This window comes from Pelodiscus sinensis, chromosome 1, assembly GCF_049634645.1.
Source record: "Pelodiscus sinensis isolate JC-2024 chromosome 1, ASM4963464v1, whole genome shotgun sequence".
Taxonomy (NCBI): domain Eukaryota; kingdom Metazoa; phylum Chordata; order Testudines; family Trionychidae; genus Pelodiscus; species Pelodiscus sinensis.
The window spans coordinates 277,956,498-278,028,586 of NC_134711.1; the positions used below are offsets into that span (position 1 = coordinate 277,956,498).

Below are 72,089 nucleotides of genomic sequence, written 5' to 3' on the forward strand. Positions count from 1 at the left end.
TGCCCTAGGAATTATTTGGGAAAATTTCTCTGACCTTCTGTTTTCTACAGAAGGTCAGACTAGATGGTCACAGTGACCTCTCCTATGAATATGATAATATGTGCTCTCAACTTACAGGACACCCTCCAAAATTTATAAAATTTAGGAATGTATCCATTAATTTACCCCTTATATGATGATATATACAATTCTGTGGAAGAAAGTCATCATCAGGGGCATCCAAATCAAACATCTTTAGTATTTTGAAGCCCTTGAGAGCTTGTCACCAGTAAGGCTAGTTCTGCAGACCTCCGTTTATTAGTCAAAGTTTCAGATCTTATGCGCTGGCATTATGGGTGGATTATTGGAATGGAAAACAGTCTATCCTCTGTTCAGTGTCTGTCTCTGCCATTGGCTTATCCTGTGGCCTCAGGCAACTCCTGACTTCTCTGACTCAGTTTTCTCATTTGTAAAATGAACTTAAGAATGTTTCCATAGGATAGTAGTTTACAAAATTATTGTGAAGTTCAATTAATGAATGCATCTTAAATACTTTCTATACTAAGTGCTATGGGACATTATGTTAACTCTGACCTTATCTTTTCAGGTCAATGATTGAGAAAGACCAGCAATCTATAGAGGTTAGAATAATTTAAGCTGCTTAAGAATCACTATTATGCAAGCAGGGGAACACATAATAAAGTAGGCTTTGTAATAAGCTTAATGAAAGCCTAGTAAGGTATAGTGGTTATTAAGGACAAACAAGACCTTGCAGATAGCATAACCATTTGATCTATGATTATAAGAGTTTTATGAGTTTTTGCAATATAGAATCATAGAATACTAGAACTGGAAGGGACCTTGAGGGGTCATCGAGTCCAGTCCCCTATCCTCACAGCAGAACCAAGCACAGTGTAGAACATCTCCGATAGATGTCCATTCAACCTACTCTTAAATACTTCCAGTGATGGAGATTCCACAACCTCCCTCGGCAATTTATTCCAGTGTTTAACCACCTTCACAGTTCGGAAGTGTCCTAAGCTGCCCTTGCTGCAATTCAAACACATTACTTCTTGTTCTATCATCAGAGGCCAAGGAGAACAATTTTTCCCCCTCCACCTTGTAACAGCCTTTTAGATACTTGAAATCTGTTATTATATCCTCTCTCAGTCTTCTCTTTTCTAAACTAAGCAGGCCCAGTTCTTTCAGTCTTCCTACATAGCTCATGTTTTCTAGATCTTTAATCATTTTTTTTGCTCTTCTCTGGACCTCTCCAATTTCTCCATATATTTCTTGAAATGTGGTGCCCAGAATTGGACACAATACTCCAACTGAGACCTAATCAATACAGAGTAGAGAAGAAGAATGACTTCTTGTATCTTGCTCACAATATTCTTGTTGTTGCATCCCAGAATCATGTTTTCTCTTTTTTTTTTTTTTTTGCAACAGTATCACACTGTTGACTCATATTTAACTTATGGTCCACTATGACCCCCTGGACGCATTTCTGCAGTACTCCTTCCTAGACAATCACTTCCAATTCTGTATGTGTAAAACTGATTGTTCCTTCCTAAATGGAGTACTTTGCATTTGTCTTTATTAAATTGTATCCTATTTACTTCAGACCATTTCTCCAGTTTCTCCAGATCATTTTGAATTATGACCCTATTCTCCAAAGCACTTGTAACCCCTCACAGTTTGGTAGCATCTGCAAATGTAATAAGCGTACTCTCTATACTATCATCTAAATCATTGATGAAGATATTGAACAGAACTGGCCCCAAAACAAACCTCTGCAGAAGTCCACTTGTTATGCCCTTCCAGCATGACTTTGAACTGCTCTCTGAGAATGGTTATGCAGTCAGTTATGCACCCACCCTACAGTAACCCCATCTATTTCCATAGTTTATTGATATGATGATCATGTGAGACAGTATCATATGCTTTTCTTATATGTACTTGTAATAAATACGTATGCTGCAGAAGTATAAAATAATGTATTTGGGAAGAATGTTTATGTTAACCATGATATTAACTGAATAGACTCAATAGAAATTCTGGGAAAGATATTAATGCACATAGCTCATTCAACAATCTGAACCCCTATTATGGCCTCCAGGACATCCATATTTGGAATAGAGGTTGAAAAAACAATCTAAATATGGTCTCCAGACATGTATGGGTCCTGCAGGAAAAAAGGTATAAAATAAGACGTTTGATTATCCTTTAGTAGGAAGATAGAGGATGATAGAATGGTGAAAGTCTTGCTATTGATAAGCCCACTCATAGTGTTCTCCATTTACTTTTCTTCCATCTTCACTTCTACGAGTATCCATAAGGTTATGGTGATTATGTTCAATGCAGCAGACATTTTTCATATTTGTCTTGTTTTATTGTATTTTTCTGTTATTTCAGCTATATTTATCTGTATTAAATAAAACTTATAATGTGTGCTACCATTCCCGGGGTATGTCTACACAGCAACGTTATTTTGGAATAATGGCCATTATTCCGAAATAAGTGTGCAAGCATCTACACAGCAATTCCATTATTTTGAAATAATTTTGAAATAACAGACAGCTTATTACAACTTCTGCAAACCTCATTCTATGAAGAATAATGCCTATTCCAAAATAGCTATTTTAAAATAAGGCATATGTAGATGCTCCACTTCTGCTATTTCGAACTAGCCCCTTACCAGGGCCATTCTAAGTTATTCCTCTTGGGGCTCTAAATCGAGATAGCATGTCTACATTCGGGAAGCCTGCCTCAGACTAATTTTGAGGCTTCCCTGGAGTATAGGGGTATGTCTACACATCAAAGTTATTTTGAAATAACAGTTGTTATCAGAATAACTATTCCAGAATAGTTTATTCTGAAATAATTGTGCAGTATAGACATAGCCTCACTGTTAATAACAATTCTTATGGAGCTGCCTGAGTAAAAAATCCACTATTAATGATTGGTGTAATTTGCACCCCAACTCAAAGACTAGATCTCCCACTCTCCTGGTCCCTGTGTGCCCCACTGTGCAAACATTTTCATGCATTCAGTCTTTTGACACCTTGTCACATAGATATAAAACTGGATAAATCAATTAATGTCTAACTCTCCATTTGCAAGGTTGGCCTGACATAGATTAAACTGCAATAGCCCTATACTCCAGCATCCCTGGAGCCTCTGAAGTCTCATGCTTCACTAATATATAGAGGCAGCCCTGTTCATGTGTCAGTAAAAGCCTGAAACAGTGAGGGTATGTCTACACTACCCCCCTAGTTCAAACCCAAAGGATGGCAAACACATATAAAAAAACTTTAAAAACAACAATGGTCCTGTAGCACCTTAGAGTATATGTTTTGTTTGTCTCTAACTAAAATATATAAATAGTATCAATAGTTCATTAGTTTGTAAGGTGCTACAGGACCATTGTTGTTTTTTAAGTTTTTTTAGTTACAGACTAACATGGCTACCACTCGGACACAAATAAATATAGTTAGAGCTGAGATTAATCTTTAATTTGCAGTTTTAAAAATGGCCCCCATCATTTACCGGACAGAATGAAATTTAATCCAGTCCAGGAGGACATATAAGGAGCATTGAGCATTGCCACAAATGCGCTTGACTTTGTTTAGACAAACAGATGTCTTGCCACCAAATCCCACTTTTGATAATGTGGTTACCTCTTCCATCTCCAAATTCCCTTTTCCACTACTACACTATCTGTTACTGTTGCTGTATCTGAAGTTTTCGTTTTTTAGTGTGTGTGTGTGTGTGTGTGTGTGTGTGTGTGTGTGTGTGTGTGTGTGTGTGTGTAAAGGATCTGTAGCAAAATCTGCTTGCTGCAGAAGGGTAGTGGAGGAGATGGAGTTCTTGAAGGCGCTACATAATTCTGAATCAGTTTTGCATTCACCTCAGTGAGATGATGGGGATCATTTAAATGTTAATGATTTCTTTCACTCATTTTTAAAGCAATTAAATGCACTATCAAAATCACAATGTCAGGAAATGTCAAGCTTAAAATTGTAACAATAGTGTTCATCTTTCAGTGTTTCAAAAATGTCTTTTGTACCCCAATAAATTCTTTTGTCACCCACCACTAATTCTTTTGTACCCCGCCAAAATCAATGTTGTCACTTCTGAAGTACATGGGGAATGGCTGTGAAAGCACTCTGCTGCTTTGATCCCCAGTCCTGTTGCGATCTACGTGGGCAAATACACTCGCCTATTGAAACTCTAGGGATGTAATAGCATAGAGGCAGTCTGGTACTTCTGATTTATGTGGCAGAGGGGTGTTGCTGGCACATAATGACATATATTACATTAGTAGATGTGCATGTGAATGAGCCTTTGATCCCATAGCTGTTATAATTAGGTCCTGTGATAATGTCACTAGAGTATGTGTATGGACAAACAGGGTTTGTTGCAGGGATAGGTTTCTGGTTTCTATACATAGTGGGGTATGAAGTCGGTGGTGAGTGTCGCGAGAATCACAGGTTGGGATGATGCATACCCAAGGGGGGGAGGACAAAACCAGGCAGACAGTTTTAGCAAATAAAGGATATTTATTTATGACAGTGATGAATTTATAGTATTTATTCTAAGATTTTTAATAGACCATGTTAATAATGAATTTACTGTATTTATTATATTTATTCTATGATTTCTGGTTAAACGTGTCAGAGATATAAGGATGGCAATGGCAAGGGGAATAGTCTCTATTCTAACAATATCCAGCTACACTAATTAAATAAGAGTGATAACTACAAACTCTATGTACTACCCAAAACAACTACAACATTAAGCTTATACAACAAAGAAAATCAAATCATACATACCAAATTACACAGCACACGGAACATTACAAAGATATCGGTTCGGTTGCGAAGGCCTTGGTTATGCCCGAGAGTCGGGGGAGGTGGCTGATCGGTTGATCAGGCCAGCAGCGCTTCTAAGTATACGGTGAGGCACACGCACGGTGGTATGTGTGTTGCGAAGACCTCCTAGAGCGAACTGTGTGATGGGTCTTTATCCCAAAATCTGCACATCGCTTTCCTACGCTTGCATATTACCATATATGGCCCAATGGTCACCAAGTGGGGGGTCTGTGTCCCAGGGGTTGGGCCGAAACTGTGCAGGTTTCATGAGACCAGGTAAGCCCTGCAGTTCTCATGCCAAGGTGACTGGTGGGAGAATCTGAGGCTATTTTCCCCTTTTCACACCTTCTCTTTTTCTAAAGGCAATGGTATGCAGGAAGGGTGCGGCCGGTTTCTCCCAAGGAGTACTGCAGCCCACTATAGCAAGAGCGGCCTGGCCAAACTATTTTACTGGGGGAGCAGGGTTTTTTTCTAACAGTGAGTATATGCCACAGGTTGAGGGGATGTTTGTAAGCAAGGATTGGCCTGCTTCCCAAGGTCTGCGAGATCCTTCAGTCTCTACGCAAAAAAAGAAATGGGCACAGATAAGACTTTAAGATTGGCAGCATCTAAAAGTCAGTGGAGGAGCACTTTAACCTCCCTGGGCACACATTTTCAGAATTGCAAGTTGCCATTCTCAGACAGAAAAACTTCAAAACTTCAGACTGCAGAGAGCAACTGCTGAGCTGGAATTCATATGCAAATTTGACATCTTGAACCAACCTCCTAAGTAAACACATGGAGTGAGTCTCTCATTCCATTTCTCATTCAGGTACTGTCACCTTCTCACTGCTGTTGGAGATTAACCACATCCATACTGATTTAAGTGGCACTTGAATATTTTAAATAGAGAGGAGTGGCAAAATATTTTACAATAAATAAATAAATGCCCATCTCTGTATCCCTTCCCCCCCCCCTTTCTGTCTTTCCTTTGTTTTCTTTTCAGTATCTGAGGAAGTGAGTTGTAGCTCATGAAGGCTTATGCTCTAACACACTAATAAATATTAGTCTTTAAAGTGCCACCGTGGTTTTTTTTTTAAATGAAGATGTGGTGTCTTTTCTATCACCTTAGGTCTCTAAATCAAGACTGGGCATCTTTCTAAATGATACGAAGTAGCTCCGAAACTAATTGTGAGTTTCTTCCCTAGTGTACCAGGTAAGGCCTGTATTATGCAGATATCAGTCTAGTCACTCTGGTTCGTTCTGTCCTTAAGATGTATGAATCTACTTCACACCTGTCTTAGCTGCTCATGCAGGATGGTGGTTAGTGGCTTTTGGCCCAGGACCACCATGGACTTAGGTATCTCATTACTGAGCATTACAATCCCTAGTTTTTATGAACTCTAGCCACCCAGTGGAATCCACAAAAGCAAATATACTGAATTAGGCACCTATACTCCCTATACAATATCTGGGGAAACAAGGGCACCTAAGAATGCAATCCACAAAAGTGAATAGATAGATGAGTAATCTACCACATCCTGGCTGAGTTCCCTAACCATTGGGATGAATATTATGAGGCAGTCCTTCTTCCTCCCCCGTCCCTTTTCCCCTGCTGTTTTGTGTGTAGTTCAGCAAGTTAGGACCACACTTAGTGGTCATTGATCCACTTATCTTTATGTGACTTGAGGATCATGCTGGGACTTCAGTGAGAGATAGACATCCAGAGGTGCATGCCTAGGGGACTTTTACAACAGAAATGTAGGTGCCTGAAGGACTAAATGGCACAAGTAGGGAGGAGTTTAGATTGCAATAGTACATAAATCTGCAACATATATGCCTCTAACCTTTTGTGCATCTAGACCTTTGGGCTCAATTCTATTTTGGTTAAACACCACCAGTCACTTAAATTCAATGGAGTTTCTTGGTTATAATTACAGCGAGTCCTCGAGTTGCGAACGGTTGACTTACGATCGTTCGCAGTTACGACCAAAAATGTCATAAATGGCGGACCCCGAGTTACAAAAACGATCTGCGCTTATGAACAATGCAGTTGCGTGTAACTCAATGGGGTCCAACTTATGAACAAACCGAGTTACGACCAATTGCTTGGTCCATATCCGGTAAGTCAGAGACAGGCTGTAATGGCAGAATTTGACTTCTTGCTACACTTCACTTTTTAGCATGGGATACATGACATATAAATATAGATCTTTCCCAGTTCTAAATTGTGTTGTTCTTTGGCCCAGTCTTTTCTCTTCTTCTCACCTTGGGCGGTCATTAGTGAATCAAGGGTATATATGCTACAAGATGAGACAGGTTATATTTTACAGCTCTGTGTGACTGCATATGGTTCAAGGCTATGAAAAATCTGTCCTTTAGTATTAATTTATGAACATGTTTGCTTTTCTTATTGAATAAGATGTGGAAGGCTGCTATATCTATAGGGAGCTAAAAAAAAGATTTAGGCAGCATTCCCACTTTTATGGTTTAAAAGATGTTCATGTCTTTTATAAAAACAGTGTTTCAAGATTTTATAGTTTGATGATAGAAATTACTCTAGGCTGAAATGTAACTTGACATGAAAGATTTCAGCCTAGAGTAAATTGATAGGAGCAATTTTGAAAACAACAACAACAACAACAACAACAACAACAACACACTTGCACATTTCTAAGTTACGTGTGAGTAGGCAAAAACAATAATGTATCATTTGGGGAAGGAAAGGAAGCTATGAGACCTATCTATATCATGTCAAGAGTACATTTCTTTCTTCAACTGAAACTTTGCAGTTTAAATTGTGAATGGCCATTGCCTTTGGATATCTGTGGGATGAAAGTAATAACAATGAAATGTACTGATGTACAGATATACTTTCCATATAAATGTGGCTAATTTTATTCCACTAAAATTTTACAGGGACTTTTAGTATGCAGACAAATAGTGACCCTATGTGGCAATTGGGTTGATAAATATAAACTCTAATAGCTTCATTCTGCCAAAAACAAATTAGAAGTGCTCGTCTCTGATCAAGTCTGAATTCATTCAGTGTTTTGGCAGGCTGGAATTGTTAAATACTGCTTATTCCATATGTTCATTTGATAAATATCTCAGGAAGGTACCTAACAGAAATCTCAGGTGTAATTCTTTTCATCCATAAAATAAATATGTAACCTAAGTAGAACTTAAAGCATGATTTTCTATCCTTTGTGTGTGGGCACCTCGTAAGTAAATTTCATTGTAGGTCTTGATTTTGGAATTGGATTTCTCTTTTGGACAGAAGTCTGCAATCAACTTATTTTACTGTTAAGACTTAATTGAATTTAAATTAGGAGAGACAGTTTTGTTGGTTTGTTTTCATTCCCTCGATTTGTTTAAAATAAAAATGTGGAAACCTAACAAAGAGCTCCACGATGCTGCCACTGATTTCAATGGGAGCAGAAGGAAGGTCCAGAATCTGCATGCATGTTAAATGATCTGTAAATTAAGGCCCGGTTCTCACAACGAAATCTATGTGAGGAATTTTCCCTGGCACCTTGAAAAAACATATTGATTTCTGTGGAAGCACATGACAGGCCTGCCCTGACTTTGAAGAACAGTGCCAAATGTAATCACTTAAAACTAAACAACATTGTCAGAGAAGAAACAACTCTTTTCCTATTTTAGCAATTCAGGTAATATTCTACAATTTTTAATGAATTATCATTAACAATTATCATTTAAATTTCTATTTCCAAAAATAAGTCATTGGTGAAGAAATTATGGTAGTATATTTTTTTCCAGTGCTTTTATTATTATTTTACACCATTACAATCTCTCAGCTTCCTCTAAAGGTAATTTTTTTTTCAGCTGCTGGTAATGACCAGTTTTCAGAAGCCATCATTTAATTGCATCCTTCTTGTTCATTGCTTTGCATCCACCTGGTTGTGCATGCTGCTCTGAAATGAGCCCTCTTGCTCAATGTATAATCAAAGTAGGATGATTAACAAGGGCTTCCAGTAGTTTACTGAGCTTGTATTGGGTACTTCTAAGAAAGAACAGGCTATATTCAGAAAACAATTGATGTGGTGTCCTGTTGTGCCTCATCACTAGTGAATTTATTTCTCTCTTAACTGTGCATATCATCATGTCTGTTAATTTGGGCCACCACATAAACATTCCTTTATATGCAGAGATATGTGTCAGCTTTCATCTGAACTTCATATTTTTCAGTAAAAAACAGCAGGTTTTGTGAGTTCTGATTCAGCAACCACTTTCAGTAGGGTTTAAATACACGTTTCTGTGCTTTGCTGAATTGGAGTCTTTGTTGAAATCACATTGTCTTTGAATAAACTGCTGAGAGCCACAGAAATGCTTTTGTTTCAGGGATAATCAGAGTATGGTCTGATCTACATTAGGAAATTTGGTCTGCAAAACTAATGTCACTTAAGTGTGTGAAAGAGCCACACACTTGAGTGACACACTAAAATTGACTTAAACTCCAATGTAGATGCCTCTCAATGAGCTAGCTACCAGCTCTTGGAGTGGATTACTTTTGTCAAATACCTCCCTTTGGTGGTATTTGACATAAGTAACCCTTATACTGAAGCACTCAAACAGCACAAATGCAGTGGCACTGCTATGCTGCTATAGTGGTTTATGCGTGGACAAGCTCTGTTAGCTCATTGCTTATTTTAAGGTCCCACATTCACACCAAATAAACACAAAGATTTATTGGTAGCAGGAGAATTAAAAATCACCAATCAAAATGTGTAAGAACAGCATCTCACAATGTAAGTGCCTTGAACAAAAGCACCACTCTGGACAAAAAAAAAATTCAACTCTTAAAAAAAATTACAGCTTGTATGACATTTTTACAGGCTGGTCCCCTATTTCTAAGGGCATACTATCTATTATGTTTCATTCATTGCTAAGTGTATTAGAGCCTCATTTTTTGTTTTAAATCAAACTAAAGCTGCCTGAAAGTTGGTGAGCAGAGGGTTGTTTACAGTAGAAAGTTGCTCTGCTTGAGCTCTACTAGTATAGTTCAAAGGATACAATCCCCCTATTATGCACAGTCATCTCAGTATGAAGGTGTTTTATATCAGTTTAGTGAGGCGAGTAAGCTTTATTGGTATAAAGCACTTTTATGAATATATAGCTCTTCAAGTTATGCTAGGAAAACTATTTAGGTATAAATAAAGACATGCATAGCTCCCCAGCCTAGTTCTGTAAGTACAAAGAACTACATGGAGACCAGGCTGTTAAACATTAGGAAACACTACTCTTAAGGTTACTTCTAAAACCTTAGCACAGTGCCATTGTGCACGTGTGTTATGATACGGACTCAAAAGTATGGCCTTGTGGTCAATTCCCTTGCCCACACTGTATTAATTTCCCCCAAAGTACCAAGGGAAATGGTAGTTTCTCCTTCTCTTGATGTCTCCCAAGGCCAGATACCTTTCTGATGTGTACTTTGGTCCCCAACTCCATACTGCACCCTACAGAATGACTGTGATCTGCAAGCGGGTCATAGTAGATGATCTAATAGTCTCTTCTATGCAAAACTGAATGTGGCACATTGAACAGTCTCTGATATTTTCATGTGTAATCTACTTAATCCCCAGCACTAGCACTAAGTGAGTGGGGGGAGTAACAAGGGGCACAAGTCAAACATACACAGGATTGGCCCACAGGCAGGACCTTGGTCCTGCAGGTCATAGGTGGGTCTGGCAGAGAAATCACAAGAGACTTTTGCAGCTCCTCAGTTTATTATCAAAGATGTTTGGGAGGCGGTGACCTCACAGAGTGTCCATGGCAATGGGCATGTAAGAGAATCTTCAAGGTACAGTGGTGGATCTTGCATACACTTGAATCATTGGTATGTAATTCTTAGAGACAGGTGACTCTAGTTTTCACATTGAATATAGCATTCCATTTGAACTTGATAGACATAACTTTGGGAACCTGGGGAATGTATTGTCATGTCAACTAATAGCAATGGATACTACAGGCCAAACTAAGTCTTCAGATGTTCAAAAACCAAAGAAAGAACTGAGTTCTAAAGCTGTAGGATAGTTCAGGCTATGACTCCCATCCCTGTTCTAGCCATCATAAATGATATAACATTACACATTCACTGACATCCACCCTTGATGATATCAGAAATGCTGACTCTTGTAACAAAATCATTACCAAAAAATTGGTGGCATGAAAGCATTTCATTGTAGTGCAGGGGCAATCACAATATACGCTAAATAAAAATACAGGAAAGCTAATGCATTTTGACCATGGAAAACTAGGATAGTTCTCTTTGGAAATATTTAAAATCGAGCTCTACATCTCATTTTTGTGATGTGGCCTTTCCGTACCAATCTACAAAATCCGTTCATTTGGAGGGAGCTCAAAATCTTGAGTTTAGTTCATCCTGTCAATTATCAATGGTGGAAAATTTCAGTGCATTCATCTCAAAGGCATCAGTCTTTCTGAATCTTAGGATACTTCAAAGGTTAAAAATCCAGAAATAACACTAATCCATACTATTGTTTGGTTTTGTTTTGACTCCAGGGTCATTATATTCACATTAAGACAATGTTTTTGTGATGTGGCCTTTCCGTACCAATCTACAAAATCCGTTCATTTGGAGGGAGCTCAAAATCTTGAGTTTAGTTCATCCTGTCAATTATCAATGGTGGAAAATTTCAGTGCATTCATCTCAAAGGCATCAGTCTTTCTGAATCTTAGGATACTTCAAAGGTTAAAAATCCAGAAATAACACTAATCCATACTATTGTTTGGTTTTGTTTTGACTCCAGGGTCATTATATTCACATTAAGACAATGTTATTACAACGCCAGCATAAACAATCAATTAAGGAGATAAAATGTTTACTTCTATAGTGATGAGCTTTGCAAAAATCATCTGTAAATAAACATATTAAATTGGCAAAAACAGATTATCTTTTATATTTTATAAAATAAGAACTACAAAAGAAGAGGAAACAGTTATTCAAAAACCCCAAAAGATTTGAAATAAAGCATAAATATATCTGCTGCATGTACTGTTATTATAATATAATCATTGTTCTTGCCTTGACAATTTAAGATAATTAGCATTATTACAAAATAAACATAAAGGCTACATCATGATTTTGTGCAAATGCGCAAATACTGGCATGATTTTGCGCAAATGCTTTTAATGGAAAAGTTTTTCCATTAAAAGCATTTGCGCAAAAGAGCGTCTAGATTGGCATGGATGCTTTTGCGCAAAAAGTGCTTTTGCGCAAAAGCATCCATGGCCAGTCTAGACGCGATTTTGCTCAAGAAAGCCCAGATCGCCATTTTCGACATTGGGGATTTTTTGCACAAAACAGTTCTTCCCTGTCTACACTGGCCCTCTTGCTCAAAAACATTTGCACAAATTCAAGCGGCCAGTGTAAACAGCTGGCAAGTTTTTGTTGAAAAGCAGCTGCTTTTGCGCAAAATCTTGCCAGTCTAGACACAGCCAAAGTGAATAAGTCTAATAATCCGTGTGTGTCAACACCAATTTAAAGTGCATTATATAGTGCTTATCATCAAGTAACTCTTTATATAATAAACATGCTACAATAAATTGTGATCTGCATGCATCCAAGGGTTGAAAGTCCCAAGAACTGTGTTGGGAAAATGAGAGGAATATCTACCTTTCTACCACTGTAGCAACATTCTCCACCCCAACATTCTCTTCCTGTAGTATCCCCTTTGCTTTGACCCTGATCCTGAATTTCTGCTCTGGTAGGACAGTTTCAGAATGGAGAAACCTTCTGGAATAGTGGTTTAAACTGTGGGGTGCATCTCCCCGGGAAGATATGGAGAAATATTTAGGGAGATAAGGGGAAACACCAGGTGCCTCAACCCAGCATCATGGGAGTCGTGTTTTAGCCCCACCCAAAGAGCTCAGGGAGGGAACACTATTTCCACCCCTACCTCACCTCTTTTTGTCTCGGTTGGAAGAATGAAACCACAAATTGTAAGTCAGAGGCTCCAAAAGTTTGAAAGCTGTTGCTCTAAAAGGATTATTCTAGAGTTATTAATATCTAGAATTATTACTATCTCTGCCCCCACTATTCCCATTCTGGCTCCACCTCTTCTACTGTAGTTTTCTTTGTTATGCAAACCTACCAACCTTGATTTGTGCAGAACAGAAGGTCACATATGCAAGGGTATGTAATAGCTACTTCTGTCTGACAAAAATCAGAGAATCCCAGAAATTTAAGAAACACTGTCCTTTTCATGTGTGTTCATTTTTTTAAAAATTGTATCCTTTGGTATATATGGTTGTGACTATTTTCTTCCATTATTTGATCTGAGGAAGTGGGTCTGGCCCACGAAAGCTCATCATCTAATAAACCATCTTGTTAGTCTTTAAAGTGCTACATAGTCCTGTATTTTGTTTAAGAAACACTAAGACATCTTTCCCAGAAATATATTGTTCTAAAATTTTATTCAGATACAAATAGCTGTGGTCATCTATCAGCATAAACCCAGAAGGGCCATTAATGCTGGCTCCTTACCATACCAGACCCTGCAGTAGAAAAGGCAATATGCCATGGAAACTCATAACACAATAAACCTATTAGCTCTGCATCCAAAAGTGATGCAGCCAAACAGCTCTTCCCACAGTGTAACAAACAATGCCTGATTCCCAGTCATTTTAAAAATCCTGCCCATAGGTGTATTACATCATTTTACACTCATTCACATTTGGAAGGGTGCCCTGATAGCTAAGGTTTAGAGACACAGGTCCAAATTTCTGTCCTCACACTCCATGAATCTCAATGATTTGTTTTATTGTTTTGTTTTCACAGAAAACTTAGATTCTCGAGTTTATTTCTATGAGAGGGTAAATATAATGACAGATTCTATGACAGTAGAATTCACAGAGCCCTGACTATATTGAGTGCCAAGGTGAGTCATTTTAAGTTCTTCCATGTCCACTTCCTATATTCTTTATAGAAGGACCCACTTCTATTTTAAGATGCCTGAGAGACTAAAAAATGCTCAGTCTATGTCTAAAATGCAGAGCTTTTCCAGGATACCAGAGATATCCCAGAAAAGCTCTGCTGCATCCAAGGAATGCGTCCACTTTTTCGGAACAGTTTCTAAAAAAGCAGATGCGTTCTTTTGGCATCCCTGTATTCCTTACTGTATGAGAAATAAAGGATGTTCTGAAAGAGGAGGTTTTTCCAAAATTTGGCTCTGTGTAGATGGGCAAAATTTCGGAAAAGCCTCTTCCGAAAAATAAAGGAGAAAAAGATACGCAAATTGCAATTCACAATCTGTTTATCTTTTTCCAACTTTTCTTTGTAGGGTAGACATCAGATGCATCTAGACTGCAGCTTTTTCCAGAAAAATGTCTGTTTTTCTGAAAAATATTCACTTACGATATCTACACTGCTGTTGCGTTCTTTTGAGGTTTTTCTGACATTGGTGAACCTCATTCTATGAGGAAGAACACCTTTTCTGAAAGAGCTCTTTCAGAAAAAGGCATGTGTGGACAGGGAAGAAGGAGTTTTTTTCAAAAGAAGAGGTTTCCAGGAAAAAGCACAGGTGCCCTGGCGGCCACTGTGTCCATAGTAATCACAGCTTAAATGTGTGACAGTGTCCATTCAGTGTGGATGCTATCTTTTGAAATGAGCTTGGGCAGTGTGGACACTCTCTTTTGAAATAAGTTTTTTTTGAAGATCTCTTCCAGAAAAGCTTCTTTGGAAAGAAGCCTGCAGTCTAGACGTACCTTCAGTGTCATCTCTATTATTGACTTAACATGATATCCGATTCTGACCAGGAAAAAGAGGGTAGCACCAGACAATCTCATGAAGGAACTCAGCCACTGAGGAGCAAGAATTCTACCTGATGAAATTGGATATCCTCTACTCAAGAGCCCAAGGAAATATAAAGGTCAGTAAGCAGGCAAAGATTTGTTTCTGTTTGCCTGGTGCTTGCAAACTCAAGTTGTGCACAATGCTGCTTAAAAAAAAACAACAACAAACCAAACAAAAAACAAAACAAAAACAAAAAACGAAAACAAATCCAGACAACTGAACAACTACAGCAACTGGAACCTACTAAAAAGCGTCAATACATTTTTTTATATAAAAATGTTGCTCTGTGCAACTCTGAAGGGAGGGAGAAAAGATAATGTTAAGCCGTTTTTGCATTTCCATTATTCCAGTCTATTTAGGCCCATGATATAAATTAGAGCACCATAAAGGCTGCCCTACTTTATGCCAGTGATAATGGTCCCTTAGGGGAGTTCCATCAGCTGGGAACTGGTAGAACATTCAATCCAGCCTCACATACCCTTCCAGCCCCTGGAAAACCCTATGAAAGCAGTGAGCTAAAATTAGGATTTTTAGACCCAGCTATGCTGACTTTTCACCATCTGAGAATTCTCTTAAGCAAGAGGAATTCCCAGGTGAGCAGCTTTACAGCCCATTTGCACCACTCCCACAGCACAAAGGGACAGAAGTTTAGGCAGGAATCTGGCTTACATTCTTTACCTTCTTAAAAGGAGTCTTGTTTGTTTAAACTTTATGTTCTAATTATTTCCAGGTAGGGTGTTCTTTGCCTGAAGTCAGAGATGTGATGTTCCCTTTCTCACAATCAGAGACAAATTAAAACATTTACCAGAATGTCAGAGTGAGATCAAGCAAAAATAACTTCATCTGGCTTCTGAGCCAAAGGGGAAAAGCCTTGTTACTTACAAGCTTTGCCTTCTGTTAAGACTTTCACAGCAAACAAGTGCAGGTTGAGCCTCCCAAATCCAGGACTCTGGTCCTGCAACATCTGTGGTCAGGCAAGGCCATGGATGTAGCTGGACCAAAGAGCCCCAGGAGCAGGAGCCAGTCTGGAGAATTTAGGGTCTGTGGAATCCTGGCTCGGCCAGCAGCAGGCAGGGGAACTCTGGTGTCATCAGGGCCACATGGCAGTAGGGAGCCTCTTCCCCGCCTGGGGAACCTACAGTGACAGTGGGGTCATGAAGGCAGAGAGCCCCTAGACGCAGGGCCAGTGACAGACGGAGAACTCCAGAGACCTCCCTGTAGTGGGGCTGAGATGGCCGGGCAGTCCTGACCAGGAAAACCCTGGCAGCAATGGGGCCAGGCAGTGGCCCGCAAGCTCCAGCTGGGGGACCCCAGCAGAAGGGTCAGGTGGCAGCCAGGGAGTCCCAGCTCCTGCAGGGGAGTTTCTGGTGGCAGCGGAGCTGGTCTATCAGCCCTGGCAGGGGAACCCTGGGAAACCCCAGGAAACCCCCAGTGGTGACAGGCCTGGGCCACCCCAAAGAACCCGCAGAGGCAGAGGGGGTGGTGGTGCCCAGGCAGCCTTGGCTGGGGAACCTCTGGAGCAGTGGGTGGGCAGCTAGGTGGGGAGCCTCAGCCCAGCCAGCTTTAGCGGGGCTATGGCAGGGAGGGGAGCACCAGCCTTAGGAGCCCCATAGAGACAAGTTGGCAGAGGGACAGCCAGAAGGGGAGCACTGACCTCCCCTGGTCCAGCAAACTCCCAGGTCCGGGATGACCCAGATGACCCATGGAGGTCCAATCTGTACTAATAATCTGAACTGTCTCTTCCTCCCAATGATGAGTAGGTAGTAAAAATAGTAATAGTACCCAGCCCTGAAAACGTTCCAAGTTTGAAGTTGGTGAAAATGCAATACAACTATTTTAAGTTCTCTTAAATATGCATACAGTGTGTAAAAGTCTGATCTCAGTGGTATATATATATATATATAGAGAGAGAGAGAGAGAGAGAGAGAGAGAGAGAGAGAGAGAATCAACAGAATCTATCTATCTATCTTTAATTAGCTCAGATTTAATTTAAGAAATACATTTTTTCCTTATTAAATATAGTCGTTCAGATGTATCAGGAACTTGCTGACAGATGACCACTGTGATATGTAAGTCCTTCTGAATAGACATCATTGAAAACTTCCATCTTACACAATAGTGACCTAATTTTAGTATGATTGAGGGAACTATAAAATTGATTCAAGCTATGCCTTCATCACATTTACAAAGCAAGTAAAAATTCAAGGATAGGATCTAAAATTAGGAAACTGGTAGCAGAACCAAGAACCAAAAAGATTAAGAATATGGAAAGTCTGACACCCTTCCTCCAAAAAGAGCTATTGAAATGAGCATTAGTGATCTCAAAAAAAAAAAAAAAGTAAACAAGGCCAGCATTGAGAGGTAAAGGAAACATATGCTAATAGAGATGATGAAATTTAAAATGGCCATTTAAAGTGGCCTTTTCTCTAGATTACTTACATTCATTCTAAAACATCTATATCTTGTATAGCATCAGCGTTGTAATGATATAAGAAACATTCATTTCTATTGAATTCACTCAGAACATGTCTATACTATGGAGAAGATCGACCCTCTGTAGGTTGATCTAGCATTTGATTTAGCGGGTCTGGTGTAGACCCCCAAACTGAATGCTGAAGGCAGCCCATGCCAATGTCCTATATTCTTCATTCTGTGAGGAGTGAGGGAAGCTGACAGGAATGTGTGCTCCTGTCAGCCTCCTGAAGTGTAGGTACTGTGGCGGCTCAACTTAAGGTAAACTGAATCCAGCTATGAATTTTGCATAGCTGGATGGTCTAGCTTAAGCTGACCTGCCTGGTCTAGTGTAGACCGAGGCTCAGCCCACGAAAGCTCATGATGCTATCTACATGTTTTGTTAATCTTTAAAGTGCTACCAGATTATTTGTTGTTTTTTTAAGTTTACCCCGGACCAACTAACTCGGCTATCCTCTGAAGCTTCATTATATAATGTTTCCCTCATAAATAAGCCCCAGAATCCTTTGTGCTATCTGTGGAGGTGCTCCATTGCAGCTGGCACAAAAGCTTTAAGAGCACCTATTGTGCAAACATAAACTAGAACTGGAATATAATATTGGAGGAGTAGGCTTGCTTGGCAGAACATACATAGCTAGATTAGAGCAGGTAGAAGTCTGTCTGTCTTGTGCATGATCATGGCTGTCTTCTGGTACTCCATTACACAACCAGAACTAGAGGTTACTCCAATACATCTCTTATTAAATTTCAGGAAGGGCAACTAAAAAAAAAATCCGCTAATTTTAGTGATGATAGCATTCTGACAGATGGGCACTTAGAACTATATCTGGAGCATAAAACTACAATCTGTTTTTGTTTTGCTTTTTAAAGTGAACTTATTGCTTGCAGAAGGTGACAAATCCTCTATGGATCCACATAATAAGTATGAGTATACTTATTAGCATGAGTATAAGCCCTAATCTATACTATAGGGTTATGCTGACGAAACTACCTTGTGTTGACCTAGCTGTGGAAGTTTCTTCACTTAAAATTGGCTCCTGCCAACATAATCAGTTAATCAGTTTGGTTCTCTATAACTGATTTAGTAACATCACCTCCCTGAGTAGCACAGTCATAGTCCATATAATTAAGAACATAAGAACAGCCATACTGAGTCATACCGAAGGTCCATCTAGCCCAGTATCTGTCTTCTGACAATTGTGAATGCCCCGGGGACAGTAAACAGGTAATCATCAAATGATCCATCCCCCATCTCCCATTCCCAGCTTCTGGTAAAGAAAAGGCTAGGGATATCATTCCTATCCATCCTGGCTAATAGCCACTGATGGACCTATCCTCTATGAATGTATCTAGCTCTTTTTTTTTAACCCTATTCAAGTCCTGGCCTTCATAACACACTCTAGCAAGGGGTTCCACAGTACTTTGCCTGAAGAAATACTTTCTTTTGTTTGTTTTGAAACTGCTATTTATTAATTTCATTTGATGACCCCGAGGTCTTGTGTTTTGGGAGCAAGTAAATAATATTCTCTTTCTTATTCTCTGTCCCTTTATTAATTATTTTGAAGATTCTATTTGCTTTTTTGACTGCCACTGCACGTCAGCTACGTCTACACTGGCATGATTTTCCGGAAATACTTTTAACGAAAAAGTTTTCCGTTAAAAGCATTTTCGGAAAAGAGCGTCTAGATTGGCAGGACGCTTTTCCGCAAAAGCACTTTTTGCAGGAAAGCGTCCGTGGCCAATCTAGACGTCCTTTTCCGCAAAAAAGCCCCGATCGCCATTTTTGCGATCAGGGCTCTTTTGCGGAAAAGAAATCTCTGCTGTCTACACTGGCCCTTTTGCACAAAAGTGTTTCAGAAAAAGACTTTTGCCCGAACAGGAGCAGCAAAGTATTTCCGCAAAAAGCACTGATTTCTTACAGTAGGAAGTCAGTGCTTTTGCAGAAATTCAAGCGCCCAGTGTAGACAGCTGGCAAGTTTTTCCGGGAAAGCGGCTGATTTTCCGGAAAAACTGGCCAGTCTAGACATAGCCATTGAGTATATGTTTTCAGAGAACTATCTACAATGATTCTAAGATCTCTATTTTGAGTGGTACAGCTAAATTAATCCCCATCATTTTATATATATAATTGGAATTATGTTTTCCAATATGCATTACTTTCCATTTATCAACAATAAAATTCATCTGCCATTTTGTTGCCCAATCACCTAGTTTTTTGAGGTCCTTTTGAAACTCTTCACAGTCTGCTTTGGGCCTAACTATTTTGAGCAGTTTGATATCATCTACAGATTTTTCCACCTCACTATTTACCCCTTTCTCCAGATCGTTTATAAATATGTTGGGTAGGATTGGTCCCAGTATGAATCCCTGCGGAATACCATTAGTTACTTCTCTCCATTCTGAAAACTCACCATTTATTCCTACCTTTTGTTTCTTGTAATTTAACCAGTTATCAGTCCATGAAAGGACCTTCCCTCTTATCCCATGACAGCTTATTTTGCTTAAAAGCCTTTGGTGAGGGACCTTATCAAAGGCTTTCCGGAAATCTAAGTACCCTATATCCACTCAATCCCTTTTCTCCAATAGATAGTAATAGTGTCAGTGTAGATAATGTGGTGGTTATGTTGACTATTACTGGCCCTCACGAGCTGTCCCCCAATGCCCCACACTGACAATAGAATTGCTACAAACTGTCCCGTATGCACCACTGACACAAGGAACCCAGCGTGCACATGCACAAACAATTTAATACTTTGTAGTAACTGTATGCCAACATAGTTAGTTCAACGTACTTTTGTTATGTAGCCATGGTCAAAGCAATCCAAATTCATCCATACTGCCCCACTTGTCAAACCTTTGCCCTCCCCTGAATGACTGTCTTATGGAATTGGAAAGAAGTTCAATTTCCATGCTCAGGTATTCCTTGGCTTCTTTTCTCATACTCTAAATAATGGTCCTATGTAATTACAGTTGTTTGGATTTTGACATGTGGATACTTGTACACATTCTGGACCCTGCTCTGGTCTGTGCCAGAAAGCAGCCCCATATCGCTAAGTTGGCACCTTGAGATTTCCCCTGCCTCTGTACTTCTATGCCATCTCTTCCTGAAACCAGCATAGGGTGTAGTCTCAGGACACAGCAAGAAGAATAACATTTGTCTGGGATATCCTTATACTTCAGTGTGTGTGTGTGTGTGTGTGTGTGTGTTAAAGGATCCTCAGGCTACAACCTCGAACTGAGGTATGCTCTGCTCCTTAACTCTCTGGCCTGAGTTCCTTCTTACAATGTTTTGCTAGTAGCAAACAGCAAACCCCTATGGGCACAGTTATCACATAATAAATCAACGTGTGGCATGCCACACCAATGAAATTGAATAAATGCTCCCTGAGCCATTCCCAAATCACACAGAGACCAACATATCTCCCAATGTCCAGCCTTGCACCACTAGGATATGCCATCTTGCCCTTATTAGAAGCCTGATGAGTGTAAGTTTATTACTCAGTCTTCCCTCCCTCAATTTGGAGAGAATACACACTAGTCTTTGTGAACTGAGATGAGATTTACCAAGCACTTTGACCAAAACACAGTTTAGGTAAAATATAAAATAGATTTTTTAACTACAGAAAGATAGATTTTAAGTGATTAAAAGTAGTAGGCACATCTGGCTGCCAAAGAAAATAAAAATCACACAGTCTAAATCTTAAACCCTATTAGATTAGGTAGTATTTGGATCAAGCAGTTTTTTCCTATCCCATTCGATGTTTCAGGTAGATTAGAGACTAACATGGCTACCCCACTAAGACTTTGTAAATCACTTGTTTTCAATTCCTCTGCTGGGAGTGCATCACCTTCTTAGTTTAACTAGAGATGCCAATGGCCACAAACTTACAACATATTTCAGTAACAACCACACAGCAAAATCTCATACCTTCATAAAAATTAAGAAGATCTATATTTTGATATTGTTTCAGCAGATCATGACCTTTCATTTGAGTTCTTACATTTATGGGTAGCAGGTTGCTATTTTATGGCTCTGTGTGTGTAGTTAGCTAATCAGCCATTAACATCTAGAAAGAGGAACTATTGAGGATATCTCATAAATGGAACAAGGAAGAAAATAAGATATGGAATTAACAGAATGTATAGGTGCCTCCATCACTCTCATTAATTTGCTTCTATGCTGCATTCACACACACTTCCCCATATGTTTGTTTTGCCTTTCAAGAATGTAAGTTTTTGAGGGTTAAAGGGCTAAAGTGGGAATAAACTACGCAACTACGCAATTTCAGCTGAGTCAAATGCATAGCTAAAGTCGAAATAGTTTATTTCGGCTTTTGGCGCTGTCTACACAGCAGGAAGTTGAAGGAAGAACACTCTTTCTCCAACTTCCCTTACTCCTTGTGACATGAGGATTATAGGAGTTGCAGTAAGAAATCTGCCAGCTTGACATTATGTCAAAATAAAGGCTTATAGTGTAGACATGCTCTTTGTTATTTTGGAATAATGCCACCTATTCCGAAATAACGCTACAGTGTAAATGTACACTGAGCGACTGTGTGTTTCTTAGCATTTGGAAGGCATTTAGTGCACTTCTTTCCTTTCCCTCTCTTCCTATTTCTTTGTTCTTTTACCTTTTGTAAATGTTCTTTGCTTATTAAAAATCAATTAAATATAAACTTTAAAAGAAAAAATAGTTTTCTAAACAAGGAACTTTGTTTTAAAGTGAGTAAAATAATCCTCATTTTTTATCTTTCCTTATTATATGGATGATTAGGAAAATCAAATTCCATTAAACACAGGTTTGGAGAGGAAACTCTCAAAAAAAAAGAATCCTTTCCCCATTGCTTTCTATTATTTTCTTGATCCCATGGTCATGATCCCATAAGTATAGAGAATCAAGGTGGTGTCCTTTCCTGAGAGACATAGGTTAATGGCAAAAACATTCCTAGTTCACCCAGTTATTACTTGAATATTCATTTCTGTAGAGCAGGTGTTTACAGTTATCTACATTGCAGCATTGTTTGACATTAAGCATGAAATGCCAATGATTCAATAATGTGCTTAATGCAAGTATTCTTATTTTCAGCTGAAATAAAAACCACCGTCTTGCCAGTATGTGTGCAATAAATGTTTGATATAAATGGCAATCTTGTTTACACATTTAAGTGTCACGCTTTTTTCTTCACTTAGAGCAGGTTTTTTGTAAAATAAATAAAATAAAGTTACAAACAGCTATGCTTCCCTTGAGAGAGATTTCTCCCCCATTTGAATGGTAATAAGAGGTGAAGCAAATCTTTTCTTAGCTATATGATTATTTTTCCTTGCCTTTTGAAATTGTGTTTTGCATTTGTCATTTATATACATCAGCACATAACTAATGTAGAGAGTAAATTTAGCTGGTTAGCAGTTCCTAGTAGCTTTGATTCATTACAATGTATGTACAGACTGTATATCCTTGGTATTATGCCACAGATTAAAAAAACTGAGAAAGGGATCATTTCCCTCCCCACGAGCCTTTTATATGCAAAGATAAAGGGTACATCTAGACTTCAAGCCTCTTTCAAAAGAAGCTTTTTGAAAGATACTTTCGAAAAGGACTCTTTCGAAAAAGTGAGTCTAGACTACAAGTAGATTTTTTGAAAAAGCGAGCCACTGTTTCGAAAGAGCGTCTAGACGCTCTCTTTTGAAAAAAGCAGTTTGCATTCAATAACACCTGTTTTTGAAAGAGTACTTTCATTCCTCATAAAATAAGGTTTACCGCGATCAAAAAAACCTGCAGCTTTCTTTCGATTTACTTCCAAAAGAACACGGCTGCAGTCTAGATGCATGTGAAGTTTTTTTGAAAAAAGGCTACTTTTTTCAAAAAAACCATGTAGTCTAGACACACCCAAGGTGTGCACTTAATATTAGGCATGTGTCCTCGTTGGGCTGTATTCTCAACAGTTTTACAGTGAGTGAGGCTGACTATGATTCAGTGGGTGCAATTTGTTCATTTAAAATCCACTGTTGGAAAGGTTAAGTGCTGAGCACTTCTGAAAACAATGCACACGCCAGTCATCTGAAGAAGTGGGCTTTGCCCATGAATGCTCATGATCCCATTGACATGTTTTGTTAGTCTTTAAAGTGCTACCAGACTATTTGTTGTTTTTTATGTTTATCCTGTACAGATTAACTCGGCTACCCCTTTGAAGTTTTATTACTCACTTGAACATCTTCCTTTGTATTTTCTCCAAACTACCTTTCTTAACACTGCCAAAACTGATAGCTTTTGGCTAATTCTTCTCCCCCATCATGCACAGGAGTCTGAGCTGAACAATGACTTGACCACTGATTCATAATTCCTGCTGGAATTCATTTTATGAATTATGTCAATCCAATTAGGTAACAGCTAACTGCTCAGAATTTCTATAGATAGACAAGGTGGATGAGGTATATCTGTTTATGAGAGAGACAAGCTTTAGAAGCACATAAAGCTCTTTTTCAGGCTAGGAAAGTATCACAGCTACATTCATGGTGGAAGAGATTGTTTAGGATAAATATTCAGCAAGAATGTTCAGGGACCATTGAAGGAAGAGTGCCCCATTAACACCTCTGCAAAAAATGGGGATTTTTGGGTTATAAATTGTTATAATAATCTATAAATCCAGTGTCTCTGTTCAACCTATGATTTTTAATGTCTAGCAGAGTTATGAATTCAAGCTCCCAGGCTCATATTCTACAAGTGTTGTTTTCTTTTGTGATGCCAAGAGAACTTTTTTCAGATCTGATCTCTAATATTTGTCACTACAGAACTTGTCTATGAATACAAAGATGTTGATTAGGGCTAACAGGCACTAAGAGACTAATTGACAAGTTATTAGCAGGTGATTTTCAGATAAAGGGAATTCAGATAACTGGAATTATAATATCTTTGTAACAAAATTCTAATATGAAGACCAAGAGTTATTTATATACATTGTTTGGTATAATAATTCAGAATAAGAAATATATTTGGGAAAGTCATGATTTGTTTGGGGGAAAACTCATGAACTGAAAAACAAATAAAATTTATCTCATAAACTATCCGTCATGAACATTTTTCATAGGTTCGCTTGAATCATCTGTAATAAACTGTCAACATTGCCATTATTGAGTTAAGTATTAGGCTTCTTCTCAAGTGGATGTGGGACTTGTTGTAAGGAAAGGAAGTTGAGGAGATGCTATAATATCAGATTTAAGAGGAGTAGCTGTGTTAATTTGTTTCAGCAAAAACAACCAGGAATCTGGTGGCACTTTAAAATCTAATTCATTTATTAGCTTGTGCCCTAATAAGTGTGTTAGACTTTAAAGTGTCATTGGACTCTTGGTTGTTTTTATAATGCCAGAAATGACAAGGGGGATGAGGTGATATCTTTTATTGGCCTATCTTCTGTTGGTAAGAGACCCAAGTTTTCAAGCATACACAGAACTCTTCTTTGTCTGGCACCAAAACAGCTACAACAACAATGCTATAAATACCATATACATTTTGTGCTTGTGTTATTTACTTTCTTCTGTAAATGGAAACAAAAGTGTGTTCATTGGAGGAAATACTTTAACCATGATTCTGTGTCCATTTTGCCATTCACATGGAAGAGAAATACAATGTATTCCACTTGATTAGAATATGCTTAATGTACTCATCTATACTACAGAGAAGATTGACGCTCCCACGGTCGATCTTCCAGGGTTCGATTTAGTGGATCTAGTGAGGTGTAAGAGAAGCTGATGGTGTAAGTGAGGTGTAAGATGAAGCATTTGCTCCTGTCAATCTCCTGTTGCGTGGACAGTGATTTAAGACATATCAACTCCAGCTACACAATTAATGTAGCTGGAGTTGTGTGTTTTAGGTTGACCTTCCACTCCATTGTAGAACAGGCCATCTCCCACAGAGCCAGTGACCCATTTTGCTAGCAAGCACTGCTGTTTTATGGAGTGGCTAATTCTACTGAAGAAGATTTCAGGTGATTTATTTTGACATCCTTAACTGTGGTGTTTTCTTCTCAGTCCCATGCTATTTATACTGCTGCTTTTCTAATCACAATTTCAGGCTCACCATAGCAGTGATACATCCAGAGAATGTATTAAAAGTTTCATTACTGACTATATCTGGCTGTTGATTTGCTCCTTCCATGCAAACTAAACAATCTGGGCTGTTATGCTAGGCCTTTCACAGCTGTCACTAGTCAAGAACCAGGCACAGTCATTATCCCAATGCAGAGAAATCTGATTAGAACTCCATGAACCAGTCCAGTAACAAAATGGGACTCTGCAGCTTTTCAGAATGCAGCAATATAGAATCACAGAAATGTAGGACTGGAAGGGACCTCAGTAGGTCACCTAGTCAGTCCCCTGCACTGAGGCAGGACTAAATATTATCTAGATTCTAGACTATCACTGACAAGTGTTTGTCTAATCTGTCCTTAGATTCCTATAGCAACAAAGATTCCACAACTTCCCTGAGTATTTTGTTTCAGTTCTTAAATACCCTGACAGTTAGGAAATTTTTCCTAATATTTAATCTAAATCTCCCTTGCTGCAACTTATGCCCATTACTTCTTGTCATGTACTTAACAGATAAAGAAGCCAATGTATCACCCTCCTCTCAATAGCAACCCTCTACTTACTTATTTGAAGACTGTTATGATCACATCCCTTCTCAGTTTTTTCTACTCCAGATTAAACAAATCCTTTATTGTTTTCTATCTTTCATTACAGGTCATGTTATCTAAGTTACCTTTAATCGGTTTGTTGCTGTTCTCTAGATAGTCTCCAATTTGTCACATCTTTCCCAAAGTGTGGTGCCCAGAACTGGATGCAATGCTCCATCTGAGTACAATAAACATAATTACTTCTTGTGTCTTTCTTATTGCACTCCTGCTAATACATCCTAAAACATTTGCTGGGTTGTTGTTTTTTTGGGTTGTTCGGTTTTTTGTTTTTGTTTTTTTTTTCAATAGGATTACATTGTTGACTCATATTTAGTTTGTGATCCCGTATGAACTCAGATCCTTTTCTGCAATGGTCCATCCTCAGCAATCATTTGCCATTTGTATTTGTGAAATGGTCATTCCTTCCCTCATGTATAACTTTGCATTTGACCTTATTGAATTTAATCCTATTAATTTTAGATCATTTCTCCAGGTTTTCAAAAACATTTTGAATTCTTATCCAGCTCATTATCCTACATAAACATTATAATTATATTCTTTATGTCATGTTCCAAATCATTTATGAAACAGACTCAGCACAGATCCCTCTGGGACCATATTCTATATATCCTTACAGCTTGATTGTGAACCAATGGTTGATAATTACGCACCACCTTATCATCATTTCATCTAGGCTATATTTCCCTGTTTGTTTATGTAAGACAATATCAAAAGCCTTATTAAAGTCAAGATACATCACGTCTAGTGCTTCCCCTTTACCCACAAGACTTATTATCTTGTCAAAGAAAGATATTGGATTGGTTTCACAGGATTTGTTCGTGCTAAATTCATATTAATTATTACCTATCATGTTATTGTTTTTAGGTTCTTCCAAAAATAGGTGATTGATTGTTCCATTATCTTTCCAGGTATCAAAGTTAATCTTACTGGTTGATAATTTCCTGGGTTGTCCTTATTCCCCCTTTTACAGATAGTTATTATATTTGCCCTTTTCCAGTCTTGTGGGATCTCACCCGTCTTCCATGACTTCTCAAAGATAATTGCTAATGTTTCAGAGACCCTTTCAGACAGCTTCTTGAGTATTCTTAGGATTTATTTGATCAATCCCTGCTTATCTAGATAATTCTTGATTGGTTCTTTCCTACTTTTATCCTCAGATCCTACTTCATTTACATTGATGTACACTGTGTTAGATGTTCACCTCACCTTCTATTCTTTGTCATTGTCACTTGCTGTGTCTGCTGTACACAGCTAAACTCTTCAGGTCAGGAATTTTGTTATTTTATGTGTTTATAAAAAACTTAGTATATTGGGGTGCCCAGTGGAACCTTTAGGAGTTACTGTCATATAGATATATGAATAACAAGAATTATGGCAAGAATAACTGTCATTGATGAAATGAAAATTAGGTACAGATGTCCCTGTCTATGAATGGCAGACTAAAATGCTCATATTTTTGACAATAGTGACAACAGAAAAGATATTCACATTTGGTTTTGTCCATCCTCTTAGCATGAAAAATCCCATGATTAACAGCTGAAGCAGATACTACATAGAGTATGATAGCTTTTTTTTTTACCCTTTCATAGCAAGCAGTCAATCTGTTCTTGTTACATTCAGTTCATCAGCTAATTTATTTCAGAAAAATCTAAATATAAGTGTCTAAGTTATGAAAGGGGCTTAGTAACTTTTTTGATGACCAAATGTGGTAGACAGAATAACATTAAATATTATAATTTAAAATGTTCTAATGTGCCTTTTTATAGCAAAAAATGGTATGGCTATTAAATATTCACACTGCAAAGTACTTTTGAAAAATTGCCCATGATAAATTGGTCCCCCTTGAAGTTTCCATTTTCTAATATTCAGATACAAAATTCCAGCAACATTTGAGTTTGATTGTTTCTTTGTGACATTAATGACAGTTATATAAGAAAACCATCGCAACTGAAAAACATTTCTAAAAATAATCAAGTTTGTTTTTCGATCTTGCTTTGGGATGACTACTACATTTTGGTCATGATGATCTCACTGAGACTATTCAGTCAGTTCATGGTGGTTCACAGTGAAGCTTTTTTCTTCATGCTAATCAGTGTCTCTTACTTGCAATTAAAAACATGGGCTTCTATCATTTCAAAAATATTTGATTGTGACGGTCATTTCAGAGCCAGCTTTGTCTTCAGTTTCTTAGGAAAAATGTAAAGCGGCAGATTCGCAGTTGTAGACACCATGACACAAAATTACTATTAATAATACTCATTATTAATGACAGTTACATCATTGCAACCATGAATAATCTATTAATATTATTAATGTGAGCTACAAGTTTCAAGGGATTTTGAATCATAGAGTGGTTATAGAGACTATTTTGGTTAATGTGTAATTCTTACTATCATTTGGCTAAACTCTTCTTTAGAAAGTAATGTCAGGTTGAAAACTGTACTGTTTTTAAAGCAAACATTAGATCGTTCAATAGACACAAATTTTAAAATGTAACTGGTTTTTCAATATTTATGCTGTTTCTTTTTTAAAACTTTACTCAGCTTGGATAACAAAAACAGATATATCAGTTATTTTGGGAGTTATTAGTTTGAAATAAGTTATTTCAAAATTATTTCCTAGTGTAGACATATCCTAAGTGACCAGTTCTCCTGTTCCTTTGTATTGCTTGTGGCCCGAGATGGAATCTCTTCAGTGTCGACAGGATTAACTAGTTTTTTCTGTGTCTTAAATCTAACTATTGTTTAAGTAATAGGTTTTGAAAGTCAAGTGTAGCATAGTTTTTGTAGCATGGGTCATGGAGATCTCTTCCTCCTTCTCTCTATTGAGGGTATGGCTACATGACAGAGAAGATCAAAGCTTCCACTGTCAGTTTTCCAGGGCTCAAACTAGCAGGTCTAGTAAAGACACATTAATTTGAACTCAAAGGGGCACTCTGGTCGATCCAGTAGTCCTGTTTCAATGAGAAGTTAGGGAAGTAGAAGGGCAAGTGTTTTCCCTTAGACTTCCTGCAGTATAGACAGTGCCAAAAGTCGAGTTAAGGTACTTTGACTTCAGGTACATAATTAACGTAGCTGAAGTTGCGTGTCTTAATTTGATCTTATCCCATAATGTAGACATACCCATAGGATGTTTAGTATGAGCAAGATCCCAGAATTTAAGCGCTGCTTTTCCTGTTCCTGAGTCTTTCTGCACAGTGAGAATCATCTCAAAGGCCTCTACTTCCTTAGGGAATCTCACTTTCTCTCAAAGTGCAGCATTTGCCAATCCTTCCTGAGTGAAACCCATAAAGACCATGAGTACAGGCTTCAGAGAGTCCTACTGAACCTTACTATGAGGCCCCCACCACACTGTAGCCTTTCAGACTCCCTGATGCTTTAGAAGAGCCCCCTATCCCAGTGACCAGCTCTGGCGCTTATAGGAGCTAAAGTGTTTCCAAACAGGGATGTGGGAAGTGTTAGAAACACTCTCACAAGACTCAAAAGAAATCCCAAGTCAAATCCAAGGGTGGAATTTCAGGAGCAGGGTGGGGGAGAGGAGACAGCAGCCATGCGCTCTGGGACACAGCTTGCTTTTTTCATCCTGTTCCCTTCACCAGACAGGTGTGAGAGACATGCACGGAATGCAAATATATTCCCCTCACTCCCTTAGTGTCCGGAAAACGGGATGAAAAGCAAGTTACCAATGGTACCAAGCTCCCTGGGGACCACCTCACTTTCCATTTAACCCTTTGTTCAGGCCTTTTTGTGGGCCTATCACACCTATACTTGGAATATCCTGAGCATATTCAGCCCCATTGGGAATCCAGACAATCTTCCAATCATAAAGAGGGTCCTGAACCTCCTTAGGAGCTAAAGGAGGAAAAAAGAACCAGATATGAGTGAAATACCAGATTTCACAGGGTTATCCTCCTCTTCACGCTCCTTCTCATCCTCTTCTTTATCATCATTGTCATCATCGTCATCTCCTCTTTGGCACTCAGAGGACTGAATCCTTCAGAAAATCACGTAGATTATTTGTGTCCATCTTGGAGCATAAGAGGGGTAGAGCAAAGTCATTCTTAAGAATGTCCAAATGGATTTCAGGCAGCATTTTGCTCTGTTTTGAGTTAACATTGATCCCCAAGATATGAAAGTCCATTTAGCTAAAGCTCAGGCTGCATGAGTACCCTCACTTTAAGAGGTTCCTGTGCTGTAAATATGAAAAGCAGCAACATGGGGCTTTGTTCACTTTGTCACACCTGGCATTACAACCTGGTACAAGCTTCTACAGCTGACACATCCTTCAACAGAGAAGTCTTCCCATCAGGAGGAAAGAGCTGGGGTCCTCACTTCCTCATCCTAAATGTTTGAAATAGGATTTGCTAGCGTCATGCCACACCTTTGTCTCTCCTGACCCTCCAGTGGTTGGCTGGGATGGTGGTTATTTTCCATTCAAGTGAATGTGTTACCTCTCTCAATTTTGTCATTGGTGACTGAGTTTCATCTGAGGATATCTATTTTGTGGTGTATGAATGGGTATTTAAACAGTGTGTCCTTTCTCCCACCAAGATACACTTGTTTGTTTTCAGGTTCCACAATTATACCCACATACAGTCATGGTGCTCGAAGTTCTTCACTGAGTACAGCAGCTATGGGTAATACTTATCTTGCCGGTACCACAGTCATGGCTGCATCTTTCTACAGACAGACTTATGCCTTGTCTACATTTGTGGCAATTGGCCTGTAAGAAATGCAACGAAAGGCAAGCTGTATTCATACTGGGGTGTGCAGCTATATGAGGCATTGAAAGACTCTGGCAGAAGGGAAAGACACATATAAAATAGCAGTGTACGCATGGGAGGCATTGCTTGGGCATATAGAGAGATGTATAGGGTAGGTATTCCAAGATTATAGCTTCTCTGTACTCTACGTACATAAGCAGATCCTCACCGTCTACACTACTATTTGTATCCAACCTAGCTGGAGGTGTATTTTCTGCACTTTCCATGAGATAAATGTAGCCATACCTTCAAAAAGTGAGCACAGAACTATGACTAACTGCCACATGCCGAGCCTGAGTTTACTCATAATCAGTATAAAAATGCATCGTTTAACCATGACTTTGCTCACTTAAGACTGGAACAATGTTTCATTGTGAGTTCTGTTCTTCTCTTGTCCACTAATCCAGCACCTTTACAATAATTTCCACAAACAATGCTATTCCATTTCAGGGGAACTTATGAAGTGATCAATGTACACCTACATATACCCAACACCATGTAAGTCTTGCTACCCAAATAATTTGAGTATCAAACTCTTATATTTCTTCTTTTACCTTTAGCCATAGGGACTTCTCTTCTCATTCTGGATTTATAAAATTGCTTTGAAGGAAAATGGATACTGTATTCAATGGCGATAAATACAATGCACAAAATTACCTGTTATAAACTTTCCATTATATAAAAAGAATAATGGAGAGGGAGGATGAGGTGACTTCATAGGCTATGTCTAGACTGCAAGCCTCTTTCGAAAGAGGCTTTTACGAAAGATACTTTCGAAAAAGCCTCTTTCGAAAGAGAACGTCTAGACTACACACGGAACTTTCGAAAAAGCAAGCCGCTTTTTTGAAAGAAAGCAGCGAGTGAGTCTGGATGCTCTCTTTCTAAAAAGCCCTGTTTGCTTTCAAGAAAGCCTTTTTTCGAAAGAGCACTTTCAAAAAAAGGCGTTCTTCCTCATGGAATTAGGTTTACCGCCGTCGAAAGAAAAGCCGCATTCTTTCGATTTAATTTCGAAAGAATGCGGCTGCAATCTAGATGCAGGTGAAGTTTTTTTCGAAAAAACCCCTGAGTCTGGACACAGCCATAGAGTTAAATGTTTCTCATAGTTGGGTGTATCATCTGATTTTGCATTTATATAGTGTGAGGTGTATGAAATGATTAATACATTTTTTACTTTACAACTCAGAGTGATTTCACAAACATAGGGTGAAGGTAACCCAGAAGGCCTCCGTCCAGCAGAATACATTGATTGTAGGGGAGAAAGCTGCTGTTTGTATACCTGTTTATAATTATCAATGCTTTAAGAGGAAATGGAGAAGAAACATATCACTGCTTAATGATTTTTTCATAATTTATATTTTTAAAAATCCACAAAGACTTGTAGAAGGCAATCCACTGTAAACTATAGCAAACTGTTAAAATAAATATTTGATTACCATCAAAACCTTGGTATACCAGTAATAATTTCCTGCTGTGATACCATCTGAACTCATATTCTGCCTCTAAGAAAACTAGAACCCTATTCACTCCCATAATATATTCATTTGATGAGCTCTCACGTTATTCTTATAGGTGAAATAAATATAAAGGTAACCACTGAGAATACCTATTTGCAAAGAATCCGTGTGATTTGAGGAGTCCATAGTCTTTTACCCAAGGATCTTTGCAGAGATTCAGACAATATTTAGTAGTGGGTGGCAACAGTCATTACTGACTTTCATCCATCCAACTGGTCTCTTCATTTGTAACATAGTCAGCTCTTCTTGCATCCTCGTGTAGATCTATATGAACTGAAAAGGTCTATGACAATACCTGCCTCCAATAACGTATCTGCTGATCTGGTTACTTCTATATATCAATAACTTGTTTTCAGTATATCATTCCTTCCAAAAGGGGTCAAGTGCTAGTAACTGCCACATAACACCTCTCCCCCTAATAATAATATAATTTTGCATTTATGTAGTGTTGTACACATTCTAAGTACAATAGGAAAATTAGCTATTAAATTTCTGTGAATCATTTCATTCAACAAGACACAGACAAAAGAAAAGAAGAATAAAATGAGAGGAAAAAGAAAGAAGGGGAAAAGGAAACTGGAAAAGAGTCAATGTGAGCCACCAGTAATACCTAGCCAAATTGTGGTTCCCCTTGGCAGGGCATCAGAGAGGAAGAATGGAGAAAAATGCCACCTAGAATGGGATTAAATTGTTTACTCTGTTCTTCTGATTACCAATGGTATTTCCCATCAAAAATGTGTCTACAAAGCAAAACATTCTCATCATCATCATCAAATCAATTTGCAGCTTCAGGGGGCCTTCTGAAATTTCTCACTGCTGTGAGACCTTCAAATAGAACAAAACCCCTTCTTACACTGTGTCTGGCTGGATGACTTCATACCTTCCTTCAGTTGCTGATTCATGCTTTAATGGCCTTCAGGATGGATGATTGCAAGAGTAACTCATTAGAGAGGAGCATCTGCTCTATTAAAGTGAAAGTTGTGAAGACCACTCTGTTTAAAGGATAACCCTTCTTAGTGTCTTAACATCCATAGTTTGCTAAAATCCATAAATTTGCAAAGATTGTCTGGAAATGTGGTATGCCGCACAGAGGTGTGGGGGATTTTCTATTCCAAACTAAGGATCATTTCAGCACAGGGCTCCTAAGACACAGCCCCACACCAAAAACACCTGCTTTATTAAAGCTTGATAGATTATAACTGTTGGGGGGTACACCTATAGTCAAACCTAGGTCTTCTTTAATCCCCTAAATGTTCCTATTTGCTCAGCATTTATCTTAACTAATGAATGGCACCCACTGCTCTTGTGGGGGAAGCAATACTGAAATCATTATTCAAAAAGGAGTTAAGAAGAGGTGTAAACCTAATTCTGGAAGGTCCCACAGATTATACCATGCATGTGCATAAATTCTATCCAAGGAACTTGCTCCTAGACGCAGAAACTGATGGCTCATGGAGCTATGCAGTGGCTGTTGAACCTGAGCTACAGCCAGACTCGGTTCATTACTTGGTAGAAATCTAAACCAGAAACTATGGTTATTGAAATGTGCCTGCGCAAAGGGTTGGGGGGGGGGGGGGGAGTTTCGATGGGGTGATGTAATCAATACCTTTTCCCCCAATAGAAAATCTAGAAGGCACTCGAACTCTATTCAGAAAGCAAGTAAAATGCACATGTGACCTTGGCTGGGAGGGGGAAGGAAAACAGGCATGCATTCCATCTGGAGATGGGGTACCTAAAATGTAAATACCTTTGTGGATCTAGCCCAGCACCCAGGTATTTCACAAGTTTCCCATGCATTGTCTATCTGTGGTCACATCCTAATTCCTACACCCTTTTTCTCCTCAGTGCTTCACAGAGTGCTGGGGAAGATAATGAAGGACAGATGACACTTCTACTCAATTCTACGGTTTCTTAGTTATTTTTGGCATGATGACATAAATGCCAGGTTAACAGATGGGTAATACTGCAGAGAAGTACTCTTTCATTATCATGTTTGTTCTCAAGGGACTGCTGTGAAAGACAGGATACTCAGACCAAACTACAATATTTCTGCTCTCAGCTTTGAAAAGTGGCAACTAATATGTTCCACATCATGCTTTAAGGAGGCATTGTTTTAATGTGAAATTAAATCCAGAAGTACAGAATTCCCTTTTCATAGTTAAACCACCAATCCTTTGCTGTTGGATCAGTTAGAAGCAATTGGTGTATTTACTGCCACTACGAAAATTATGTGTCGTCCACTAGTCTCTATTTTCCCTGGCGCAATCAAAATAAGGGTACGTCTACACTACAGCGCTAGTTCGAACTAACTTAGTTCGAATTAGTTAATTCGAACTAAGCTAGTTCGAACTAACGCGTCTAGAACTAAAAACTAGTTCGAACTAGCGTTTTGCTAGTTCGAACTAGTAAGTCCACATTGAGTGGACTCTGAACAGGGCTTAAGGATGGCCGGAAGCAGTGCCGGCAGGGCATAAAAGGAGGACTTAGAGCATGGAGATGCTGTCTCAGGCTAGCCGAGGGCTGCGCTTAAAGGGTCCCGACCCCCACCCCGGACACACAGTTCTAAGGGGTGCCCCGCTTGCAAAGAAGTTCTGGCTTGGAGTGCCCTGAGTGCCCACACTGGGCACATCACACCACTCGGCCATCAGCCCGGCTGCACTTGCCGCAGGCTGCCATCTGCGGAGAGGGAGTAATTGGGGGGCTGCAGGAGAGCTTCCACCCCCAGAAGCCCGCAGAGCCAGCCCAGTCCTCCCCATCCGGGGCTCGTACCCCATTCCTCCCTCATCTCCTTCCACTTACCCTTCCCTAGCCCCCCTTCTTATTGATGTACAAAATAAAGATAACGTTTCTTCCAACATTGACTCTGTCTTTATTGAAAAAAACTCGGGGAGACTGGGAAAAGGAGGTGGGAGAGGGGAAGAGAAAGGCTGGGAGAGGGGAGGGCAACTAACATGATCAGGGGTTGGGAACAGGTCCCAGATGAAGAGAGGCTACAGAGACTGGGACTGTTCAGCTTAGAAAAGAGGAGACGGAGGGGGGACAGGATAGAGGTCTCTAAAAGCAGGGGTTGGGTGGAGAGGGTGCATTCAGAAAAGTTCTTCCTGAGTTCCCATAAAGAAGGACTAGAGGACACCAAAGGAAAGGAATGGGTAGCAGGCTTCAAACTAGTAAGAGAAAGTTGTTCTTGACAAAGCAAATAGTCAACCTGTGGAACTCCTTGCTGCAGGAGGCTGTGAAGGCTACAACTAGAACAGAGTTGAAAGGGAAGTGAGATCAAGTCATGGAGGTTGGGTCCATGGAGTCCTATTAGCCAGAGGGTAGGAGTGGTGTCCCTGCCCAAAGTTTGTGGAAGGCTGGAGAGGGATGGCGCGAGACAAATGGCTTGGTCATTGTCTTCGGTCCATCCCCTCCAGGGTTCCTAGGGTTGGCCGCTGTTGGCAGACAGGCTACTGGGCTAGATGGACCTTTGGTCTGACCCAGTACGGCCATTGTAAGCTCAGGGCTCAGTGTCGGGGGTCTCAGTGGACCCCCTTGATTTTCATGCACACCTGCTCCTGGGTGGCCAGGCTGGCAGCTCTCCTGCCCTAGCCGGCCACTTTCCTGTGCCTAGTGCGGAGATCGTGGACGAGGTCCACGATGTCCGCACTAGCCCAGGAAGGTGCCCGCCTCTTGCGGTCCAGGGCAAGCTCCCGGGAGCCGCCAGCCTGGTCCCGGCAAGAGGGGGTGGGCTGGGGGGCATCGGGTGGGTGGCTCTGTGCCGTACCAGGTGCAGGGTCTGCTAGCTGGGTGCTGGCAGGCTTGCACCTGGCACGGGCACCGTAGCCAGCCCGTGCCCCTTTAAGGGGTCCGGGGCCGGGAGGGGGGCATAGAGTTTCCCTGGTGTTGGCCAGAGTGGCCACCAGGGAAACCTGGGGAGGGCTAGCCTCCCACTAGTTCGAACTAAAGGGCTACACAGCCCTTAGTTCGAACTAGCTAGTTCGAACTAGGCGTTAGTCCTCGTAAAATGAGGTTTACCTAGTTCGAACTAAGCGCTCCGCTAGTTCGATTCAAATTCGAACTAGCGGAGCGCTAGTGTAGCACCTATTAAAGTTAGTTCGAACTAACGTCCGTTAGTTCGAACTAACTTTGTAGTGTAGACATACCCTAAGAGAGTTTGGCAGCCTAGCCAAGGTTGCCTTCAAAATCAAATTTGTCTCCTTTTTTGTAAATCTTGTTAAGTTATTAAGCTTTAATTAACAATTCATTTTGCTCTATCAGGAACTTAGTTGCTACATTGGTTTGTCTTTTATCTGCACTTTTGTCTAGCAGTATATCAAAACTGGATTTCTTAATTAACTAGATCTATAATTAATTCTGGATAAAAAAGAAATTAGTAGCAGAACTGTATGTCTGGAAGACTCTATCTTAGTGAGATTACAAAGGCTAACCTGTATTATTTTGTTACAGATGTGTAATATCTGTGTTATCTTCTGACTCCTGAAATATATTTAGATGACAGCATATACAAAGATTGACATGTATCGCTGCAAGTTACTTTAACACTATCCTATCTAATACAATAAAAGCTTGGTTTGAACCCCACATGGGCGATGAAGGCTTAAAATATGAAAATATGGGGTTCACTTACAATATCTAGAAGGACAGCTACAGTTGTAGCAAGGAGTAGACATCTGCAGCTCTCTGGTCTGGAGTGGATCTTCATTAGAAATTACTGTAGACTTTTCCCTGGATAAATGCAAATTAGCAACTGTAATTCTCAGAAACTAGAAGCTGCTACTTCTCACTTAGAGATAGATTGTGACATTATTCCCTAGACTATAAAAATCAGGTGACTTTAATGTTAAGAAAAAAGTAATTCTAGCTGTTTAAAGAGACTAATACTGTATTATTCCCCCACCATCTGTCATATAGTCTGATATCAATTTTTACATTTTCTACCCAGAATTTTTAATTAGAAGCATTGGAGAACACATAGCTCAGGAATTTATAATCTCTGTACCGATGCTTACTTATATCATTAGCAGCCATCCTGCAGCTACACCAATACTGAAAAATGGATGCTCTCTTTCCTACAGAATACAAAGCCATGTAGGGTCTGATTCTGTTCTTCCTGATTTGAGTAGCTAAGGTATGGGTCTCTTCTGTATTTTATCAAAAATCATGTAGTAAATATTAGATAATTGTGTGTGAGAGATTCATTTGCTTTCATCTATTCCTATTATGTTATCACATGAAGCTATTTAAAGGATACAGAAACAGCTCGCCTTATTTAGAAGCAGAGAACAGAGCAATTTTCTTCCTTTAAGATGGTTCATAAAACAATAATGTTGAAAGTCATGCAGAATTAACCATCTTCTCTAAACAATTTGCAGGACAAATCCCATAAGCTGCCTACTTTTTGTTTCATTGGCATGTTTTCCTTTTGTAAACATCATTGAAACTGTATTAGGATTCAATTGCCTTTAAACTCTGAAACCAACATAAAATATGACTAGCTTCTTGTTTCGCAAATTACATCTAAAGTTGTGTCATGAAAGCTGACAAAAGAAGAGAGATTCCTACTAACTGATTTACAAGAAACCCAAACTTTCTCTTGAAAAACAGATGGCTCTCATTAACTCTTTGTGTATGCTGCATATGGTTGGAAATGTAAATGTTTTTGCCCCAGCCTCTCTCTAATTAGAAATGTATATGGTTTCCTACATAACCAAGGGACATAAAGCAGGCCTGCCTTTCGGAGTTTTTAGAAATAAACAGTGATAATGGGGACTCCCCCATCCCTTTGTTCACGTGAAAATCACTAAGGGTACGTCTACACTACAGCGCTAATTCGAACTAAGCTAATTTGAACTAACGCATCTAGAACTAAAAACTAGTTCGAATTAGCATTTTGCTAATTCGAACTAGCGCGTCCACACTGATTGGACGCAGGGGGGCATTTAAGGGCAGCTGAAACCGGTTCTGGCAGGGCATCAGGTCAGTAGTTGCTTTGTGTGGCTGCTGTCTGAGGCTATCTGAGGCTCGTGTTAAAGGGACCCCCCCGGACAGCCGGTTCTCAGCTTTTCCTGCTTGCTTGCCAACTTCGCCGAGGGACAGCAAAGTGTTGATCTCTGCGCCCGTGTGTGTCGGTGATTCCCTTCGGGGACGCCGCCGCAGGTGGCAATATGGAGCCAGAGCTCGCCCTGCACCTTCTGGTGCACTTTCTGGACTTGCTGCTGCAAGCCTGCCAGCAATGGCTCGAGGCTGCCTGGCACCACCTGGTGCACGTCAGCCCCCTGCCTCTCCTCCTGGCCACCCTGGACACCAGCAGCGACTGGTGGGACCGCATCGTCCTGGAGCGCTGGGAAGACCGACAATGGACCCAGAACTTCAGGATGAGGAGGGACACCTTCCTGGAGCTCTGCGAGAGGCTCGCCCCTGCTCTGCACAGAAGGGACACTCGCATGAGGCCCACCATCCCCCTCCAGAAGCGGGTGGCCATCTCCCTCTGAAAGCTCTCCAAGCCTGACAGCAACCGATCCATCGGGAACCAGTTCGGCATGGGGAGATCCACTGTCGGAGCGGTGCTCATGCAGGTATGGCACTCGTCGGCCACTGCGCCAGGGGAGGAGGGGGACTGCAAGGAGGGGATGGGCCGCCCCAGGGACAAAGGGGGGGAGGGAGGAGGTGAAAGCACCCCGCACCGGAGGGGTCGGTCTGTCCCGGCTGTACTACACGCCGCCAGGGGGGTTGCTTCCGGGAGTGGGGCATGGGACACTGCCAGGGCACGAATGCTCCCAGCCACCCGGGCGCCCCACTGATTGGCGCTTTGCTGTGTCTCTCTCCGCAGATGGTCAAGGCCATCAAGGGTGGTCTGCCTCGCCGACCCGGACGCCGTCATCCGGGGATTCGGCGCCCTCGGCTTCCCCAACTGCGGGGGGGCCATCGATGGGACGCACATCCCCATCCATGCCCCGGAACACCAGGCGTCCCAGTACGTCAACCACAAGGGGTACTTCTCCATCCTCCTGCAGGCCATGTGTGACCACCGGGGACAGTTCACGAACATTAATGTGGGCTGGTCCGGCAAAGCACACGACGCCCGGGTGTACCGCAACTCCTCCGTGTGCCAGCGGCTGCAGGACGGGACCTTCTTCCCCGACCGCCACATCAGGGTCGGGGACGTGGACATGCCCGTGTGCCTGGTGGGGGATGCCGTCAACCCACTGCAGCCGTGGCTGATGAAGCCCTACACGGGGCACCTCAATCCCTCCCGCCAGGCCTTCAATGCCAGGCTGACCAGGGCCCGCATCGTGGTAGAGGGGGCCTTCGGGCGACTGAAAGCCCGCTTTCGATGCCTCCTCACCTGTCTGGACCTGGCCGAGCACAACATCCCTTCCGTGGTGGCAGCATGTTGTGTGCTCCACAATTTATGTGAGCGAAAGGGGGAGTCTTTCCTGCCAGCCTGGATGGCTGAGGCTGACCGCGTGGCTGGCCACTATGGTCAGCCCCACACCGCCGCTGTCCGGGAAGCCCAGCGGGGGGTCATCTGGATCCGGGAAGCCCTGCGGGAGAGCTTCCAGGTGGAGGAGGAGGACTGACCTCTCCCTGCATGCCCCACTGGGGCCTTCTTCCACCCTACCCCCTTCCGCTTTCCCCTCCCTACCTACTGTCAAATAAAGACACCTGTTTTTCAAACAAAAACGTCTTTTTATTTTACATAACTGGGGTGGGGGGAGAGAGGGAGGAAGAAGGGTGGGAGAGGGGACGGGGAAACCTGGGATGAGGGAGCTGGAAGGGGAGGGAAGGGAGGAAGGGAAAGGAAAGCTCAGGGGTGGGGGTCCGGCTGTCTCTCCTGTCTCGCAACACTGCGGGTCCGGGGGCGTTGGTGGGGAATGGTTGTGGAGGGTGGGGCAGGAGGGACGGGGGGTGTGGAGGAAGCAGGAGGGGGAGCAGGGGGAGCAGGGGGAGGAGGAGGAGGAGCAGGGGGAGCAGGGGGAGCAGGAGGGGGAGCAGGGGGAACAGGAGGAATTGGGAAGTGGTCGAGCAGGCTCTGGAGGTGGCCTCGCAGGGCACGGCCCTGCTCCTCCAGTGCCTCCAAGCTCCTCCGGCGCAGCCTCAGACCCAGTGGTCCTGGAGACAGAGCTGTTGCTCCAGGAACCAGAGGTGCCGCCTCTGGTACTCTTCCTGGTTCCTGGCTCTCCTGCTTGCCCGGGCGCGGGCGGCTGCTGCAAGCGGGGTGGTGCGCCCTACAGTCCCAGGTGCTGCGGCTGTGATGAAACAAGAACAGCGGTCAATTACCCCAGAGGCTCAGGTGTGTGAAACCCAGCTCCCCTCTGCAAGGCCAGGGCCTCTGTAGGATCCCCAGCTGCTGCTCCGTGGTGGGCAAGGCCCAGGCGCACGGTCCCGGGGCTCCCTCGCGCCCCAGCCCCCCGTACACATAAGGGGAGCATGATGGTACTCACAGCTGGATGCCTCCCCGGCCTTGAACGACACAGGCGAGCGACTCTGTGGGGTGCCTCGGGGGTCCCGGATCCTGGGCAGGCTGCCGACAGGCTCCTGGCTCTTGGAGCCCTCCTCCTCCTCCGTCTCTTGGAGCGGTCCCTCTGCCCCGGGGTCTATCATGTCTTGGGGGGCAGGGACTGCATGAGCCCCCAGGAGGTGGTCCAGAGCCTGGAAGTGGGGGCACGCCTCCAGGTCGGCCCCTGGCAGGCAGGCCAGGGAGTAGGACTGCTGCAGGTCCTTTATTTTGCAGCGCACCTGCTCCCGGCTGCGCTGGTGGCCCCTGGCGGCCAGGCTGGCAGCCATGTGGCCATAGACTGCCGCATTCCTGTGGCTAGTGCGGAGATCATGGACATTGGAGGCTTCCCCCCAAACCTCAATGAGGTCCACGATCTCTGCACTAGACTACGCGGGCGCCCGCCTCTTGCGGCCCCGGGCAGGCTCCTGGGAGCCGCCAGGCTGTTCCCGGGAAGAGGGGGAGGGCTGGGTGTCATCGGGTGGCTGGCTCATGGGTGTCAGCTGCTGGGTGTGCTGGCACAGGTGCTGGCAGCCTTGCAACTGGCACAAACTGTGTAGCCAGCCCGTGGCCCTTTAAGGGCTCCGGGGCCGGGAGGGGGGCAGTAGAGTTTGCCTGGTGTTGGCCAGAATGGCCACCAGAGCAAGCTGGGAAGGGCTAGCCTCCCACTAGTTAGAATTAAGGGTCTACACAGCCCTTAATTCGAACTAGTAAGTTCGAACTAGGCTTAATCCTCGTGGAATGAGGATTACCTGGTTCGAACTAAGCGCTCCGTTAGTTCGAATTAAATTCAAACTAATGGAGTGCTACTGTAGCGCCTATGAAAGTTAGTTCGAACTAACGTCCGTTAGTTCGAACTAACTTTGTAGTGTAGACATACCCTAAGTGATATATTATGATATAGACAACTCTCCCACACTAAGCAGTGTAGTACGTTGAGGGTTGGTAACATGGAATCAACAGGCCTGAATAAAGGTCTGTAACATAAAAACAACAACAGTCCTGGAACCTAGTGAGCAAGACTTTGGTTCAGTAACATGGCAGCCAAGAAGGAGGCCCTATTGATAATTGTATCAAGTTATGTCTAGCATGGAAGAACATAGGGATGTACTCGGATCAGGACAGGCTGTGAGCCAGAGGGGAGTAGGGTTGTTAAGGACTAGTCGACTAGTCAACTATCCAATAAGCCTTTGCTTATTGGATAGTCTGTCGACTAGTTAGTCGATTCCCCACCCTTGCTGCCTCTATGAAATAGAAGCAGGAAAGGGGGGGAGGGAAGAGGTACTTCAAACTGGCAGTGCTGCACAGCTAAGCTGGGGATCACCTGTGTGGCGCTGCCACTTTGAAACCCCAAAGCAGCAATTCAAAGGGGCAGCTGCCACACAGTTGATCCGTGTCTGACCTATGCAGCGCTGCCCCTTTAAAATGCTGAAGCACCATGGAGCCCGGGGTCAGGTAGGGACTCCCCAGCTAACCCCAGGTTCCAAGTGGCATTTTCCTAGAACCCAGGGTCAGCAGCGCAGCATGGAGCCCGAGTTCAGTGGGGGAATCTGAGTCCCCCACTGACCCTGGGCTCCATGGCTTTTAAATGCACAAGAACCCCCACTGTGGACTCTTATATATTTCAAAACAGGCACCTGCAGGCAGTCCAGATTCAGCGGGACTTCCCACGGGTCCTGGGTTGTACACAGAGTTCCTCATTCCTCCTTTGAAATGTACAAGAGCCCCAACAGGGCTCTTGTACATTTCAAAGGAGGAATGCGGAAATGCTTATCAACTACTCAAGTAGTTGATGGAAATTACATCCACAACTCAACTAGTTAATTAACCGCAAATTAATATCCCTGAGGGGAGTAGCAGAACACCTCAATAAGAAACATATTGGTACCAACCAACTCCCCAAACAGTAATGTACATACCGATCTAGGTTCAGGATCAGGTCAAAGTTGACATCATGAAAAATAGTAAGTAGACCCCCCCCCCCCATCTGTGAAGTGAGGGGTGGTAACTAGGTAACAGAGGGTGGCAACATGATACATAAGAAGTGATGTAACTTGTTTGTACCTGTATATAAAAAGGGCACTGCAAAGGGTGATCACCGACTGACCTTGGGGGGGTGTTATGTGTGCTTTCATGTGTTGGTACATTGCCAAGGCTTACAGGATGTTCAGTGACTTAACGCTGAGTTTGTCTGCTAGCAACTGTTAATGTATGTCATCATATATATAGTAGCCCTATGTCTGTGACTCTGTAACGCTGAAATGCTGGTTGTTCCCTCTGGGTGGTGCTGTTGCCTCCCTGGCTGTTCCCTCTGGGTGGTGCTGTTGCCTGAGTCGCATTCTTCGTCTCCCAGGTTGTGTATATTCCTTATAGAGTGCACGGGGTAAGTTATGTGCCAAAGAAAAGGCCACCCCTGGCCATGTACCTCACCACCCCGCCCCCTTCCTCTCCCGCCATAGTGCTTGGCTAGCTTCTGCGCTGCTCAGCTGGGCTGCTGCGGAGGAGCACCCCTGTGCTGCATGTGGAGCACTGGGCCCAAACAGCCACTTCTGCCGCTTGCTCCCCCGCAGCAGCCCGGCTGAGTGGGGCAGAAGCTAGCCGAGCACTACGGCGGGAGAGGAAGGGGACGGGGTGGTAAGGTACATGGCCGGGGGTGGCCTTTTCTTTGGCACATAACTTACCCCGTGCACTCTATAAGGAATATACACAACCTGGAATCATCTACATGGGGGTTAAAAATCCTACTAAGCGGGTTATCTGGGGACTAGGCATTGCTCCATTCAGCCAGACAATGCCTAAATCTAGGTCTAAGTGATTTAATATATATCTATATAGCAAGCAGGATCCTGCAGCCATAAGTCTCAGAACCCATGTATACAGATGTGGTCTCATAGAATCCATGATACAGTGCTGAAACAGCTGTGTTGAGTTTACAGGCTCTCAAAATCACACCCAAGCTCCAGACAGAACCACAACAACCGCACAGATGTTTTTAGTACAGTTGCACAAGCCTGAGTCTGTATAGCTGTCCCTATCTCAGATGAGTATTTTTTGAAAATTTTACCATCCTTAAATTGCCTTGTTCAGTACAAAAATCCAAAAATAACATTTAAATATATTTAAAGCCTATTAAATCCTTCTCTCTATTTACTTCTGTTATGTTACTAAAAATGTTATAAAAAGCCAACACTAATGACTGAGAGCTTTTAAGGAAAGTTGCATTTAAATATTTTGGGCTTAGCAATCCTCACCCTGCCTTCCAGGGGGTTTTGAGGTTTAATTAACTGATGTTTGCAAATTGTTTGAGATCCTCAGATAAAAGGAGCTACAGAAGTGCAAATTATTACTTTAATTGATCTGGGGAGCTGCTTGTTTTCCTATATAAACACCACTGCTTTCTAGAAATGCTATTTGTGAGCAACCATTAGCAGATCTCAAATGTAATTTCCTCCCACATGGCCAATGGAATTTGGGAGGGGAGGTGGATGTGACACTGCGTACCAAAAATCAGAAGTAAGTGCTTCAGGCATTCCAAATTGTCTTATATTTCTCATTGAGGTCATAGCAAAAAAAAAAATGTACAATTACCTTTGCACTGCTGAAGATCAGTGACCAGGTTACAATAACTGATATTTTGGTGCCAATGTAAGTTATTTAGTTGACAAGGCACTGTCTATTTTTTAAATACCATATATAACTGAATCATTAAACATGGATTATTCATAAACAATCAGAACTAAACCATGGCTAGAATGCACTGCATGGGTACCTGGGAAAGGTAGAAGGTACAGCAAGATTCTTTGCTGAACCTGTGCAAGGTCAGCTTGAGTGCAGACTTCTTTGAGCACGTTGGCTAATCATAGAATCATAGAATCATAGAATAATAGGACTGGAAGGGACCTCGAGAGGTCATCGAGTCCAGCCCCCCGCCCTCAAGGCAGGATCAAGCTCCGTCTACACCATCCCTGACAGATGTCTATCTAACCTGTTCTTAAATATCTCCAGAGAGGGAGATTCCACCACCTCCCTTGGCAATTTATTCCAATATTTGACCACCCTGACAGTTAGGAATTTTTTCCTAATGTCCAATCTAAACCTCCCCTGCTGCACTTTAAGCCCATTACTCCTTGTCCTGTCCTCAGAAACCAAGAGGAACAAATTTTCGCCTTCCTCCTTGTGACACCCTTTTAGATATTTGAAAACCGCTATCATGTCCCCCCTTAATCTTCTTTTTTCCAAACTAAACAAGCCCAGTTCATGAAGCCTGGCTTCATAGGTCATGTTCTCTAGACCTTTAATCATTCTTGTCGCTCTTCTCTGTACCCTTTCCAATTTCTCCACATCTTTCTTGAAATGTGGCGCCCAGAACTGGACACAGTACTCCAGCTGAGGCCTAACTAGTGCAGAATAGAGCGGCAGAATGACTTCACGAGTTTTGCTTACAACACACCTGTTGATACAACCTAGAATCATATTTGCTTTTTTTGCAACAGCATCACACTGTTGACTCATATTCAACTTGTGGTCCACTATGACCCCTAGATCCCTTTCCGCCATGCTCCTTCCTAGACAGTCGCTTCCCATCTTGTATGTATGGAACTGATTGTTCCTTCCTAAGTGGAGCACTTTGCATTTCTCTTTATTAAACCTCATCCTGTTTACCTCTGACCATTTCTCTAACTTGCTACGGTCATTTTGAATTATGTCCCTATCCTCCAAAGAAGTCGCAACCCCACCCAGTTTGGTATCATCTGCAAACTTAATAAGAGTACTCTCTATCCCAATATCTACATCATTGATGAAGATATTGAACAGTACGGGTCCCAAAACAGACCCTTGAGGAACTCCACTTGTTATCCCTTTCCAGCAGGATTTAGAACCGTTAACAACAACTCTCTGACTACGGTTATCCAGCCAATTATGCACCCACCTTATCGTGGCCCTATCTAAGTTATATTTGCCTAGTTTATCAATAAGAATATCATGCGAGACCGTATCAAATGCCTTACTAAAGTCTAGGTATATGACATCCACCGCTTCTCCCTTATCCACAAGGCTCGTTATCTTATCAAAGAAAGCTATCAGATTAGTTTGGCATGACTTGTTCTTCACAAACCCATGCTGGCTATTCCCTATCACTTTATTACTTTCCAAGTGTTTGCATACGATTTCCTTAATTACCTGCTCCATTATCTTCCCTGGGACAGACGTTAAACTGACCAGTCTATAATTTCCTGGGTTGTTCTTATTCCCCTTTTTATAGATGGGCACAATATTTGCCCTTTTCCAGTCTTCTGGAATCTCCCCTGTCTGCCATGATTTTTCAAAGATCATAGCTAAAGGCTCAGATACCTCCTCTATCAGCTCCTTGAGTATCCTGGGATGCATTTCATCAGGACCTGGTGACTTGCTGACATCTAACTTTCCTAAGTGATTTTTAACTTGTTCTTTGTGTATCCTATCTTCTAAACTTACCCTCTCTCTGCATGTATTCACTACGTTAGGCACACCTCCAGACTTCTCGGTGAAGACCGAAACAAAGAAGTCATTGAGCATCTCCGCCATTTCCAAGTTCCCTGTTACTGCTTCTCCCTCCTCGCTAAGCAGTGGGCCTACCCTGTCCTTGGTCTTCCTCTTGCTTTTAATGTATTTATAAAAGGTCTTCTTGTTTCCCTTTATGCCTGTAGCTAGTTTGATCTCATTTTGTGCCTTTGCCTTTCTAATCTTGCCCCTGCATTCCCGTGTTGCTTGCCTATATTCATCCTTTGTTAGTTGTCCTAGTTTCCATTTTTTATATGACTCCTTTTTTATTTTGAGATCATGCAAGATCTCCTTGTTAAGCCAAGCTGGTCTTTTGCCATATTTTCTATCTTTCCTACACAGCGGAATTGTTTGCTTTTGGGCCCTTAACAACGTCCCTTTGAAATACTTCCAACTCTCCTCAGTTGTTTTTCCCTTCAGTCTTGCTTCCCATGGGACCTTACCTACAAGTTCTCTGAGCTTATCAAAATCTGCCTTCCTGAAATCCATAACCTCATTTGTGCTGGTCTCCCTTCTACCTTTCCTTAAGATCATGAACTCTATTATTTCGTGATCACTGTCCCCTATACTGTCTTCCACTTTCAAGTTCTCAACTAGTTCCTCCCTATTTGTTAAAACCAAATCCAGAACAGCTTCTCCTCTGGTAGCTTTTTCAACCTTCTGAAACAGAAAGTTGTCTCCAATGCAGTCCAGAAACTTATTGGATAGCCTGTGCCTCGCTGTGTTAGTTTCCCAACATATGTCTGGATAGTTGAAGTCCCCCATCACCACCAAATCTTGGGCTTTGGATAGTTTTGTTAATTGTTTAAAAAAGGCCTCATCCATCTCTTCCACCTGGCTAGGTGGCCTGTAGTAGACTCCTAGCATGATATCACCCTCGTTTTTTACCCCTTTTAGCTTAACCCAGAGACTCTCTACACAGCTATCTCCTACGTTCATCTCCACTTCAGTCCAAGTGTGTACATTTTTAATATACAAGGCAACCCCTCCTCCCTTTTTTCCCTGTCTGTCCTTCCTGAGCAAGCCGTACCCTTCCATACCAACATTCCAATCATGCGTCCCATCCCACCAGGTTTCTGTAATACCAATGATATCATAGTTGTATTTATTGGTTAGCAATTCCAGTTCTTCCTGCTTATTACCCATACTTCTCGCATTTGTATATAGGCATCTAAGATACTGATTTGATCTTGCCTCCCTGTTGTGCCCTGACCCTCCTTTCTCCTTGCCATTATAGGCCGTAGTCCCCCCCATTTCCAACCCATCTCCCAGTCCCGCACATTCAGCACTTACCTGTGGGCTTTGCTCACCTGCCCCCGACAAACCTAGTTTAAAGCCCTCCTCACAAGGTTAGCCAGTCTGTGTCCAAACAAGGCCTTCCCGCTCCTGGAAAGGTGAACTCCATCTCCGCCAAGCAGTCCTTCCTGGAAGAGCACCCCGTGATCAAGGAAGCCGAATCCCTCCTGGCGACACCATCGTCGCAGCCAGGCATTCACCTCCAGGATGCACCTCTCTCTGCCCGGGCCCCTACCTTTGACAGGAAGGATAGAAGAGAATACCACCTGCGCTCCAAACTCCTTCACCCGTACTCCCAAAGCCCTGTAGTCACACTTGATCCGCTCAGTGTCACACCTGGCAGTATCATTTGTGCCCACGTGGATGAGTAGCATGGGGTAGTAGTCAGAGGGCCGGATAATCCTCGACAATGCCTCCGTAACATCTCGAATACGGGCCCCTGGCAGACAGCATACCTCTCGAGATGAGCTGTCAGGGCGACAGATGGGTGCCTCCGTTCCCCTCAGAAGAGAGTCTCCAACCACCACTACTCTACGTTTCCTCCTCGCAGTGGTGGCAGGAGACTGCTCAACCTTGGTGGTGCAAGGCCTGGTCTCCTCCACCGTGGGGAGTGACTCCTTGTCTCCTGCTGAAAGTAAAGTGTAACGGTTATGTAACAACACAGTGGGAGGGTTAGGAGCAGGGGTGGAACACTGCCTGCTGCCGGAAGTAACCAGCTGCCAGTGCTCACCCTGCACCACTGCCTCCTCCATAAGTGGCTGGTCAACAGTCCCACATCCTAGGACAGTGACCTCCGTGGACTCCACAGGAATACTGTCCAGGAATTCCTCATGGCTTCGAATGCTCCTCAGCCTGGCCACCTCCTCCTGTAGCTCTCCCACCTGCTGCCTGAGAGATTCCACCAGCAGGCACCTTTCACAACGGTTGTCTCCCCCAGCCTGGAGATCACTCAGTGGGAATTGCAAGCCACAAATACAGCAAGACCACACCAGGACCTGGGTAGAGGCATCCATGCTCAGGTTCTCTGTCTGGATACAGGCACAGGTGGAGGAGACAGGAGAAGTACTGGCACAAGCGCTACGGGTCTTCATCACCATCAGTCACTCCCTCTTCAACTCCCCTGTCTGCAGTCCCCTGTCCGCTTCGCTCCCCTGGTCGCACTGCTCTGGCTTTTTAAAGCCTGCTTGCCTAGGTCAGGCCTGCCCCCTTCTGAGTCACACAGGGGAAGGCTGAGCCTGAGGCTAATCAGAGGCAATCAAGGGAACAATGGCAGGCTCTCAGTCCCAACTGCCACAGAAGCTGAAACTGAAACTGCTAGCACTCACCTGGAATCAGACTCTCAATTCACACTTCAAACTGTAAAATTCAAACAGTCAGGCACAGGCACACACTCACACCACAGCTTGTACTCTCACCGGGTAGCCTCTTCGGCGGTGGGGTCACTTTGCTCTCCCTCTTCAACTCCCCTGTCTGCAGTCCCCTGTCCGCTTCGCTCCCCTGGTCGCACTGCTCTGGCTTTTTAAAGCCTGCTTGCCTAATGGGGCATAGGCCCATAGGACATAGGAAGAAGACAGTTGTGTTATAATTAATATAATAGCAGCACCTAGAGGCCTCAGCTGAAATTGAAATCCAATTGTGTGGAGCACTATATACACCTTTGTTAAGAGACAGTACCTATCTCAAGCAGTATACAAGCTAAATAAACAAGACAAACAGAGGAAGGGCACGAAAACAGAAGTGAAGTTACTTATGTAAACAACATAGCAGATGGTTGGCAGTGCTAGAAAGAGAATGCAAGTCTCCTGACTCCCAGTCTAGTGCCATCCATAACACCATTCTGTATCTCAGATACGGGCATAGGACATTTCATCTTTCCAGTATTCTGTGTGCCACTCCAGAATTTTGAGACATTGTTCCTAAATTTGCTTTTTGCAGTCAAAATGCTAAAGACCTACACTGCCACTCAAGTGCTATAACTCCACACCACCTTTTCTGCCTGGCACACTTCGAGGTACAAAATCCAGAAACTGCTCCTGGATGAATGTTTACTTTGAATTTCAGAGAACTGGGAGACAAGATTCTGGAGGAAGAGAGAGAGGAAAGACTTAAGAGAGAAGGAAGATGAAAGGAGAAAAAATATCGACTGAGAGCAAAGGCTTCTGTGGTATCGGGGTAAGGAAGTGTCTCTCTGTGAGAGGAATGAGAAGTTACATTCTGGCAGAAAAGGGGACTGGCTTAGGCTCTCTCCATCCCTGGTATAAAGAACAGATACAGGTTGGGCCTTAGTACAGATTGGGCCTCCTCAGGACCTGACCAGTCCCAAATGAGAGAGTTTGCCAGGCCAGGGGAGGAATAATGTGTCTTCCAAAATAGTTATTTTGAAATAGGGGCCTCCAACCTTTCCCAAGGTGCCCTGCGGGCCACTCTGGCCATGCTCAGCCAAACTCTATATTCCCCCCCTTCCCATGGAGCCCGTTTAGCTGCAGCCTCTGGGGAAAGTGCTTGTGGCAAGTTGGAGGCCTTGACAACCCTGAGCCACCCTGAAGCTGCCACTGCCTCGTTTTTAAGTGAGCGAGTCTGCAGTTCCCACCCAGTGCTCCACTGCTCCCAAGGAGCAGTCAAACAGCTCCCAGGAGCCTACCAAGTGCCAAAAGAGGCTTGCGCCTCCCTGGTCTGTTGCGGAAATCCTGGACCTCATTAAGGTCTGGGACAAGAAGGCAAACCTCCTGGATCTCCAGACCAGATACAGGAACACAGACATCTATTGCCACATGGCTGAGAGCCTGTCCAGCAAAGGACTTATCCACACCCAGGAGCAGGCGTGGATGAAGGTAAAAGAGCTCCACCAGGCATATGCCAGGGCCAAGGAGAGCAGCTCCATCTCCAGGGCAGAATCCCACACCTTCCCCTACTACAAAGAGCTGGACAGCAACCCAGGGGGGCCGGGCAGTCCCTTCACCACCCCCCATCCCGGTTGTGGACTCTGGGCTCAAGACACCCAGTGTCGTCCTCACAGGGGAGAGAGACAAGAAGAAGGAGCCAGACGAGGCCAGCATCATCACCCTCCTGACCCTTGAGACGGTGTCCCTCCCTGTGGATGTGTCCCAGGCATTGTCCAAGGCTGGGGAAGGAACATCATTTGAATGCCATCATGTTCTCTTCATACAGGGGGTGGAGGTGGTGGGCAGTGAGGGTGAGCTGGGCGTTCCTCTCAGCCCTTGTGGCTCAGGAATCACGCATTAGCCTATGCGTGTGGGAGTATATGTTGCACTGCTCCTGCCCACGCAGCCCTAGGAGGTTTCCACGGAACACCATTGTGCTCTTGGCCACAGGGGTCTCTGGAGAGGCCTGCAAGCCTCATGACTCCAGGGTGGGACAGCCTCTTTCCATAAGCCACCTCTAGAATGAGGCTGGGGACATTCACATACACACACACACACACACACACTCAGCAGTCCCACACACGGCACACAGGCATGCCCACACTCTTGGGGCAGCACCCACTCCCAGGGAAATCTGGGACCCTTTAGGAATGGACCCACTGGCCAGAGTGCATATGGCCTTGCTCACAGATGAGGGCAAGACTTCAGGCACAGTGTTCCCTGGGATGACTGACTTTCTCTCTTTATTCTCACCAGCCAGAACAGCTGTGAGAGGGGGGTGGTCGACACACCCGGGCAGTCTCCTGAACCCGAGGAACCCACAGGCACCGGAGACCCAGGGATGACTTCCAGAAAGAGCACCTCACAGCACTTTGATCCCTGAAGCAGACCATTGACTTCAGGCTCCAGGAAGACATACAGCTGTGGCAAGATACCTGGTAGAAGCTGCTGGAGCAGGGCTGTGCCATGTGCGCTGCCATTCCATCCCTCGTTGACAGCATGATTCCTACTCCTGCTCCTACTTCTGCTCCTACTCCCGCTGTAGCTGCTCCTCTCACTCCCTCTCCTGCTCCTGCTCCCATTCCTGCTCCTGCTTCTGCTCCTCCTGCTTCTCCCCTGTTCCCCATGGCCACCGTGGCCCTGTACCCATGACTCCCAGCCCCTGACCTGAGCCTCTCCTCACCCTTCCTCCCTCTTCCATCTGCCTCCTCCTTCCCTCTCTAAGGCTCTCATCCCCCCTCCTCTCCACCTCCTTCCCTCTCCCAGATTCTTTCCCCAGTTCCTCCCCAGTTACTTTGACCCCAATAAAAAGAAACATAGACTTTATTTTTTCCAAAACATTTTTTTTGTTGTCTCAGCAGGGAAGGGGGAAAGGGAGGGGTGTGGAGAAAAGGCAGTGAGAGGCAACACACAGGCCCCTAGTGGGGAGGCCCAAGGGAGATTGTCACTAGGTCCCCTGCGAGAAACTCTCCATCAGGACCTCCTGGATGCACATGGCCCCCTGATGGGCCTGCCGGATAGCAGGTGTGCATGGCTATTCAAAGGCCCTGCTGATGCGATCAGCCTCCACCCCCCTCCCTGGCAGGAGGATTTGTGAAAGGAATGCCTACCCTTTTCCTTTCACAAAAAGTGTGATGTTGCGCTCCCCGAGGTTCAGCCAGGTGAGGAGGCATCTAAACCATGCCTTCAAATAGCCAAAGGAACCCTCTACGACCATGCAAGCAATGCTGAGCCTGGCAATGTAGCATCCTCTAGCAAAATCAAGGTGGCTGGTGTATGGCTTCAAGATTCAAGGCAAAAAAGGATAGGCCGCACCCCACACCAGGCAGATGTGAATGTCCATGTCCCTGTGCCTTCCCCAACCACCTGACATAGATGACGTCAGTGAACTGGACCCAGTGGTCCTTGACAGCCTGCAGTGCCATTAAAAAGTATCCCTTCTGGTTGATGAAGAGAGATGCCTAGTGATCAGGGGCCCAGATGGGAATGTGGGTGTCATCAATCACACCCCCTGCAGGTGGGCAAGCCCATGTCGGCAAAGCCAGGGATAATGGCATCCACGTCACTGAGATGGATGAACCTGAGAAGCATGATGGTGTTAATGGCCTGCAGAAGGTGTTTTCACCACCTGCAGAAGGAGACAAACAGATTCACAATAGCCCGAGAATGCAATATCTGCAGTGTCTTGATGGTCAATCTCTCCATGTCGAACTGGTTCCTGATGGATCGGTAGCTATCCAGTGTGGAGAGTTTCCAGAGGGTGATGGTGACACATTTCTGGAGGGGGGTGGCGGGTCTCATGTGAATATCCTGTCACATGAGGGTAGGGGCAAGCCACTCAGGGTATGTCTACACTACCCTCCTATTTCGAACTAGGAGGGTAATGTCGGTATACTGCAATTGCAAATGAAGCCCGGGATTTGAATTTCCCAGGCTTCGTTTGCATAAGTGGGGTGCCGCCATTTTTAAATCCCCGCTCGTTTGAACCCCGTGCAGCGTGGCTACACGCAGCACGAACTACCGTTACTCCTCGTGGAATGAGGAGTAACAGTAGTTCGAACTAGGAAGCCTAGTTCGAAGTACCTAGTTCGTGCCGCGTGTAGCCGTGCGGCACGGGGTTCGAACGAGCGGGGATTTAAAAATGGCGGCGCCCCGCTTATGCAAATGAAGCCCGGGAAATTAAAATCCAGGGCTTCATTTGCAATTGCGGTATGCCTACATTACCCTCCTAGTTCGAACTAGCGGGGTAGTGTAGACATACCCTCACAGAGCTCCAGAAAAATGTCCTTCTGGAGCCATTTCTGCCACCACTCCATGTCAATCCGGTCCCACCAGTCTGTACTGGTATCCAGACACCAGAGGCGGCCATGCACAATGTGAAGAGGAGGGCAGATGTGATCCAGCTGCATGAGCCACACCCACAGAGACCCAAGGAAGGTCTTCCAGAGGAGCTGGGGGTTGAGTTCCTGCAAGGCCTGAGCTGCAGCCTGCAGAAACTTCTGCATGAGTTGCAGCACAAGCTGCAATAGCCATAGACTGCCCAGAGGTAGCTCTGGCTCCATGTCTGTCAAGGTGAGGTGTCTGCAAGGGTAACTGGGGAAAGCAGAAAAAAAGAGGAGAAAGACAAAGACAAAAAGCCTGCGACACTACTGGACAGGGGAGTCCCTTTAAGAAAGAGCCTCATATAGCCTCAAGCAGCAGCCACACAAAGTAATTGCTGACCTGATACCCTGTCTGAAGTGGTTCTGGGTGGCCTTAAATGTGAGTTAACATCCAATCAATGTGGCTGCTCTATTTCGAAATAGCTAAGTGCTATTTCAATGTGCATTTGGACGCACTATTTTGAAATACGTTTTTTCAGGAAAATTTTTCTAAAATTGCTTATTTCAAAATAAATGTGAAGTTTAAACATAGCCTAAGGGTTCATCTACATTGAAGAGCTAGCTCAAAATAAGCTACACAATTTGTGTTATGCAAATTGTGTACCTTATTTCGAGTTTAGATTGAGATAGTCTATTTCAAAATTTGGCGCTGTGTACATATCACCAAATTTCGAAATAGACCACTATTCTGAATAGTCCCCTAATCCTTGTGGAACGAGGTTTACCAGGACATCGGAATAGCACACTTGTTATTTTGATTGCATTTCGAAATAACGCTGACAAGACATGGAAAACACTATTTTGGGATATTGGAAGTATCCTGAAATATCACTGCAGTGTAGACATACCCTGACTGACAGAAACTGGGAGTGGATGACAGGGAATAGATTACTCAATAATTGCTCTGCTCTGTTCATTCCTTCTAAATTCAGACCATGTTGAAAACAAATTCCCAAATGTGCCATGACTAGGCACCAGAACGATAAGAGAGTGTACTACCCTGTTACAGTTTTATAGAGACCTGAGTCCTTAGCCCCTGCAATCACTGTGATAAAAATGGGTTGTGCAGGAAGCAAAGAGGTTGGAACACATTACATTTAGACAAATGCAAAACTGTGGTAACATCTCCAGGGAAAACTAACTCCACAGTGAAAAGATAAATAAATCAAAATTGTTATGCCATCCATAATGCCTGGCATCTACACTTTTAATATGCACTGAGTCTGTGTTAACTTGATTTACAGTATTATAACTCAGAATGTCATTTAAAATACTTTGTGGTAATTAAAATGCCAAAAACCCAAATAAGGGATGTTTTTGGCCTGAAAGCTCATGTACTAGTGTACATTATTTGATGATTCAGTTAAAAATATCAAATATTATGTCTGATCCACTGTACAAAGAGGTGGCAAAATTTGAAGACACTACTAAATTACTTAAGATATCTAAATCCAAAGCAGAATGCAAAGAGATCTCACAAAATTGCTCAGTATGGATTGTAGAATTGCAAGCAGCAGGTACTATGGAAACATTATTTTCAGATTCCTATATGCCAGCTCCTCCATACTGGTACCTTGAACCTACAAACACAGAGAATATTAAAAAATTGTTTAAATATTGGATCAAAATGTGACGAATTTCAAAATAGTTTTGTAAAACCCCAAAATGGAGGGAAATAAAACATAGTTCAGATGTTTCATAAAACCAGGGGTCTAGCTGCATTCTATTTTAACATTTCTCCATCACTTTAATGCAACCAATTCTGTCCTGAAACAAAGTAATTCCTTGTCAGGTAAATTTACTATATATAACCTAGAAAAAACAAAGACTTAAGGGGAAATAGATTCAGACTGCAAAACAAGAAATACCTTCCAGGTATTATCATATTTGAAGACAGAGAATTATTCACATATTTAAAAGATGGTAGAACTAGAAGCAATGGCCTGAAGCTAAGAAAGGCAAAATATAGGCCATGAAAAAGTTCTTAACAGCACTGGTAATTGGACAGTGGACTCCTAAGGTAACGGGACAAAATCGCCATCACTACAAGTATTCAAGAAGAATTTAGATAAGACATCAGAGGAAGTGTTTTGTAACCCAGACACATAACTGAATCATCTTTACACGTTTAAGTAGTCTCACATTTTAGTGTTGTAATAACGATATGCATAAAGCTTGCAGTCTTGAACTATTAGCGTACCACTACACTACAGAGGAAAATCAAAGCTGCAACTGTCAATCTTCCAGGGTTCAAATTAGCGGTCTAGTTAAGACAGCTATTTTGAGGTTAGAAAGGTGCTAAAGTAGATGTGGGTAAGGAAAGTCGAAGGAAGCGTCCCTTCAACTTCCTGCAGTGTAGATAGTGCCAAAAGCTGAGTGAAATTACTTCAACGTCAGCGATGCAATTAATGTAACTGAAGTTGCATATCTTAATTTGACTTTGTCTCATAGTGTAGACATACCCTAATTAATGTGCAAGCTTGCAAAAAAAGGGATGAGTCTGGATGATCAACTGGAGACTGGTTAAGCAGCAGTTCAGCAGAAAAAGACTTGGAGATTACAGTGGATGAGAAGCTGGATATGAGTCAATAGTGTGTCCTTATAGCCAAGAACGCTAAAAGCATATTAGGGTGCTTTAGGAGCAGCATTGCCAGTTGATCTAGAGAAGTGATTATTCCCCTTTATTCAGCACAGGTGACATCAAATCTGGAATATTGCATCCAATTCTGGGGCCCCCATTACAAAAAGGATGTGGACACATTGGAGACAGCCCAGTGGAGAGTAATAAAAATGATTAGGGGTCTGGACTATATAATTTATGAGAAGAGGTTGAGGGATTTGGACTTATTTAGTCCACAGAAGAGAAGAGTGAGGGGGGATTTGATAGCAACCTTTAACTGCCTTAAAGGAATTCCAAAGAGGATGGAGAGAGGTTGTTCTCAATAGTGACAGACGACAGTGACAGAACGAGGAACAATGGTCTCAAGTTACAGTGGGAGAGGTCTAGGATGGATATTAGGAAAAACTATTTTACTAGGAGGGTAGGGAGGCACAGGAATGAGTTACCTAGAGAGGTGGTAGAATCTCTATCCCTACAGTTTTTTAAGTCCCAGGTGCAAGGTGAACAACATGTCTAGCGACCTGCCAGTGACTTATCCTGATGAGCTGCATCTGGCCCTCAGGCCACAGGCTGCCCACAACTGATCTAATGGATGAATTATATCTAGAGTACAACTGCAGTTCTGCAGGTTGATAAAATGACTTAAAGTAATCTTTACTGTTGGAATTTTTTTTGCTGATTTTCAGTGATTAGTTAAAAAAATTAATTTACTTATTTACATCAGTGCAGTCACCTGAAGTAAGGCAACAAAAAAAAACTTCCAAAAAACAAAAAGGAAGGAAATCAAAAACAATTAGAAAAAGCCTGGAGAATAGCAGCAGATTATGTGTGGATATTAAATGCTCATTTATCCACTAGCTTATCATGCTGAACTGGCACACTGTTGCCAAATTCTGTAATTTTATCATGAGTCTCCTGATATTTTGGATGTTTTCTTAAAGTCCCAGATTTGGAAGTCATGGTGTGAGAATCTCAGCTTCCTTTGGGGGTGAGGAGGGAAGAGGTTTCTAGGTTTTCTGTTTGTGGAGAATAGTACGAAAACATGAACCCTAAAGACTGAAAGATGAGAAAGCAAATAAAAATGCCAACTTTAAAAAAATATATATAATTTTAAAACCAGTATCTTAATTTTGCGGAGACTTGATTATGGCTTTTGAATGCGAGGGGCTGAAGACAGAGTTGGCTCTCCTGAGCCTAAAAAAGACCATGCAACCTGAAATAATATTTTGGCATATAGAGGGGCATGTTACGCCATAGTGAATGGGTGGATGCAGGATGGTGAATACCCATGGCTTCTTAAGGATGGCATTAGACAATTTGCCATCGCAGGCCACTGATACCCAGCTATGTGAGAAGGAAATTCAAAGGGGCAGACCATCCATCCAACCCAGGTGTCCCAGCAAGGGAGGAAGGAAAGGCATGTTGAGGCAGAACCATGACACTTCCCTGACTCAGACTCAGCTGTTACTCGTGGAGGCCCAAAGGAGGAAACCCTGGCAGAGAAAGAACTGACAAAGCTGTGTTGACACAGTAAGGCCAGAGACTCTCCTGAAAATTAGGTCTCCTAGACAGCTCTCTTCTAACATATGCTTTGGGCTTGTTCCCTCTTCTCCCACTTCACACTTTGCTGAAAAGCAATCAGACCTCTATGACTTTACATTGAACATTCCTGGAACTCTGTGGCTTCATTTTCTCTCCTAACAAATGTGATTTTTAATCCCCATCATGTTATATCAGAGCCTGATTGAAGCAGGACGGGGCTGAGAAGAAGTCTTAGCTCATCAGAGAGCAAGAGAGCAGCTTGGGAAACAATAAAGATTTTATTGCAATAGTTTGGAAATAAATAATAAAAAGATGTTAAAAGGAAATGTCAAAAGCATGTTGTCAGAACATGCTCTTGCGTTGAGATATTCTGATTGGATTTCTGGGACTTGCTTTTTCTATGTCTGTGTCTTAGTACCAAATGGACTAGGGTTTCACACTGATTTCCCTAACAACTGGAATTCTTTTTTGATTGTAATGCCAGCAAATGGATGCATTTAGTTAGTGCCTTTCTGTCTCTGTCTGCCTGCTGTTCCAGCTCTGAAATATGTTTATTTGATAGTGTTGATTCTTTTTATGAATGATACATTATTACATTCTGTCGTGTACAGTAGTTCATTTTTTCCTAACATTGTAGCGATGTTATGGGATAAAATCAGATTAATGTCAAACCAGGCCAAACCCCTGGGCAAAATATTCTGATCTGTTTATCTCTAGATATGGACTTGTAACCTACTCTACAGTAGCTGGACTGATTGATGCTAAGGAATGCTTCTGTTGCTGTTATCAAGACAGACTTTTTTGTGGAACAACAGATTGCAATTGTAGATACGACAGTCTTGTTAGATGCATACACTATTTGAATTTAATTACCTCTCCCTGCTTCCAGTGAGGAATTTTATCCATCTGTTTCCTAACAAATAGAGTTTCCATTTAACTTTTTTATGGACGATCTCATACATTGTCCACGTTGGAATCTTTCGTCCTGCAATGATCTCACATTACAGCAATTGTTGTTAGCATAAGGAGAACGAAATGAGACCAAAATCTGAGTTGGGAAGAGATAAAATAGACAACTGCTTCAGATACTTAATTCAAAACAGGGAGCAAAATACTGCCTCAAAAATCAACCTATTTGTTCTACAGCTCCAGGAATGTGAGATGGCAGGAAGGGCTACAGTACAGTGGTGCTATGCTTTGGCCTTCTTCTGACTACCTCCCACACTGATTATTCAGCTACAGCCATGTTACATGCACACCCACTAAAGATGAGAGGTGGTTGGGCAAGTAAAGAGGGCCATGTGGCATGCAGACTGGCAAAGAATGCTTTCTTTTGTCAACCTCAGTTCAAATGAGGCATTGGATGGATGGGGGGGGGCTTAGTGATGAGGGAAAGCTTGAGAGGGAATGGGAGTTACTGGCAGTTGAAAGAACTTAGAGAAGAGGATAAAGGGAGAGAATCTAATGTAAGCTTAAAGAGAAGATAGAGAGTGGAAATGAGAGCCTGGGTGAGAAAGCACTTGGGAAAGGGAGCACAGGCTAGTGAGAAAGCACTTGGAAAAAGATGGCTGAGGGGTGAGGAAGTTCTAGATACCATAGGGAAAGTGGGAGACTAAAAGGGAGTAGAGACAGGAAGGAGAATGAGAGAAAAGGACCCATGGGGCAATAAAAGAAAAGGGAACTGAACATAGAATTGGGGAATATGAGAAAGAAGAAGAAACTGAAAATACAGAATTATAAAACTGTTTAAAAGGGAGAATGGAAAGAAGCAAGAATAAACTGAAATTGCTGATTTTATAGACAAGTTGAACATTAACCTAAAGAATTGAGCAAATGTATCTGTTTCTTAGTTTCTATGTAACAAGCACCAATGGCACTTTACAGCTTCAAAGTACTGTACCATCTTTAAAGGTATGTAAGTACTGTACATATCATGCATCACTGATAATAAATTGCTTAATGTGTGTTATACATTGCCTTAAATGCCATGGGCCTAATTCTCTTTACTAGCTTTATCCTACTGTGTGTATGCTGAAGTCAAAATGAAGTTATGAATCAGGCTTCATATGAGCACATTTGCGTCATGAGGTATAATTTTGACAGTTGTTTTTCCCCATTCTACATCTACTAATTTACATCTATACTAAATCCCAAATAAAAACCTTTCATTGTGCTATGCATCTGGATGTAGTCGACTGGGGATTCTGAGGTGCGGGAGAGCTTATGGGGAAGTTCAAGTGTAATGATGGAGATTTTATGTGGTTCTTTCACTACCACATTTATCCCATGACACCATAGAGATCATTGTGATTCATAATTAAACTTTATAACTCTCCAGGAACTGTAAACATTGATTTACAATCACAAAACATACCACAAGGTACATTTCATCAGAAAAACTTTTATTCGGGAGCACATCTAGTTAGTGAACAGTGTTATTTCTTGAGTGTTTGAACTGCTGATCTACATTGAATACCACATAAAATGAGTTTATTTTGGGTTTTATACTTATTTTATTGATCTATGAAATGAGATTTTGCCTCAGTCACACACACATTTAGTATGCAGCAAATGTTGTCTAGAGAGGGTCAAGGCATTTAAAAAAGTATACCTTTTAATTGAGAAAAACCTATGAGAACTTTACGTGGATTTGCAATTTTTTTACACAGCTCTATAAACTATAATTAACAAAAATAAATTCAAATTATTCATAGAGGTTCTAGCCTGTAACTTTAGCGTGTACTCTCGGTCAGAGGTATCTAGCTGCCCTGCCCCAGGATCAGACCAAAGTGCAAACTGTGTTCAGACACACACAGTTTCTCTATGACTCTTTTTGCTCTGAGGCAGTGAGGGGGGCAAAAATGAATTCCTTCCTTTTTGTGGAGCTGTTCACCCCTTGCTGCATGCTGAGCAAGCTGTTCTAGCCAATGAGTGAGGGTTGGAATACCATGTGTGTTCCCCTCCCCGACCACTTCTTGACAGGGTCTTTATCTCCGATGACCCTTCTCATGGCTGGGGTTGGAATCCAACCAAGATGCACGGGGAACATAAGCAGGGAATTGCTCTCCTGCATGCCTGAGTCAGTGCCGGGATAATTGGATAACTAATTGTCAAACATCCCATAATTTATTTGATCAGCTCTAATGCTGATGTTTCGCTTAATTTATAGAAGCAAATTGTATAAGAGTACAGCCTTCAAAATCTGTATGATTTCTTCCATAACAAAATCATATGAAATCATATTTCCAATCTAGCCTCTCAGGTAAACTCCATTTTTGGTATTTTCAAATGTATTCAAGGGTTTTTCATTTTGCTATCTAATAAACTCTCCTAGTTGTGTTTGCATACCTCATCCATTTAAAAAGGATCTGGCTACAATACCCCATCTCACATCTCAGGTCAGCATACTAAAAATGGCTACACTGGGATTTTGAAACCAATGGGACTTTGTGACAAATGCTGGTTAGCATGAGTGGAAGCCCCAAAGACTGTCTTCGCCATAGTCAATATCATTAACAGTGAAAATTGGCTATGGAGACCACAGTTGATCCTTTTGCAGAAATTGGTACGAGGATAAGAATTTATTATTGGTTGTTTGAATATTTAATCTCTGAGCCTATGAACACTTACACGTGTGTAATTTCATATGTGAAGCTAGCCCATTGTACACTTCGGGTCCCAGTGCTCAAGAAAAATGCCAGGCTGAACTAGTCCTGGTGAACAAAGTCCTCTTTTTGCCCACAGAGAATTCAGTACAGATAGCGTCAGCACAATATAGTCAACATAATACCTTGTGAATGCTCCTAAGACTTGAACAGAAAACACCACTAGAAGATTCAAATAGCTATTATTGGGCTTCTGCTCCCCTTAAACAAGGCTGGGCAAAAAGAAGAAGTGATTAACAGGGTGAAAATATACTACAGAACAGGTAAAGTAAACAACTAATATAGAAAGTGTTGAAAAAATAGGAGGGAGAAAAGAAATCTAATTAAAAAGTAAAAAATAACATATATCCAGTTCTGTAGGTTGGTAATGGCTCTTCTATCCCTTATATAGGTTATGTAGTCCCATTAGTTCTAAAAAACATGTTTGGTTTGTTGAAAATAAACATGGGCTCAAATTACAGAACAAAAGGTCCTGGAATTACTGCTACAAATTCTAAAAATAGCTTAAGAGCATTGTGAGGCCAAAGTTAATTGATCTGTAATAACTAATATTGTGTTCACTGACCCATAGTTAAAATTGACCTGAGTTTGAACCAGCAAGAGACTCAATAGCCCATGGTTTATTTTCTGAACGTTATACTTCCCCAACAAAGGTTTTGAAGTCAATGAACTAGATCAATTTACATCTGTTAAGGATCTGGCTGTTACAGAGTATTTGTGATAATGAAACCTATAGCCATAAAACTATTATGTAATGAAGTGTCAAATAAATCAGTGCAAATGCATGGAGAATTTATTCTGAGGAATGCCAGAAATATGTCATTTTAAGTCTTTTGGAAAATGAGGTCAATAGATAGAGCAATTATCATGATGTTATGATATCTGGAGATGTAAAAAATCAATGTTAATATGTATATGGAGATAATCTTAAAATCTGTGAAAAGCAAAAATACGTTAATGCTGCCTCATGAAGCTCTGGATACTGCAGATTATGGAAGCAGAACCTCACAGTAATGCATACTTACAGTAATATTCATACCAGTGCACAGAACATTTAAATTTATTTTTGGACAATAATTGGCTGCCAATGGCCAAAAATATTCTATTCCATTTGTATTTAGCATACTTGTCACCATTCCTCTTAGATGTGGACTTTCCCACAGTTATCCAGGCTTTTGACGCCCAGATTGCACTACTGCAACATATTCTGTGTGGAATTTACCTTAAAACTCTTCTCAGAAACTGCACGTTGAGCCTGATCGATCACAGAACCCTAAGTCTGGAAGAAATCTCAGGAGTTCATTGAGTCCAACCCACCTGCCCAAAGCAGGACCTACCCTAACTAAATTGTCCCATCCAGAACTTTGTCAAACCAGGAATAAAGAACCTCTAGGGATGGTGATTCTACCACCTCCCTAAGTAACCCATTCCAGTGCTTCACCACCCTCATAGTAAAATAGTTTTTCCTAATATCCAAACTAGACCTTCCCTGCTGCAACTTGAGACCATTGTTCCTCGTTCTGTCACTGTCATCTGTCACTATGGAGAACAACCTCTCTCTATCTTCTTTGGAATCCCTTTAAGGCAGTTAAAGGTTGCTATCAAATCCCCCCTCACTCTTCTCTTCAGCTGACTAAATAAGCCAGAATCCCTCAGCCTCTCCTTGTAGGTCATGTGCTCTAGCCCCCTAATCATTTTTGTGGCCACATTCTTTCTGTAATGGGGGCTCAGAATTGGATACAATACTCCAGATGTGCCCTCACCAGTACAGAATAAAGGGGAATAATCACTTCTCTAGATCTGCTGGCCATGTTCCTCCTAATGCACCTAATATGCCATTTGCTTTCTTGGCTACAAGGGCACACTGTTGACTCATATCCAGCTTCTCATCCACTGTAATCCCCAGGTCCAGCCTGTAAGGGCACGTCAAAACTACAAAGACTTTTAGAAAGAGGATATGAAAATTCCACAGGAATTTGCATATCTTCTGATCACAATTTCGAAAAAGGATCTTTCAAAAATGAAAGTAGTCTGGATGCATTTTTTTCAGAAAAAAAGCCCTTTTTTGAAAAAAACACACTTAAAACTCCTTTTTTTAAGAAGAACAGTTTTTTCAAAAAGGAAGGGAGTAGAAAAAAAATGTATCCAGACTACTTTCATTTTCGTAAGATCCTCTTTCAAAAATGCAATCGGAAGAAGATATGCAAATTCCCACAGACTTTGCATATCCTCTTTTGAAAAATCTTTGTAGTTTAGACATGACCTAAAAGTGTTTGGGGTTCTTCCGTCCCAAGTGCAGGAATCTGCACTTATCTTGTTGAACCTCATCAGATTTCTTATGACACAATTCTCCAATTTGTCTAAGTCACACTAGACCCTATCCCTCCCCCCCAACATATCTACTTCTCCCCCAGTTTAGTGTCATCTGCAAACTTGCTGAGGGCACAATCCACCCCCTCATCCAGGTCATTTGTAAAGATGTTGAACAAAACCAGACCTAGAACTGATCCTTCAGGCAGTCAGCTTGAAACCAGCTGCCAACCAGACATCTAGCCAGCTTTCTATCCACCTTACAATCCATTTATCTAATCCATTGATCCCTCCCACTGATTTCCAAGGGAGCTGGTCTGGGTGTTTAGTGATAGCACAGTTGCTTTGAAGGGTGAGTCAGGAGAAGAAGAGTGCATCAGTGGGGTTCCACAGATTGTGATAAATTTCTATTGACTTTTGGCTATACTTCGAAATGTTGCTATTATACTGTAATTTGACAGGAATTTGACTTGGGCCAAGTCATTAGGGTAAGGCAATTTCAGAAGGGTAGCCATGTTAGTCTGCTTCAGCAAAAACAATAAAGAGTCTTGTGGCACCTTAAAGGCTGAGACCTTGTCTCCATTTGCCAGAGGATCGATGCTTATGTGACTGATCATCCTGCATTCAATTTAGCAGGTCTAGTAAAGACCCGCTAAATTGAATGCTGAGGGACACCTATCGGCAGCTGGTACTTCTCGCTGTCATGAGGAATAAGGGAAGTCCCATGTATAAAAAGGGAAATATGAACAGGGAAACTACAGACCAGTTAGTTTGGAAGATAATGGAGCAAGTAATTAAGGAATTCATCTGCAAACAACTGGAAGATAATAAGATAACAGGTAACAGCTAACATGGATTTGCAAAGAACAAGTCATGTCAAACTCAATGGCACCGTTTCAGGAGGATGGGAGGAAGGGGCAGCAGCTTTGCACTCCAGGATGTGGCTTGCTTTTCATCCCGTTCTCGGGACTTGAAAGTAGGAATAAGGGATCTTCCAGAAAAGGGTTTATTTTCCACAAGATCCTGTCTAGACTGGCGCTTTTCTCCGGCAAAACCCTGAGCCGGAAAAAAGCAGCAGCCATGTTCATTCAAATGCCGCGGGGGATATTTAAATCCCCCGTGGCATTTGCAATTCCGACTGGTCTCATTAGCATCCCTTTTCCGGAAAAGGGTGCCAATTTAGACACAGCCTTAGTGTATGTCTACATTGCGTGTAGACCTCCGGTATCCCTAAATTGCTACCCAGCATCTTAACAAGCCTCCCGTTATTTCAAAATATTTTTTGAAATAATAGGCACACTATTTCAGCATCCCTGTAACCCTCATTCCATGAGGATTAAGGGATGTCTCGAAATAGCGTGTTTTTTTTCAAAATTTGGCACTGTATTAGATGCGCCAAATTTCAAAATAAGCTATTTCGAAATAGAATTGTGTAGCACAAATAACATATCTTATTTCAAATTTAGGGTGCTGTGTAGATACACCCTAAGTAACAGACCTGAAAGTTGCCATACTTGAGCAAAAAAACTTCAAAAACAGACTGCAGCATGAAACTGTAAAGCTGGAACTTATATGTAAACTTGACACTATCCAACTGTATTCCGTCGCTTTTGCAGATTCAGACTAACATGGCTACCCCTCTGATACTTGACTCCCATCTTTGTATGTGTGTGTATATCTCTGCCAAACTGTAGTTTGCACTTCATGCATTTGACAAAGTGGGCTCCAACCTACAAAAACCCATACCCAAATAAATTCATTAGTGTTTAAGGTACCACAGGACTCCTTTTTTTGTTTTTAGTATAAGGCAGTGTTTCCATACAGCTAGCAATATCCTGTAAATATTTGAGTGACTGACTCTCTCTCACAGCTGACCACCTTGACCAATGAGGTCAATCAATTTGCTCTCATGCAAGGTACATATGTTTGAACAACTAATGGCTAGCAGTAGGACAGTCTCAGTGGAGAATCATCTTTCTCCTTAGGTTAGACAGAGCTTAAGTTTCAGGGGGCATAGCGCAAATCTAATGTATTTAGTTGGACCTTTACCAGACACCAGTTAATGCAGAATGTTTTTCTGTCTTTAAGGACAGCCCAATGTTACTTGTTAAGCAAGATTTTTCTTACTACGCCTTTTCGTTTTGAGCATTGTAAATTTGGTGATTGTCCTTTTTTGCAGTATAATGCTAAAAATGTGATATGCTGTGTTTTTACTTGTAAATATGCCCCAAGAACCACGTGATTTGCTCATGCATATCATTAACAAAAATATTTTCGGGCATAAACTGAAAAGGTATAACACCCCACTCGCTCCAAGCTTCATCTCCTTCTTATGGCCCTCCAGATGCATCTCCTCTTCCTTAGTCCCCACTACCTGGTTAAAGGCCTGTGTGAGGAAGAAAGCTGAGGAGTTGGGGAGACAGGCTGGCTGCATCAACAAACTGAAGTTGTAAGGGTAATATCTAGCCTTGTATTTGAATAAAAGTTAACTTATGACGTGTTGCTGAATTGTTATAAGACTATGTGGTATGTTGTAATTGAAAGTTTCTAGGTACTATAGTTTTTTCATTATGAGTCTATACTATTTAATCTCAGGAGAAATGTCAAAAGATGCTCATTTTAAAAGTTTCCTCTTTGCCAGAAGGGCTTTTGTATCTATCATACAAAAGCTTTTTTAGCTAGCAGTTGTATATTCCTGTTCATTGCCTTAACCATTGGACTTGAGTTTTTCACACCTCTAAAGAGAAATGGGAACAGTAACCAACATCATGGGTATCTTGTTAGCTGTGCCACGTAGGACAATTTGGCTACATTAGTATGTTTGGAATAGCAATATCTATTTACTTCTATTTCATTTATACATTCTATATTGAAATGAATATAAAAAAATCACCTTTATATAGAAACTGCTTATTTGCCCTCTGAATTATTAAATTTAATTTTTTTAGTATTTAATTTAATTTTTTAGAATATTGTTTTTCATGGAGAAAATTGCAACATAAAGACATAAAACACTGGATAATTTTACCTGTACTGCAGGAAATCACCTTAATGAAAGCCTTTTGACTTTTATTCCACTGTTTGCTGAGTTTCTGGTTTCTTAAATTATTATATAGAGCCCTAGCAGTGTACATTAGCAAAGGGTATTTAAGAAAGCAAACTCCCACAATCTGATTTTACAATATATACCTCTGTTTAAAAAAACTTTTCAGTTTTATAAAATTAAAGCACATTCCTACCTGAGGAAACAAAACAAACACAATTTTTCTACAAGTAATGCCTTTTTTCTTTGTTATGAGTTGAGTCATTTTTGTGTGTAGTGGTTGTTTTAGACTGAATACCAGTATGTGATTAATTCATTAAAAATACTTCCAGTGAAATTTGGCTCTTTTGAAAACAGACAGTGTACATATAATTTTTCCCATAAAATTAAATCATGGTTTGAAATTATTTGCCACAGAATTTCTGTATATAATTCTTATTGTATTGCTTACTGGTGAGCAGTTTATCAGATAACCACAATCCCTTGAATGAAAAAAATATGTTGTGGCTCTCTGATTGGATTAACATAACTTTTAAAATTAGGGTGTTAGTATTAATAATGTTATTACAAATAAAAAATGTCTGTGCATATTCTGCAAAGTTTACTTAAAATTCTACAGATATTCTGATCAATATATTTGTTTCCTTTGTGAATACAAAGGGGGTATGAATACATATGAAGCAAATTATTTTAAAAAGTTCAAAGATATATTTTCAAAAATATTGTATCTTAATTGCCAAGCTTTAACAGTGAGATTGGCATTGAGTTTGCAAAGAGCTCCATATGAATGGACCTCACACAGTTAATTTTTCATCTCAGTATAGAGTTGGGTTGATAACAATTAATAAATCTAAATTGATAAATCAAAATCAATGTCATAGCCAATAGCTATTTTCATCCATTCAAAGAGACTCCGTGCATCCTTCTCGATTTGAGAAAAAATGTCATAGACAAGGGTCTTATGAACCAAGTTAGGAAACTGTCTGGTTTCAACAGCAAGATGCACATGTTCATGGAAAATATAAATGAAGAAAAGCTACACTGAGTGCAGTAGAGAATATGCCAAATTATCCGACTCTTTCCTATCTACAATGATATAAATCTACTTAAATCCATATGGTCAACTAATCTTGCCAAAGAAATTAAGCAGTTTGGCCCAAATCCTATATAACATCATAGTTATACCTTGCTCAGGAAAATGTTCTTTGGAGTCAATGGAACTTTTGCCTGTTTAAAGACTGAGAGGATGGTAGAATCTGGTCCTATGAAAATTAAAATTGTCCCATTTTCAGTGAAGCACCCTTAGCACATTATACTGTATAGCCTAATGTATGTAATCCTTCATATGAGAGCACAACATAGTCCGCATAATTCAAAGTGAAGCCAGGAACTCCATCTGAAAAGGTCATATATGCAAAACAATCCTGAGGAAGCAACAGAGGAAAAGCCGGAAAACTTCTGTAGCTGCAGCTGCCACAGTAAGCACAGGAAACTGGACTGTGCAGCAGCATTATATCCACTATCTAAACATTTCCGTCTCATAGAATTGCAGCCTGTGGCTAGTTGGCCAACCTGAACCGAATGGCACATGCCAAGCTACTTGGAGCCCAGTAGGCATGTACCTCGATGTCAGATAACTACATGGCATGTCACAGGGACCCTTTAATATGCTGTGTTTCATTTTTAGTCGCAGAATTTTAATCAAAAATCTGATTTCTGGCATAAGAAGACTGCAACTTCAGCTCAGAAGCTGTGGCTTAATGTCAATGAGAACCCTATTCACAAACATTTAAATATTCATGAGTCCCTTATACTTACAGGCAGTGTGTAGAAAGTAAGCTGGCAGAAGCTGGAATGCTGTCCCTGTACTAATGTGATAAGCAATATAATGGCAGACTTATAGTATTAACAATTTTCAGCTGTATCATATTAGTATTGTATCACACAGCCTTTGCTTTGGCTCCTATGGTACAAAAACATATCATTATTATTGACAGGCAACCACAAGAACTGAATGAAATTGAAGTTGATATGCTTTGTAATATGATGTAAAAACCACTAACATAAAAGAAGAGTTTGAATATGATCTGAGTCAGTCCCTCCCTTCTGATTAGTTTTAGAAACATACATACACTTAGTTAATAGAGTAAACTAAACTTTTAATTAGTTTTCCTTTTCAGAACACTGTTATGATCAAGCTGGAAATAAATTAAGGGTAATCTTTTTTCACAATGCTACAGCATTTCTGCTTCTACTCCAGGCAGAAAAGAGGAAAGCTGAAGACATGCACAAATTAAAATAACCAAAGAAAAGAATGTTTTTCAAACTTCAAAAAATGTTTGGGAATGACATATATTAAAGTGCTGTACAAAGATTTTGCTCAGTTTCCTTTCATTTCACACTGACCCACCAATCAAATGTATGGTGTCTTTCAATCTCAGAATTAGCTCAACCCATGACAAATATTGAGCAGACTACAAAGGAATCCCCTCTCAACTATGCTTCAAAGAAAAAAGGTATGTCTGCTCCAGAGATGGGTTCATGAGAGGTTTATGAACTGAATCCTGCGGGTTCATTTTGCAAGCGTTTTTAACAAACCAACCCCTGCAGGCTTGACTAGACAGTTGGTGTTTACAAACTCTAAAGCAAATAATATCCCTCCAGCTCCACAGCTGCCTCGCACACCCTGATCCCAGGACTCTTTTCTACCTTTGGTGTCTTCAGGGGAAGTAGCAGTTTATCCCTGTCTATTGGTTTACCATGAGGGCTTCTAGGACATGATTTACAAAGATTCTGAACTATTACAGCTCAACTCTAATCAGTCAAAGTAACAGATGCTCTGCACTTTTGAAAATCAGACCATTACCTACCATTCATAAGGTACTACCCTCAGTTATCCACTAGTATACTCTGCCATCCAAAAATCCCAAAACACTCTTTTATAGAGAGAGCAGGATTTGGTCCTACTTCATGCCCAGAGCCTAGACAATAGGCAGCTTCTACTGCTAATAATAAAAATACTTTGTTTTTTCCACCCTGTCTGTCATGGCTGCTTAGGCTGCAAATTCTTCAAGGCAGAAGCTCTTTCTTGGTATGCATTTGTCATAGTATATTGGGACCTTTTTCTCAAATGGAGCCTCTAGGTGCTACTGTAACAAATACTTAATGCTACTAATGTTAACAACAAGCTCTACGAAGGCCTTGTCTACACTTGCAGTGGCACAGGGTATCTGTAACTACATGCCATTGTGGAAGGCAGGCTACATCCACACTGTGGTATGTAGCAGCATGTGACTGTGAAATGCTCTGGAGAGGGAAGCCAGGAAGTTCCCGCGTCCCAGAGTCTTTCACTGAAGCAAGTGTCTCTCCCTGAAGTGAGAAAATGCTTCTGCAGTAGGGAAGAATATGGACACTACACAACTAAAAATGGCATTGCAGGTGTGAGAGGAGTTTACTGCATATGTAGAGAGCCACAGTTGGGACATTTAGGGTTCTGGCATGTCTATATTTTAGTTGCCTAAGCAGTGCCTTGCCATTCATCTTCTATTTACACCAGGGCTAGGGATTCTGGGCAATCTGTCAACCTAGTTCAGAAGAGTTACTGTGTAGTCTCACAACAATGCTCCGTAGAACCAGAGGCCAGCACAATGATCTGGCTGTTTGCTGCTGTCTTATAGGTGCTGAGGGAACTGTAGGTATCCCTTTTATTCAGACAATCCTTTATGGATTTGTAGCATACTGAAAGAGGTATACAGCTTGCCAAAAACAATATTTTCCGGGTTCCCATTTGATAAAGCTGAATAACTGTTGTGATTTAATCATTTGCATTTCACTGTAGTAGTAACCCATTTCAGCTAATGTATTTATACATAATTGTTGTGCTTCTTGGGTGGTTTGTCACTTAATCTTTAATCTTGTGCCTCATAACTCACCTGAGGCAAACAATAATCCCACAGAAGGGTGCCTACGTGTTCCTTCTTATTGCCTAATTATAACACACCCTCAATTTTGGCTGAGTTACAGCATTCCGGGAAGGGCTATCTTATTGAGTAAGGTGTATAAACTTAGTGTTAGTAGGGTTATACATAGCAAAAGGCAAGGTGAAAATAAATTTTTCTTTAAAATGATCTTCTTTAGTGAAACAAAAAAGACAACTACTAAAAATCTTATGCTTCCTAGTAGAAAATTTTCTGTCAGTCTGGAGATCTATAGAAATCAAACATCACATTTCTGGGTACTTTCAAAGACTCTCAGAAAACCTTTGCAAAATTCTTATGTTCTTATGTTTGATTGTATAATGAGCCAGCGGAAAAAGCAGATGGCAAATTTGCTGTATTTTTGTTAATCTTTGTTGATACGGAAAAGTAACATTGCATAAGAGTTTTAGGTTCTTAAAAGCCTGATGGCTTCATGGCTAGGTACATAGCGTTGCCATAGTCCAGGTTGGAAATGACTAAAGTGTGTGTTAATGGACACATCTACACTGTGATAAAGACCTGTGGCACAGCTGTGATTGGCCCCTGTCATCTCACTCAGACTTGTGTGTCTTAGGGTGTGGCGATGTAAAATTGCAGTGTATACATTCAAGCTCAGGATGAAGCCTGGGCTCTGAAACCCTCTGAGGGAAAGAGCTCAAAGTTTAGGCTCCACCCTGAGTCTGAAGATCTATATCGCAAGTCTCAGCCCAACAGCCCAAGCAATCTGAGCCCAATCAATTGATCTGGGTGCTGGGGTTCAGGAAAAAAATGTACAGGGGAGGGTTTTCTGAGAGCCATTGAACCAAACTGTATGCCCTGTACATGATGAAATCCATTGTAAGCCAGAGGAACAGCTAATTCCAGCTCTTATGCTGGGTATGAGTATTGCTGGACATACCAAGTGACACCAAAATTTCATGTCAGGGTGGCACAAAGTCTGTTAGCCAGCTCCTGGGTATAGAAAGCATTATTTTTAGCTGCTGCTTTGTGAGGTTTTAGTGAGGAATCCAGGAGTTCTCAGCAATGGATTGGTTTAACCAAATGAAAGCGTAGCCCTTCAACCAGTGGAGACTGCAAATGGCCACAAACTCCTCAGAGCAGAACCTCCATCTTTAATGGGCCCAGCTGCAACTAACTGAAGTACATTCATGCTCTGCTCTGCTCCAAGCATTGCTTTCAGAGGATTTGAACTGAGACTATCTTGGCTTCTAGTCTTGTGCACAAACCACAGCTTTTTCCAAAGGTGAAACAAATATGGTTGTTGTAGTATACTGTAACAAGGAGTCAGCCAAACACTTAGTGCTGAAGTCACTGGCACAGGTTTCCTATCTATCCAAGTTAACCCTTAGCATGGTGACATGTGGTCCCTTGAAGTAGCAGGATGGCTGGTGTCAGCAAGTCAACAACCTTCTAATGAGAAAAAATAGTATTAAAAAAGGTAAAATCAGGCCCAGAGTATCTGCTGCGAAGCAGCAAGAAGAGGAGTTGGGAGCAATACAGGGGAACATCACACTGCATTGGGAACATTATCAGAGACCTGACATGATAGAAATTGGATTGTTCCAACAATAAGGCTATTGATTCAGATCCAATTGATTATTCTTGAACTAAAAGGAAACAAGTCTTCAAAGCAAGGAGGAGAAATGCGGAGGCGATTATTTCCTTTTTTTCTTCGCTCCCACCTCCTTTTTCCTCCTTGGGAGCTCACTCAGACTGAAAACACAAC

The 72,089-nt window shown here is 41.8% G+C and overlaps 1 protein-coding gene and 1 long non-coding RNA gene across 2 annotated transcripts in view; both read left to right on the forward strand.

Moving 5' to 3' along the window:
• Positions 1–10,656: 10,656 nt before the first annotated feature.
• On the forward strand, positions 10,657–51,616 carry LOC112544201 (uncharacterized). Its single transcript, XR_012901533.1, has 5 exons — positions 10,657–10,692; positions 13,657–13,756; positions 14,634–14,746; positions 49,504–49,614; positions 51,081–51,616. It is a non-coding gene; the product is annotated as an uncharacterized LOC112544201 (long non-coding RNA).
• Positions 51,617–71,695: 20,079 nt separating this feature from the next.
• The window catches only part of PCDH20 (protocadherin 20), an 8,021-nt gene continuing 7,627 nt past the window's right edge, over positions 71,696–72,089 (forward strand). The window contains exon 1 of the mRNA XM_006113555.4: positions 71,696–72,089. This exon is cut by the window's right edge and continues 798 nt beyond it. The gene's annotated coding sequence lies outside the window, so the exon portion shown is untranslated.